The sequence below is a fragment of the Humulus lupulus genome, chromosome 8 (genome assembly GCF_963169125.1).
Source record: "Humulus lupulus chromosome 8, drHumLupu1.1, whole genome shotgun sequence".
In the NCBI taxonomy this organism is placed as follows: Eukaryota; Viridiplantae; Streptophyta; class Magnoliopsida; order Rosales; family Cannabaceae; genus Humulus; species Humulus lupulus.
This window is the reverse complement of record NC_084800.1, coordinates 6,799,654-6,864,034: the sequence shown is the minus strand read 5'-3', so window position 1 is coordinate 6,864,034 and position 64,381 is coordinate 6,799,654. Positions and strand designations below refer to the sequence as shown.

At 33.7% G+C, this 64,381-nt stretch overlaps 6 protein-coding genes across 6 annotated transcripts; 3 read left to right on the top strand and 3 right to left on the bottom strand.

Annotated features, from left to right (window-relative positions):
• Positions 1-18,013: 18,013 nt before the first annotated feature.
• On the top strand, positions 18,014-23,686 carry LOC133794364 (lysM domain receptor-like kinase 3). Its single transcript, XM_062231585.1, has 11 exons — positions 18,014-19,058; positions 19,953-20,030; positions 20,678-20,977; positions 21,079-21,224; positions 21,313-21,402; positions 21,506-21,611; positions 22,110-22,261; positions 22,350-22,447; positions 22,535-22,682; positions 22,794-22,901; positions 23,306-23,686. The coding sequence occupies exons 1-11, from the start codon at positions 18,452-18,454 to the stop codon at positions 23,468-23,470; spliced, it is 1,998 nt and encodes a 665-aa protein (XP_062087569.1). The 5' UTR covers positions 18,014-18,451; the 3' UTR covers positions 23,471-23,686.
• A 104-nt stretch (positions 23,687-23,790) lies between these two features.
• On the bottom strand, positions 23,791-25,334 carry LOC133794366 (clavaminate synthase-like protein At3g21360). The gene is made up of 3 exons (XM_062231587.1): positions 24,771-25,334; positions 24,402-24,655; positions 23,791-24,312 (listed from the first exon to the last, which is right to left on the bottom strand). Exons 1-3 carry the CDS (start codon positions 25,131-25,133, stop codon positions 23,952-23,954), a joined length of 978 nt encoding a protein of 325 aa, XP_062087571.1. The 5' UTR covers positions 25,134-25,334; the 3' UTR covers positions 23,791-23,951.
• On the top strand, positions 25,323-27,936 carry LOC133794365 (uncharacterized). The gene is made up of 4 exons (XM_062231586.1): positions 25,323-25,822; positions 26,278-26,388; positions 26,486-27,461; positions 27,560-27,936. The coding sequence occupies exons 1-4, from the start codon at positions 25,571-25,573 to the stop codon at positions 27,790-27,792; spliced, it is 1,572 nt and encodes a 523-aa protein (XP_062087570.1). The 5' UTR covers positions 25,323-25,570; the 3' UTR covers positions 27,793-27,936.
• Positions 27,937-28,775: 839 nt separating this feature from the next.
• LOC133794942 (MMS19 nucleotide excision repair protein homolog) lies at positions 28,776-42,362 on the top strand. Its single transcript, XM_062232382.1, is given in 20 exon segments — positions 28,776-28,954; positions 29,607-29,669; positions 29,744-29,798; positions 30,202-30,299; positions 30,437-30,595; positions 30,702-30,761; positions 31,124-31,312; positions 31,518-31,571; positions 37,479-37,565; positions 37,676-38,357; positions 38,664-39,043; positions 39,180-39,253; positions 39,353-39,458; positions 39,642-40,495; positions 40,757-40,832; positions 40,921-41,032; positions 41,585-41,661; positions 41,880-41,960; positions 42,090-42,169; positions 42,284-42,362. Coding segments are annotated over 20 exon segments (3,438 nt in total). The 5' UTR covers positions 28,776-28,882.
• A 367-nt stretch (positions 42,363-42,729) lies between these two features.
• On the bottom strand, positions 42,730-46,989 carry LOC133794363 (protein PAF1 homolog). The gene is made up of 12 exons (XM_062231583.1): positions 45,567-46,989; positions 45,305-45,373; positions 45,101-45,208; positions 44,829-45,009; positions 44,656-44,729; positions 44,426-44,545; positions 44,126-44,231; positions 43,876-43,962; positions 43,648-43,716; positions 43,493-43,564; positions 43,256-43,399; positions 42,730-43,175 (listed from the first exon to the last, which is right to left on the bottom strand). The coding sequence occupies exons 1-12, from the start codon at positions 46,532-46,534 to the stop codon at positions 43,032-43,034; spliced, it is 2,142 nt and encodes a 713-aa protein (XP_062087567.1). The 5' UTR covers positions 46,535-46,989; the 3' UTR covers positions 42,730-43,031.
• A 7,488-nt stretch (positions 46,990-54,477) lies between these two features.
• LOC133793463 (histidine-containing phosphotransfer protein 4) lies at positions 54,478-56,344 on the bottom strand. Its single transcript, XM_062230816.1, has 6 exons — positions 56,203-56,344; positions 55,702-55,832; positions 55,532-55,600; positions 55,286-55,357; positions 54,848-54,920; positions 54,478-54,705 (listed from the first exon to the last, which is right to left on the bottom strand). Exons 1-6 carry the CDS (start codon positions 56,263-56,265, stop codon positions 54,658-54,660), a joined length of 456 nt encoding a protein of 151 aa, XP_062086800.1. The 5' UTR covers positions 56,266-56,344; the 3' UTR covers positions 54,478-54,657.
• Between the last annotated feature and the right edge of the window lie 8,037 nt (positions 56,345-64,381).

Genomic DNA, 64,381 nt, shown 5'->3' with positions numbered 1-64,381 from the left:
TTGCATGTAACAATCATTCCTGCCTAAATAACTGAAAACACATGAATGAAAACGATTTATTTATTTGTTTATTTATTTTCGTGTATGCATGGGGATGCGGTCGTGGAAAATAATTGATCACTCAAATTATTTTCTATTCCAGCGGGGGCATATTTTCTAATAATCATTTCCAAGAACGGGTACAATGTCTTGAATATTGTTTTCATCTTTTTCTTTCTAAAGACTACAAAATTAATTTGAAGATTTTATTGAATTAGAGGAGTGGGTCGGTGAACATTATATATGTTACCAAATTGACAAGCCAAGAGAAACCATTAGTCAATTCCCTTGTTCTGATGTTTATCCACGAATGGTATAAACGTAATATTATATACCAAATCGAAGCCATTTCGTCATTATATGAACACATTGCTATTAATTATTATTAGTATTATTATTATTGGTGGTGGTGTAAACTTGTAATTAATATTAAAAAGTAGCTTATATATGTAGCATAGCACGAAACATAATAAGGTGACGAAAGCATTTTAGCAAAATCATAAATTATTATTGAAAATGAAGGTTGACTCAGTGGCCGAGAGGGGTTAAGAGAGCTGGTCGGCTGGTCTGGGATTGGATACTGAGAAACGCATCCATTATAGGCTCCTAAAATAAAAATAGCCCTGTATATTGTTTGTGGGTTCAATCTTAGGAAGGACAGACCATCACGTGGCACTCGCTTAAATCCCCTACTTCTCTAGTGGGCCCCACATGAATTGCTTTCTTCTCTTTCTCTCTCTCTCTCGCGTGGAATGCACGTGACCCTCTTGCTTCCGACCACCCAACATGCTCGACCTTTAACCCTTCTCCCTCTGCGCGAGTCGGCGGAATTATTACGTACGTTTATTGGTCCTATAATAATTTTACCAACGACCCTTGCCCTATTTAATGACTACACGTCAAAAATACAAGTAATAAAGTTGAGAGAAGAAATTATTTTTGCGTGTCTTTATTTATTTAATTAATCAACTCAGTATCGCAGTAATTCAAATATTGATGACGTGAAATGTAATAAATTTTTCACTCCAAATTATTTATCGATCATCAGATTCCTCTAATCAAACAAGTGGACCAGCCTACTACGTGGCTATAGTGGAGAGCAGCGTGGAAGTGGAATCTCGAATATTTTGTTTGTTTATTTATTATATAAGATTGATTTTGTTTTTGTTAGAATTAATAAGTGCGGTGATTCATTTCATTTATACATGATCTGGTGGTTTGCGGACCACAGTGTGAGGTGTGTGTATGAGGAAAAGGAAAACGACACGAAAATGTGTAAGGTGCATGGTGAGATGTGCTTGAAAGAATGGAAGGGATTGAACTAAGGTGACCTTGCAAAAAAGAGAAGGGTTGATCACAGCTCGTGATGTAGATGTCAAATCGGAGTAAGCTTTTTTAAGATGAGAGAGAAAGGTCGTACTACCAATGATGCTTTTGTCCTCAGCGGAACTCATATTTATATAAAAATATTTATTTATAGAATTTTTATTTTATTTTTATTTTTATTTTTTGCAATGCAAATCAGACAAAGGGCGCACTAAAGGCTGCCTGTCTTATCATGGGAACTCTTCTCATCTTTGATGCCAAAATCCCGACCGTCTGATCCGTCATCGTTTTATTATGCCTTATCTATACTCGTTTCTTATATATCTTATTATAAATGTTTTATGCTACCAATTAATTATTGTTGCGACTACTCAATTATTATTTACCAATGTTGTGTGTGGATGGTGCGTGCTTTTCTTGTCTAATCATAAATAATCTGATGAATCCAATGGAAGTTTAAATTGAAAAATGCTAATGTGTTTTGTTTCAAATAAATTTATTTATGTGGGATTATATCCAACTCAATATATTTTTTTTACGGTAAATATATTTAATTTTTTTAAAATGTTATATTTTTAACATTTTAAATTTTTTTTTTTTATTCTTTCTTAAAATAATTATTTTAAATAAAAAAAACAATTAAAACTTATATTTTTCCATCAATTTAAAATTTTTAAAAAAATTAAAAAGAAAGTGAAAAAAAATATAAATTTTAATTAATTTTGAAATCTTAAATGATTTTTTTATATTATTTTAAGAAATAATAAGGAAGTAAAAATAATTAAAAACCTATATTTATTTTCTTTTTCTTATTATTTCTCAGAATAATAAAAAAAAATAGAAGTAAAAGTACAATATTATAAAAATATTTAGTATATTTATAGCAAAAAAAAAAAATTAGTATAAAAATATAACATTTTGAAAATATTAAATATGTTTACAATAAAAAATATTAGATATAAAAAATACAATATTTATAAATATCAGATATTTCAGCCGCAATTTACTTTATCTAATAACATAGTTTTGGTAATGCTTGATATAATACATTATTTTAGTGCATAAATGCAGCTTTTTTTTAGTCATAAAGCGTTTTTGAGATAAGTTGATTAATTTGCCAATAAGTCGTCTTGATCTTATTAGTTATCAGCTAACTACTCTTCTAGAATATTATTCCTTTGATTATATAAAGGGTACCTTCAAATTTGTGTGTCGAAAACGTAAAACTATGTTGATTCATTATTAAAACTATAATTACCGAATAAGTCAAACCTGTATTAGAATTAATAATAATAATAATAATAATAATAATAATAATAATAATAATAATAATAATAACTTCTTCAAACTTCTTTTATCAATAACTTGACTAAAGTTTTGAAAAAATATAAAATTTGTTTGTTGATTTTACTATTATGGCAAACATTTATTGTGGCTCATAAAACATATAAAGAGAGCCAAATATGACTATTCTTGATTGAGGGTTGACACAAATTGGCATGCATGCAATGAATTGAATATAATCGTTTGAGTAGTTACAGTGTTACACTATGCTAATGCTACCACAGTTGGTGATTTTTTATGTTGTTTTTCATTTTACAATTATTGGGTTAGTTGGACTTAAACTATATAATTTTGTTTAATTAAAAGCTTAAGCAACAGCACATGGATAAGCTCTTTAATGGTTTATTATTATCATCGTTTTATTGAAGGAACAGTCAGTAGTGGAATAACAAAGCATTATTATTATCAACATGTGAAAGTTCCCAATACAGCCAAGCAAACCTTCCGGGATTGTGTGATTGTAATCTAACTTTGATAAATGTTCATTTTATTGTGCTTTCAACATCAACTGATCTCATTTTCAATGTAAATAAAATAAATTTCCACGTCGGTTAGACAAATTGAGCTGTGACACCTTAAGCAAATTTCTGGAATCACATGGCTAATAAAATGAAAGGGGAATTCCCCTTTACCTCTTTTGGATGATATACTACAATAACAACAACAACAAAATTTAATTTTTTTTTTTTAAATTTGGGGCACGTTTTGTTCATCATCAAAAGTCCAATCCCAAATTAATAAAACGACCACCACCATACAATATATATATATAACATTAATGTATATCCCTTTGGTTTGTGGGAAACGTACCCCACCCCCCACCAATATATATATATATATTTTTTTCTTTTCTTCATGTAACTCATTAATACTAACACTACTAATATATGATAATATGGTATGGTATGTCATCAAATGTGAAATGAAAAAACTCAGCTTTGTCACCACACCAAGGGCGGCCCATAATAGTACAATGACTCCTCCAATCTACCCTTTTGCCCTTTTGGCTCTTCACTTCTTCATCACCTTTATTTATTTATTTATAACAGTTTTTTCTTTCATTTCATTGATTGCATCCATCACTGTCTCTTGGATAGTTTTTTGTTTCTTTCTTTTTGTTTGCTCCTTTTCACTTTTAATATTGCCTCACGCGCCGCCTACTGTGCCACCTCTGCTCTTTGGTAGGACCTATCTTTAGACCCTTTGCTGAATTTTTTTTTTTTATTTAAAAAATATATAACATATGTTGCAATGCAAATTCCTATTATAAGAATGAATCCATCCCTACCCAGTTCCTTAATTAGTCAATTGTTATATTAAAGGTGAGCTAAAAGCCGTTTTAAAAAAAAATAATACTAATAATAATGTAATATATGACATCAACTAATGTGAATTGATGAGTGACAATGTATATAATATAGGAAATTTTTTTGGTAGCTACTTAAAAAAGAGTCATACTTTAGGCTTTTTTGTGTTCTCAAATTTTGAACAGTTTTTGGCGTGATTTTTTTTATGACCGTGTATATTGTAGTTATTTAGAGCATTCTGCAAATTTTCAGAAAATTCTGAATAATTTACAGTGCCGAAAACTAAGTTCAAATATGCTATTTTCCACGCGCATAAAAAAATTAGTCACTCGTGCAATAATCTGTTTTCAGCACTGTAAATTATTCAGAATTTTCTGAAAATTTACAAGATGCTCTAAATAACTACAATATACATGGTCATAAAAAAAAATCGCGCCGAAAATTATTCACGGATTGAGAATACAAAAGAACCCTACGGTAGAACTTTTTTTAAAGGCCGAATTATCCTATAATATAAATCTTTTTTTTTAAAGTAGTGCTTTTGTGAAAAATGGCTATATGATATAATCATATAAAGAGGAAAAAGATATGAATAATTATCTGGATTTGAGAAAGAAAAGGAGGGTTTTGTGGCTAGTGATTGTTATAATTAGAAGCACGAAGTTGGTGGCTGAAAAGCAAAGAGATATTCATACCGACCACCACGAACCATAATTTTGATTAATTATTTGTTATTGGGTTAAGAATGGAATGTATTATGTGTACCTAATGATGCAATGCTTTCTTTTTATTCCCCACCTAACCAAATATGTGTTTAACATAAAATGGGGACCAAAATCTAGTTCCTACACATTATTATTCTCTACAACTATGATATTCTTAAATGTTAGTAGTCCTCTCCATCATTATGGTTTTAATTAAAGAGCCTTGTTTCTTATAATAATATGGTGATGACTTTAATTAGGATATTTAGGTTACCCACGTAGTTAAATATTATCATTAAGGAAAGAAGAAACAACTAACTGTAACACTTCGTACCTATCCAATCTCAAATATTGTTCATTGAATCTTGTACAAACAAGAGTTTGAAAAGTGAAATAATTAGATTACAACACTACATTATAGCATCTTCAATGTAGTTTAGTGCCAAAAGAGTGGTGTATTGTTATATTTAGCATATTTTAACAAAAATATAACTCCAATAGTATTTAAATATTATTTTTTTTATTTACTACATTGTAACTAATTTATTAGTTAACAATTAATAATTATATTATTTTTTTTATTAACTTTTTTTTATAATAAAAAATGAAAAATAAATTTTTTTTTTTTTTTGTATATTATCAATAAATATTAAATGAATTGTTGATTTTCTTGTGCATTGGAGGAGCACAATTACAAATATTGAGCTACAAACATTTTTTTTGTGCTAAATTTATCACAAAATTTATGTGCAATTGAGATGAGATGTCTTAATTTGTGATGACTATTCAATATCAATTATTGTTTGTCATTTTTAATTTAATTGTAATAAACATAAACAGGTGTGAATCTTAGTAAATATATAACGTGTAATCAAATCAGAGTTACAACAACTGGTGGACCTTGATAGCAATATATGAGAATATAACTCACTTTTAACATATCAATCAAAATCAACGGTACAGATCATTTAGCATTGTACAATTTTCCTTACTCCTTTTTCCACTTGTTTGCTTCTGCATTCCAATTTCTTTATGTAATTGCATATTTGCAGCTTTTTTACATGAGTGAAGTGATGAGATGTTCGTTACTTAAAGCCATGGAAGAAAAGTTAACAAGAATAATGCTTGATACTTGGTAACAGTACATCTTCTACTGGGATTCTCCTAATAAAAATTCCATATTATTAGAGGCTAGTTACTCTTAACATTTTTTAATTTTGTTCGAACAAGAAATTAATACAAAACACCTCATCATTGACATAAATTCTTTCAAAAAATAATTGAAAAGAGAAACAGTGAATTCTTTAGAATCTGCAACCAAATCTTTCATTCCTGTTCATTATCAACCCTGTCTTTTTCTTGTTTTTGGTGGCTCTATAGTCACCTTCTCTATATATTGTAGTTTCAATTGAATAGAAGAAAGTAGTGAGTGAGTGAGTGAGTGAGTGAGTGAGTGATACACATGAAGAGAAGCATATGATAAATTTGGGAAGTGCTTCACCAACAAAGGATCTCTCTCCATTTATTTATATCCTTTATGTAATAAAAAAGCCCATATGCTCGGAATGAGTAGTGAGAACGCACTATGTGCCGTTATTTTATTCTTTGTAAAGAGCCATTTTGGATAGATATTATTCTAAGATCAAGAAGGGAAAAAAAGAATGGTAATGGTGATAATGATGTTGAGGTTGATTGAGGAGAAAAGTTTGGTGATAATAATAGGACATGCTTGTCTACAATGCTTGTCGTCTATTCCTTTCTCTATTATTATTTTAGCAAAATTGTATCATTGGTTCACAAATTAATTAACCATCCCTTTAGAGTGGTGAGTTTTACATAAGTTCCAACATGTTTAATTGAACTAGTCATGTTTAATTACCCTTATCTTGTGAAATAGTTTAAAGAAGAAAGAGAAGAAAAACTGGTTGGGCCACTAAAAGGGGCTGCAATTGTCCTAAAATAACGTGGGCAATTTAATCTGGCCAAGGCTTCGTTTCCATGCAATTCTAATAAAGCATCCTACAGATAGGTTTGTAGTGATGAAAAAAGAGAGACCCAAAAGAAGGAAATCCATTATCTCTACTGCAAATTGAGCCTCATCAGCTACCCATTAGTTCCCTAAAGTGGTTCCACCACAGTCTTTGATCCCTTCTCTTCTTAATTCTCATCATTTATGGTCAATTTGAGACCCCCAAACAAATAATAGGTTTTCCCAAAGGGTGTCAAAATTCAATGATTCTTGAATTACCAATAAATTTTAATTAGAAATATAATAGGAAAAAAAGTAGGATGCTGGGGTTGGAGTTGGTGTTGGTTGGATAGGGAGCACTTGTAATTAAAGGTCTAATTGGAAATTTTCGAGTCAAGATTGTCCTAAGTATTTGTCATTGTGACAGAGCATTGACCCATTTACATTGATTTACTCCTACTTAGAATAGGAATCGATATATATGGTAAAAAGATTGCCATGGATTTCCCACTTTGCTTAATTAAGCAATGATTAACTGTGGCACGCGCCGTAAACTTGGTTTCTAAGCACAGTAGCTTAGCTGTTATTTGTGAATTGTGATGATGAAAGGCTTAAAAAAATTGGGCTTCTTTGGTTGACATACACAAGTGTTAGCAGCAATAGCATTGGCACCATTCTTCCCGCATCCCAACCGAACGTGATTAACCAAACGGGATAGTTAACTGCATTTAGCCAAGTGTCAACTGTGACACGATATATATGTCGTGCACTGTTCATATTCCAAAACATTTTTTTTTTAATAATAAATATATTTATATCTTATATATTTATATATATATATAAATATATGAGTATTATTTTTGTTTATATTTTATGTTGAGTTTTTTAAATTATAAATACACATATAATTTAATTTTTTAAATAAAATTTTAAATATTTCATAATTTATTTTAATTTGTGTGAAAATTCTTACTCTACACTATAAGAAAATAAAATTAACATTGAAATTAATTAAATATACAAATGATAATTAAAATATTTCAAGGGTGTGTTATGTTTTAGGGTTAATTGAATGTATTTTATTTTAGTAGTGTAATATTTAAATAGAAAAATGTAATGTGTTATTATAATTTTCAAGTTTTAATATTTATGAAATAAGTTTAATGTAATTAATAATGACATTTTTACTTAATTGATTAATTAAATAAATAAATGATCAAATAATATAATAATAAAAAGAATATTCTATTTTATTAAAAAATAATATAATAATAAATAATATATTTTTGGTATAATTTTTGGTGTTGTAGTTGGAATGAAAAAAAAAAATTAGTTTTGTTATTGGTGCAACACCATATATATAGAATAATGGGTTGGAGATGCTATTAGTATTAATTACTATTAAGCAGTATTTATTTTGTTCATTTGGTTAAAAAGGAAACAAGAGAAAACTTGAAATTACATCACAATTAGGAAACCATGCCACTTGCTTCTGCCCTTCTGCCCTCATCATTGGTAGACTTTTCCTCATATTTGTAATATGACTGCTTATCTATCGAATCAAGATTATATGTCAAGATTACTGTATATTATATTATGTCTAACCAATATAATTGTGACAATCCATATTAAAACTTAATTTGTTGTAAAAGAGTTGTGTCAGATTACTATATATCATGTTGTGTCTAACCAATATAATTGTGATATTTCATATTAAAACTTAATTTGTTGTGAAAAAGTTATAACAATTTTTCTATAAATGAATTATTAAATATGAAGCATTATAATTACATTAGTTAGACACAACAACATAAAACACTAATTTCACTCAAAATATTGATTCCTTCTATCTATCTACATCAAAATTTAGTCTTAGATTTGGGTCCACTCAGTTCATAGATTAACCTATCTCTGTCTGATACGTTTATTTTTATTTTTTTTTTAAAGACGTTTATTTTATATATTAAAAAAAAAAGTGATGCTATGATTTTCCTTTACGTTACATATTTTGTGTCTATGTTGAACTAGAACATTGTTTGGTTAGGAATTAGGATACCTGAACTGTGCTAAATCTGTGGATTTTTTCTTCTTCTTCTTCTTCTTTTTGTTCCTTCTATCAATTGGGCTTTGTAATAGAATATAGATTGACCTGGATTGAAACAGAGAACAATGTAGAACTCTATTCACTGATTTTTTTTTTTATCTTTTAGTGAACTGGTTTTGAATTACCAGATATCAAAACTGTGCCTAAACATTTTTTCTTAGGTAACAATATTTGTCAACTATGACTTGATCAGATCAACCTTATCATTTTTATTCCTTTCACTTATAGGTCAATAGCTTATAAATTTAGGTCTGTTCTTTGCGTTGCAATTAAATAGATAATGGGAATTTATTTATTTTTTTTTTTTAAATAATAGATAATGCAAAATTTACAAAATTATGGTAAATATTCCTTCCTATTTTACTATTGGGCCTCCGAAACATCTGTCCGAAATTGTAAGTATGGGCCATTATTATTTGGGCTGCTAATTCGAATGAGACAACAATCCATTAACGTTGTCCTCGTCCACCCAGCCCTGCCCAACTCCACTCAAATTTTATTTCTTTTAAATTTATCAAATTTTTTTATCAAGGAAATTCTCATTTAGACATTCTAAAATTAAAAATTATGAAATAACCACTTCATGATACATAATAACTTTGTCCTGCTTACTACTTGAGCTATTAATTATAATGCAATGTTTCATTTGAAAAATAAAATGGTAATCATGCTCTTAAATCTATAAGTATAATATAATGCAGTGGTGATTAGTCTTACACTGTTAAACATGATTCGCTTCGTTAACACATTTGCTCCTTCAAAATCAATTATTATCATCATAGAATATATTAACACATTTAATCCCTCTCCATATCCTTGGAATATATTTGTCATTCTCCACTACTAATCTGTATTAATATATTTTTAGTTATAATTTATATATAATGATGAAGTTTATTATAATTTTTACTCATGCTTGATGATTATTGAGTTTTTTTTAATTATAATGAACCCTTATTTAATTTTATCACATATTCTATTGTGATTAATTTGTTCTTATAGCATGTCGAAATTCCCAGGCGCTTTTTCCTTTTGTTCTTTTCAAGTCATAAATTGGATCTAAATATTGTATCAAATGGCCTTAAAATCTATTAATTATTTACATTATATATAGATATATATATATATGTATATATTAATCAAGTAACTTGTAAATTAGCTAGTAAAACTCTTTTAGAAACCCCCAAAAAATAATATTTTTGTTAATGAAATTAGGCACAACATAATTTTTTTGTAAAGTAACATATCTTATAACATTAGTCACATTTTGGATAATTATAATTGAGTGTGTCATAAATATTATTTTATAAAATACTAATTAACATAAAGGGGTCGTTTGGTAAAATTTTTGTTTTTGAATTTTTTAAACACAAAAATAGAAATATTATTTTATTTTTATTTCTCTATTTTAAAAAAATAAAAATATGTTTGGTAACTATTTTTGTTTTTTGTTTTTAAAAACAAAAAATAATAAACGCCTTTGATAACTTTTATTTTTATTTTTTGTTTAACAATATAATGTGTTGATTTGAAGAAGAAAAAAAAAAAAAATTGAAAACTGTTTAAAAAAAATTTGAAAGTGAAAAAATTCTATTTTCAAAATTTTAATTAAAATTTAAAAAAATAATAAATAAAAATAAAGTTATCAAACATATAATAATTATCAAATTTTTAATTAATTAAATAAAAAATCTTTTTTTTTTTAAGTGTTACCAAACAACACCAAAATAATTTACCAAAATAATAGTATCGCACAAATTAGATTCTAGTAAACATTTGACCATGAGGTACCAATAATCACACAAAGGTGTAAATAGAGGTATTATTATTATTTATTTATTTATTATTTTATTTTTTTTGAGGGAGTTAACGGAGGTATTATTATTGTTAAAATTATATATGTAATTTTTGACACAAATATGCCTAATTACTATAATTAATGCTAACTATTGAGAATGTTAAACAAAATGTTTCACTATATTAATTTTCAAATGTGTGGTTTTGGACTAGGACACACCATAACAATTAATCTCTTTTAGAGTGCTGCTAACCACTTTTTTTCTTTGGTTTTGTATCATTGTTTGCTTGAGTAATATATTTAAAAAGTTAGAACAGATTTGTCAACCTTCTTCTTTGCCATATGACATTCATAAATGCTCAATATCTTCTAGGATAGGATACTAAAAAAAACATTATTATTGCTTTTCAAGTGAATACTTCATGCGTGGTGGTGAATTTTCCTTTGACATTTCAACACGAACTTTTAGTCAGAATCATACAAACTTTGTTTTTAATGAAACTTGTCTTAAAAATAAACTTATTATTATTAGTTCATTATAAATGCGTTCAAAGCTAATGAATGAAGAAGCGAAAACACATTAAATTTATTTATTTATTCTTGATGTAAAGCCTTTAAAATGAAATGATTAAATTTGATTCATCATATTTGACAACCCAGAAAAAGTTTCAATTTCAAATAAGGTCATCAAATTCATCATTAGTTAGCATCATACAGCTAAAGGTAATTAAGAAAAGGCTTACGAAAAGCCCAAAAACACAGACAAAGATCCAAGAACTGTGGGGTCTTCACTAATTCCAAATTACTTTAGCATATTATGTACCATTAAAGCCAGTCTGGACTCTGGATGATTTGATTGAAATTGCTTAGTATATAATTAATAATAAAAATTATTCACTCATTTTTTTTTATAATAAACAATGTTTTTTGATCAAAAGATACCAAACAATGTTTCCATATTATATTATAAAATATTGATGGAATCATCCAAGCTTAATTACACTGTGTTTTACTTAATTGGGTCATTAACCAAATCCACATGCCATCTACATGGGCCTGGGTCCCATTCCATTGTCTATAGTCAATCAAAGAAGGTTTCCGGTTAAGGTAAGGTAAGTTCATCTTTATTTAATAATAGTTGATGATATACCCTGTCAAAAGTAGGTTTACATCCGTACATTTAATAAAATCATATTTTTGTCTTCAAATGATGTAAAAAAAGAGTATATATTATATATATGCATGTAATTCGAAAACCCCCACCAATGTAAGTAATTCGAATATTTCTTTTTTTTCATTACGAAAAATACAAATAATAATTTTCTCTTGTTTTATTGCTAAAAATAAGACAGAATATTTTTTTGGGATGTGAACATCATGAAAATAAGGGAATGTTGTTATTCTTAAGTAATAAGAAAATTTGTATTTTTTATTTTTTATTTTTTGTTGGAATATATCTACAATGATACCATGGTATATATGTAATGTAATAAAGAAAAAGAGAAAAGGGTAAAGGAAAAGAGTAGGTGATAATAATAGTTTGGGGGTTGGGAGGTTTGGTTTTTAGGTATGTGATTTGGCGTATGCAGCAGGTTTAGATCTCTCTGTCTCCTCTTTGCCCATTCGGATAACATAATTTTACAGTTGTCTCCTACCCACGTGCGGCCCTACCTACCTTCCCTATTCAATCACCTCAATTCATCGCCAATCACTACGCCAAATACGTGCACCAACAAGCCACGTGACCTGAACTTTTTTCCCAACTAAACACGCTATTAATAGACACATCTCCATTACGTTATCTCGTGGATTATTATTATTGCAAAATTAATTAGTACATTTAATTCTTCCCATAATAATTTAGGACAGAAAAGCAACACAAAGGATCCTCTTCCTTGTTTGATTATACACTACCAAAACTAGATTAACTAATTATCCAATACATAATAGTTTTAGTGTATTAATATATTAAAGTAAGTGCAAACATTACTGAGTTCACAACAAAGATTGTTATCATAATATAAATATATTGCCTCAATGTTAATAGATAAATTATTAAACTAGCTCATAAACATACCCATAGTGATCTAACTATATATAATGTGTGACTATTATAAGGTGCCTATCTAAAATATTTATCATTTATATTTGAGTGGGGTGAAATAGGAATAAAGTAAAACTTCTATATAGTAATATTGGGCCCAATATATTTTTAATACAATGAAGAGATTTATAAATTATTGAAAATATAAATATTTAAATATAACTTAAATAATAATCGATAAAATATGTCAAATTCAATGTATAAACATTGATAAACGAAAATAACATAAAAGTATATCTATAATATATATTTATATAATGTTGTGAATATACAAAATTATTTTAGAAATCTAAATTTATAATTAATTTTATCATGAAATTTTAGAATCTATAAGATAATGTATATATAAACATACTTAGTATTAAAAAAATTATTATTACATATGAAATATTATAACTTATAATTGATTCCAAATTATAAATAATTTTTTTTATTATTATATAAGAATTATTCTAATATAAAATAACAATTTTATTAAAGTTTTATGAAATTATAATTATTTCTTTTTCTATATGCAAAAAGTGGTATTATTCTTACATAAGCATCATTACTCGTTTTTACATTACATTTTCTTAAAAAAAAAAGGATGTAGGAATTTAGGATGGGTTCACTAAATTTATATTGTTTTTTTAATTTTCTTGTGTTGTGCTGTGCCATGTGTCGTTGTCGTTTTAGGCGGGTCAAAATCGAAAGAGTAATAAAAGGGAAAGTCAACGTAAACTTTGACCCGAGAGCGACGGCAGAGAAAGAAATGAAAATCGGCGAGTTGAGTTGGTAATGGAAATGGTGAGAGATATTGGCGCCATATTTGTGGGACCAACCAAGTGTCGGTCTCATTGCCAGCTCTTCGCAACTTGTGCCTTCCTTTTCCCAAAACCAGCCTTCATCAGCATAACCCATCTTTTCCTATTCATTTCCACTTTTACCCTTCCCTATTTTCAGAATCTTATGTCCAATATTTGTGTATTTGGTCTAATTATTTATATTTTTTTTTTAAAAAAGGCAAAGTATTTATTAGATTATAAATTATTGTCCACACACTGACACACCAGAATGATAATCTTCTATTTTATGTTTAATTTTCCTCTTAATAAATATCCTCCACTAAAAGTTGAGTTTTATATTGTTGAACTTGTGTATTTGATAAATTCGTACTTCCACTATTTTTTTAAAAAAAAAACCTGGTCATGATATTTATTTAAGTGTTTGTGGATATTTTATAAATTTGTAAATATATAAAATAAAATAATTTTTATCAAAAAAATATTTAAATACATATTTTTTTACTTTTTAAGGTTCTTAATTTATTTTTTTAAAATACATACTTAAGTTTTTAAAATTAAGATTTTTAAAGTTTCATAATTACAAAAATAGGATCTTAAAATAAATAATTTAAAAACAACTTAGTGTATCAACCCAAAATAAAATTTTAAAAAAATAATATATTTATTAAAACAACTAAACATAAAAAAAAATAACTTAAAAACAACACACAAAACAAATATTTGTCGTAAAAATATAATTTTTTTTAGCAAAATTAAGTATTTTTTTGTAAAAATCTCTTACAAAAATAGATAAAATATATATTTTTTATTTATTTATCAAGTACATGCTAATCTATGGTAAATTAAATTAAAGTAAAATTTAAGGAAAGCAAATATTAATAATTTGTTAAAAATTTAATGACATGGATTATTATTATTAAATTTAATGACTTAGTTATTCATTTTTATTCTTATTGATATCTCTCCTAATAAATAAATGATTACAAATATTGGCTGATATTTACAAAATGAATACGCAACTAAATTTGTGAAATATCTTAAACCGGTTAACGATCATAAAAGCTTACGTAAATAGAAAATACATATACTGTAGTTTTATGACATTTTATGACAACATATGTGGGTTGGAGTGGCTGAAAATTTGATAAGTAATTAAGAGAGAAGTATTTGGCCTTCACTATCTCATCTCATCTCTTCTTTTCTTTAATTTATTTCCTTTTCAATGTGTGTTTGGATCTAAATTAAAGGGCGGTGCAAATTTTTATTTATCAATATCATCAAAAAACATTTCATTTGTTTTATTTAAAATTTATGTGTCATACATTATTTCCTATTATTCAATATTTTATGAATGAACAAGTTTTTAGAGATTTTCACTTTTCAACAAGTTTTAGAGAATTTAAGTTGCACACAATGGCAAGGTATTTTTTTCATATATGTTTTTAAAAAATAATATCATATAATTTATTATGGTTGATTAATAATAAGGAAATTTGGGTATTTATGCATAACGAATGTGCATATCTCTTCTATATAATAAATGTGTAGATAACGGAAAATTTTTGTTTTAATGGTTTTTTATTTTTTTAGTATTAACTTTAAGGGGATATTCTTATATTTAATAGAATATTCTCATATTTAACGGTAGTTTGTAAACATTTAAACTTAATTAAAATAAAATAAATAATTAAAGAAATTAAAATATAATATTTTTTAGATATTTTACAATGATAATTATTTTTAAATAATAAATAATTAAACAAATTAAAATATGATATTTTTTAGATATTTTACAATGATAATTATTTAAAAATAACAAAATAACGTATAATATTTAATATTACATTAAACATATAATATATAATCTCTTATTGTCAGTCACGAAAAGAATATGCATCTTGTTGATATAGATAGTACCCATCAATCCATTTAAGCCATCTTCAATTGTGTAGTCTCATACCTACACAGTCTTAGAATCATCACACTTGACCTTCCCCAGGCGGTGTGGGATTGCACAACTTTACCCGATCTTTCCCCTTGTGGGTTATGGGATTTTGACTGTCACAATCACCCCCCCTATGGGTCCAACGTCCCTGTCGGCCACACTTCCGGCTGGGTCAAGGCTCTGATACCATTTGTAACGCCCCACGTCACTATGGCTGCTTCCTGGAATGACAACTAGCCCTACAAATCAACACGAGTCTTTCTAGTGTGCTTTGTCCTCACTCGCACGCTTCCTGGGAAAACGTCCCAGCAGGTCACCCATCATCAAATTGTTCCAGGTCAAGCACGCTTAATTTTGGAGTTCTCAAGTGATGGACTACCGAAAAAAAAGATGCATCTTATTGATATAGGCAGTACTCATCAATCCATTTAAGCCTTCTTTTGCTGTGTAGTCTCATACCTACACAGTCTTAGAATCATCACACTTGACCTTCCCCGAGCGGTGTGGGATTGCACAGCTTTACCCGGCATTTCCCCTTACGGATCACGGGATTCTGATTGTCACCCAAACGGTTCCAAATCATTCCTAATTGATTTTGTAACTCCAAAAACACATTATTGGGGTTAAAATCATATCTCTAACAGTTATTTCACAACAAATCTACACAATAATGAACAATGTTTGGAAGTTACAAATTTGTAACACCAAATATGCTACATATTTGGATATTCGCATATATCTAAATATTGTAACTCTCTTTTATATGTTACAATATGTGACATTATTTGTCACATTTATTTAATCTAAAACATTATATTATAAAATAATATAACATTACATTATATTATAAAATAATATAACAGTTATGACTATATGTTTATAAGACTGTTGTATGTATTTTCCTTACTAGGCTTAGAAGCTCACTCCTTATGATATTATTGTGTAGATAATTGAGATTATAATGAGTGGTGGTGAGAGTGACCTACGAGTTTAGTGATGTATTTGCGGGGACCATACAGTCGAGGAATGATCAAGGGCCTAAACTTTTATTTATGAAAGCATTTTCTTTTAGTATCTTTATTTTTATTCAAATGTTGCTCATTATATTTTGTTAAAGACCTTATTTTATTATTGTAAAAACATAGGATCCATTTACTTATTATGATGTTCTTAAATAAATGAGCAATATTTACGTTTAAGATCTATCGTTGTGTTCTCAATAATATTATAAGAAATTAGGACGTTACAACTATCCTCTGCCCAATTTTATAACCTGAGGAGCTTGTTATTCTGACAAACTTTAAGCAATACAAGTGACTCATGTACTACCTGTTTAATGGCTAAACCATATAAAAAAAACCTGGTCTCCTTCTTTCATTTTCTATAAGTATTCTCTCTATTATTTAGTTGACGAAAAAGAACCTCAACTAAAGAATGTAATAATTTTAGGTCATGTTTTGTTACATAATCTGAAAGAATGTTGAAAAAAATTAGTTTATCTTTCATAAATAATTTAGCCTTGTAATTTTATTTTGAGTTAATCTTATATCTTGTTCCTTATGTATATTAATGGTAGGAAAAAAATTATAATTTTAAAACCAGTTAATAAAATGATCAAGATATTCATTCTTTTATATATATATATTGATTAAATGCTAACCAATCAATTATACTTATAAAATATGATCTTAAAGTAATAAAATACTAACATATTTATATAGATGTAGTTATTCATACTTCAAACAAACATTTAATATCAATTTTACCTTGTGTTGTGCATTATTTATTCAATAACATCCATAATGAATCGATTTTAGAATTGATAACATGTTGAGGTCTAATTCTCGGCAATGTAAGGGCAAGAAATCCGTTAAGGACATTCCCCATCTTATCTAATCCCCGGCAGGGGTTTAGAGTAGAAAATGCTTATCAAAATTAAGAACTTTGTGAGGAAGACTTGTTTATGTGAAATAAAAAAAAATTATTTAAAACATACAATAAATAAATTTATATGTATAGTAAAAAAAATTATAACATATAATATTATTACAATATTACAATGTGTATATATATATTAAAAATGAGTTCTCCATTGTTAATTTAGACCTTATGTTTTGTTTAGATTTTATATTTTGTAAAATTATTCAAAAAAGACCTCTTAACCTAATTTTGGTAATTTTTTTTAATTAAAATCATAAATAATTTATAAAATTAGTATTTTAAAACAAAATTATAATCATTATATCTTATTATATTTAATTTTTAAACACATTCTATAAAGATGCAAAACCAGGACAAAAATATAAAAATGAAAGTAAACAACAGGAACTGAATGGATAAAATGGAGGGGAGGGCAGTGTGATTTGGGAGAGGATAAATGGAAATAAATAAAGCAAAAATAAAGAGGGGAGGGGAGGGGACCCTCTTTGTATCCCCAGGTGGGGCTGGTCACTGGTCACTGGTCACCGGCACCGGTCACCGGTCTCCACTCATCTCTCTCTCTCTCTCCAAGTCGCTTTCTCCTTTTCTCTTATTTACTGCAGTGTTGCATTCAGTTTTTAACCAGAAAAGTCAGCATTGAGTGAAAGTGAGTAGTAGGACAACATTAACGCAAGAAAAGAAAAAGAATTAGAAAAATCCCAAATTCCAAATGCATACATATTATTATTATTTTGCATAATAACACTCAGACGAATGCTCTGTTCTGTTTACCTCCTAATTCTTCTCTTCTTTTGTCCTGTAAACCTCCTTTCAACTTTCCACACTCTATTCTCTTCTCGCTTTTACAATTTCTGCGTCTTCAATACTTAAACCCCTCTTTTCCCCTTAACTTCACTCCAAACAGCTTCTACCCATCTCTCCAAATTCTGTAACTTGTTGATTCCGTCAGCCTAATCAGCTCGTTCCATGGAATACCCACAAAAAATCTCACCCTTTTGAGTGAGCAGGGTTCACTATTAAGTCTTCGTTTTCAGACACACCCATTTGGTCTTTTAAGGGGCTTCTCTCTAGTTTTTGCTGTAACCATGAATCTGGGTTCGGCGCCATTTGGGATTCTAACATGCATTCTTCTGCTCCTATTGCTCCGAGCTCGCCCTTTGTTTTCGTATCCCACACCAATGAACTGTACGGACACAACTAGGCTATGCACCTCTTTCTTGGCCTTTAAGCCGATGGAGAATCAAACCCTGTCCGTGATCCAGAGCATGTTCGACGTTTTGCCCGGCGACGTGACTGTCGAAGGCGCCGGCGGCGGGGGGTATGTGTTCATTAAGAAGAACTGCTCTTGCGCGTCTACTATCAAGAAGTATGTGACAAATACCACGTTTACGGTCAAATCCAGTGATGGGTTGGTGTACGATATGGTTGGGGAGGCCTACGATGGCTTGGCTATACTGCCCAATACGACGAGGCCTGCCAAGTACGGTGCTGTCGTTTCGTTGACTCTGTTCTGTGGGTGTTCGAGTGGGCTGTGGAACTATCTGATGAGCTATGTGATGGAAAATGGCGATACCATCGAATCGTTGGCGAGTCGATTCGGTGTTAGTATGGATAATATTGAGAAAATCAATGGGATTGATAATCCTAATAATGTCACTGCGGGTTCTCTGTTTTACATTCCTCTGGATTCAGGTAAGTTTTTCTTTGTTAATATAGTAAAATTTATTCGGTAAGATTTTGTTTTGATGTGATTTGTGGCTTTTGAGTTTTGTTTATTATTATTTTTTGTAACTTTTGAATTGGCATGAATGGAGTTAATAATTTATATTTAGGATCTGGTGCGTTATATTTGTTGATCCGTGGCAATTCCAATTGGATTGCGTTTGAAACAAATTAATAATGTTAGCATAGATGGTAATCTCGTTACACTCATCTAATTTGCAACGAGATTATTTTAGGCGTGTACTTAAAAAATAAAAAAACGCTTAAATTGTTGGCACTTGGCAATGTTTGTGAGTTCAGTTGAGATCAACTTCATACGTTTATGTTATTCCTTTGTTTTTGTTCTAAACAATAGTTATTGTGAAGGCAAAAGGAAAGAACTATAAATAAGTGGCTAGAAGCAAGCTCTCCAAGTTGGCTTTGTAGAGAAATTAAGTGGAGCAGAATGGTTTCATTTCAGGGAAAGAAACCGAAGAATCTTTATTCCCTATTTTTTCACTAAAGATTAAAGCTTCTTCTTCTGGGAATTAGATTATTAATCATCCATAAATCCCCATTCAAGTTAAGCGGGCTTATACCCTTTGCAGAATTAGATGAGCAGTATTTATACTGGGGTTTTTAGTACTAAGTACTATGTGGATGTTTAGCTGTTAGAAAGAAATAAAAGTAAAATGTGGTTTTATCAGTTGATTAGAAAGTGCCCAAATGGATGAGTGCAGAATTGATCATTATGCTGTTATGAGTAGTATTAGCATACTAGCAAAAGGCTTGCTTGCCCAGTCATTCATGTTAAGACTTGATAATGGTAATGAAATTCTTTGTTCTGGCAGCTGGTTTCTGACTGTAGTTTTTCATAAATTATAGTTCCTGGTGATCCTTACCCTATAAATGCTGATCTTCCCCTTGCACCTGTGCCTGCTCCATCTAGTGACATTTTCTCAGGTATGGTTTTACATATCTTATCTAATCAATGAATTCTAAAATTGTTGCTGGGGACTGGGGAGAGTAACTGCTTTTTTGTTGTTCCTAAAGATTAGAACAGTTTTAAAAAATGATAACTAGTTACATGTAAGTATCTATTTTCTAGCGTTATTTGAAGTTAATGCTCTAGGAGTAGTTGTAATAAAGGATGACCATCACACTGCAACCTTTATGCAAGATGTCATGTGACCCCTGTGAAGAAAAGACGGACGAGTAGCAAGATATTTTAGTTAGTTTCGTACTGTTTTACCTAAAACTTTTGAACCTCGAAAACTTCTCGGTGCAATGCTAAACTAATCCCTTTTGTCTTGTGGTTCTTGTACAAGTTTAATTTTCTCTATAAGATCACGCTAAATAGGCAGCATTGACTACAATATTTATTTATTTATTATTTTTTTACTGAGGGATGGATTATCAATCATATATGTATAGACAAGTGATAATGATCTAAAGTTACTATGTTTCCCAGAACCCTTTGTTTTCTCACTATAATTATTTTTTCAGATGTATTTTTCTTTATATGTCTTGCTTCTTCAAATGAAAAATGGTTATAATACTATTGATAGTTGACCTTGAGCTATTGTAACTTGGTTGCCATTTGTCCACAGAAAGTCAAGTAAGTCATAAAGCGCATGCACCATATATATGGATTGTCGGGAGTTTGGGGCTTGTTCTTGCTCTTATTGTGATAGGTACAGTACTATATGTTTCCTTAAGGTCATCAAGCTGCTTTACTGAAGCACGAAGAACTCAGCCAAAGGATTCAGAAGGCAAGAATTCTTATAGGTTCCATATTCTTCGGAAACCAAGTTTCTGTTGTGGTTCAGGAAGATACATCTGCCGCAAATCTGGAGACTACAAGCAAACTAATGGAGAACCTAAGAGCCACCCAATAACGATTCCCAAAGGTTTACTATCCTAACTATATTATTTTCCTGAATTATTTGATAAAAGGATCCTGCCCTATAGTTTTTTAAGATTTCTGACTAGTTGTCTGTATTTATTGAAGCTCTTGGGACTAATGTATTTGAAGTGGAGAAGCCTGTGGTTTTCACATATGAGGAAATGTTTGCCTCAACTGATGGGTTCTCCGATTCAAATCTTTTGGGGAATGGCACATATGGATCTGTGTTCTACAGCCTCCTTCATGACCAGGTCTGCATCTGTCTGTTTTGGTTTCTTCTTAATTTCTTGCTAGATGCATTTTAATAAATGTGTATAACACTTATGTATAATGTTACAGGAAGTTGCCATTAAAAGAATGACTGCTACAAAAACTAAAGAATTTCTGGCAGAAATGAAAGTTTTATGCAAGGTTCATCATACAAATCTGGTATACTCACCCTACTCTGATTATGTTTTTTTCTCTCTTTCATGGTTTTAGAATGCTTGTAGTATTTCAAATCCTTAACTTCTATCTGGCTTCTTTTATCCAGGTAGAATTGATTGGGTATGCAGCTACTGATGATGAGCTCTTTCTCATATATGAGTATGCACAAAAGGGTTCACTTAGAAATCATTTACATGATCCTCAAAGCAAGGGTAAGATTCATTTCAATATTTTGTGGATTCTAGAATAATTAGTTGTTAGAATCATCTATTTTTATAGGTAGCGAGTAGGGGCTTGTTTGGTACAATTTTTATTTTACTTTTACTTCCAGACAGTAAAAGAAGAGAAGTAAAAGCTTAGGTTTTTGTAGTTACTGTTTGGATGGTCTACTTTAAAAGAGCTTTTCAAATCTTAAAAAATATGTTTCAATGTAATTTTTTTTATTTGACTAATCAAGGATAAAAATAGGAAATCTATTAAGATAGGAAGTTCTTAAAATCCAAACTTTAAACAGTTTGCTTTGTCTTTTCAGAAGTTCCTGAAGAAGTTGGTGACTTCCTTATTTAGGAAGAGCTTTTATACAAAAAAAAATCTTAAAAATTTACCCAAACACTCGTGTTATTTTGAGTCACGAAAATTGGAATTTCGCTGTGCATTTGATTGAGCCAACAACAGTATATTGTATCAACTCTGTGAATGACTATTTGCAGGTCATACATCACTTTCCTGGATTATGAGGGTTCAGATTTCCCTTGATGCTGCTAGAGGTCTTGAGTACATTCATGAACACACTAAAACTCATTATGTCCACCGTGATATTAAAACAAGCAACATCTTACTTGATGGCACCTTCAGGGCAAAGGTTTTAACTTGCTGCAACCCATTGATAGCGTTTGCAGGATATACAAACTGAGTGGATCTCACTGAATATTTCTTCTTTTTGTATTTAGATTTCAGATTTTGGGTTGGCAAAACTTGTAGGAATACCAAATGAAGGGGAAGCCACAACAACAAAAGTTGTTGGTACGTTTGGTTATCTAGCTCCAGAGTAAGTTAATTTGCTCACATTTTGTATTTTGTATTTAACAAGTTCTTCAAAAGTAGTCCAAATTGCTTGATCTATCATTCTCTGCAGATATTTAAGTGATGGCCGCGCTACAGCTAAAAGTGATGTTTATGCTTTTGGAGTTGTTCTTTTCGAGATTATATCAGGAAAAGAGGCCACAATTCGAACAGAAGGCATGACCAATAAAAATCCCGAAAGGCGTTCTCTGGTATCCATTGTAAGTACTGCAAACATCCTCGACTATGTTCCTGAAATGAAGTCTTATTTAGTTTCATTACCACCCTCAACTCTATATAGTGGATCATCCTAATATTTGTGGAAATTCCAGATGTTAGGAGCTCTAAAGAATGCACCCGACTCCATGAGTATGTCAAACATGAAAGACTATATTGATCCTAACATGATGGATTTGTATCCGCATGATTGTTTATTCAAGGTAACTTTTATTTCACTTTATTCATCCCATTTCAGAGAGTAGTCATTTTGACTTGAAACTTTTTGATTATTAAGGCATAAAAATGATCAGAAGAGGAAATCATAGAGTGCTCTAGCATAACATAATGATATATATGCCTATAGTTATTATGAGATACATTGAAAAAGTGGACCATAAAACCTATACCGATAAAATGAACTAATCTATTGATGTGCTGTGCTGAGCCCTTTAAACGTGAAAATTTTGGAACTCGCTATAAACTTTAGAACATTTGTACATTGAATCTCCTTTCTAGGATTTATCATTAATACTTAAATTGCCAAATTATGTGAAGAAAGAAATAACAGTGGCTGCTCTCTTTATTTTTTTGTTTTCACTGCTGATTGGTGTATTTTATTATGTAGATGGCAATGCTGGCAAAACAATGTGTTGAGGACGATCCAACGTATAGGCCCGACATGAAACAAGTGGTGATTTCTTTGTCACAGATTCTCCTCTCCTCTGTGGAGTGGGAAGCAACTCTTGCCGGGACAAGCCAAGTATTTAGTGGTCTTGTCCAAGGAAGATAGTGCTCTGAGCCACTTTTCTTTTCAAACCCACTACTCTTTATACGTTCCCCCCTTTTACCTTTTTTGACCACATTTTGTAATTTCTCTTCTATTTGTTCCATCTGCATGAGTATGTGTGTATAGTTGCACAGGTATAGTAGTAAGGTGGCAGTAATATGTAATAGATTTTCGATTCTTTCATGGTTATGTTAAATTTGTTATATTCTTTGATGCCTCGTTTGTGGACTTTTTTTTATCACGGTGCCAAGTACCAAGTATATTTCTCTGAAATACAAAAGCCTAGTTTTCAATCAAACACAAATAAGCTACAACAATGCAAGTATCCCAACATTCATGAGAAGAGTTTATTCAAAGATTCATACCATCAAATACATTCACGTGTGAAGATTTTATCACTGGAGCTCTTGATCATTGTACAAACCCTGCTTATCCACGTACATACAAACTTATATAAAACAGTGTAATAATAATGATAAGTAAGCTACTTGGTAAGTGAGGCTAGCACACGGCGAGGTGGGGTGAAAGATCTTCGGGAGTGAAGGACGGCAAAGTTATCCAACAATAGAACATCACCTTTCTGCCATGGAATGGCAACAGATTCCTCTTCAAGTATTTTGAGACAGTCATAGATAACATCAGATGGCAATGGCTTCCCATCACCAAAAGTGACAGCCTTCAAAGGATCATTTCTTGCATCCTCCCACCCTGTATATGCAGCAACCATACTATTGAACCAAATCTTGCGCTGTCTTATCTTGTCAAATTTTACAGCTGGGATTGGACCCATCACTGTTTTTACACCATCTTCCAACCATTCCAATTTCATGCCCAGTTTTGCAGCCCTGATAAGAATATTTCCAGGTTATAAATCCAGGCTAAACTCATAGTTCTGTGGTATTTAAATATATCAGTGATGTAAAAAAGGAAAAACCTTTGCTGAGCAACAGTCTTGTCTTTGGTCAAAAAGGTAGACTGCCATCCCCGGCCAATGGGAGAAGAAGGGTCATCACCTTCCCCTAAGATCCTTGTATATATTAAACCATGTTCCTCCAATCTCTCAACAAATTCTAGGTACTTCGCTCTCATTCTTTCATACACAATGTGACTTAGAACAAAAGGGGTCTCTCCCCCATTTGCAGGCTCTATTTCACAGAAGAAAAACACCTTTGCTGGAAACTCAGGCACCTAAATTTATATAATATTCACATGGGATGAAAAACACCCAGTTCAGAAACAGGGATTCAATTAGTCTACTAGTTTAATTCTATTGTAACACTTTCTGAGCTAATGAATACCATACCTGAGCCATTTCGTGGTGAAACGGGATTTTCTGGTCTGGTGGGGACTCGTTGGCCGTAAAGACCCTACCCACGACGTTGGTCCGTGGCGCCGCGCCCCCAACGTAAGGGAACTCCTCGAAGCCGAAAGCCTCGACCACGTCGTTGAAATCGGAGGCCGTACTTACAGGGAAACCCCTCAAGAGTAAAGCTCCGGATTCGTGGAGCAGAGACTGAAGATATAGCTTCTGAGTTTGGATTGTTTTGGTAAGGACGGAGAGAGAGGAGGGCGGGGCTGTGGAGCTCGGAGACAACACTGATGGAAACTGAATTCCGTTGTAGAGCTTCTGTTGCGGGATTTGGATTTCGACCCAGTACTCTGCCATGGTTTCTTTCTAAAAACCAAGCTCTCCAGCATCTATGAACTTTGATTCACGTTCTGGGTTGGTTTGTGTTTTGTTTTCGGGGAGACGGTGGCGCGTGCTCACGCTCCGGCCACAGAGTTATCCTATGCGGTTTGTAGAGGATAAATATGAACTGTAGTGAGAGAGTTGGATACGTTCGTTTTCCCTCCTTTGGTCCGGAAATGCGTCAAGGTTCAAGGAATGGTAATAATGGGCTATTCAACGAAGCCCATGAAAACTACGGGCTTATTGGGCTCGTGGGCCCTTCGTTTTGATCCTCATTAGTGTAAATGGGCCGGTTTGTAGCCCGAGTGGCTCCGTTTCTAGAAATTTTCAGACTAGTTTGTCCGGCATAGATTACTAACCGTTACACAAATTCAAAAAACGAGAGAGAGAGGGAGAAAGGGAAGGGAGAAGATATGCCGATTCAGAGAAGCGAAGCTAAGACGAAGACTGTTCGGAAGGCATTGAGGGACGTTTCAAACAACTATGGCGTTTCAAACTATGGTGGAAGAAGATGCTCAAAAATCATGACCAACACTGCCACGAAGAAATTCATGGAGAAAGAACAGATGCCTGCAAGGGTTCAAGAAGTAGAAAAAGATGACAACGACGACGCACTTGATCGTCTTCTTCTCGTTAAAACGGACCTAAGCGCCCTCGTCAACCAGGTAACTAATTATTAGTTTTTATGTGGGAATAATTCTTAAACTTGATCTGAAATTGTTTGCTTCTTTTGGTTTGTTCGGATTTTTCATCTGTTAAGAGAATCCCTTATGAGCACTGATTTTTATATTTCCCTTTAGATGTTTCTCCGATTACCCTTAAAAACCCCAAAAGATGATAGATTTTGGATTTTAAATTAAGAAATTCTAGACGCCTCTGGTGTGATGACATGTCTTAAAATTTTCAACTAAGTCAAGGTAATAGTAACATTTTGAACTTTGTGAGTAAAGTTCAAGATGTGCTATTTGCTGCTCTAAAACCCCAGTATTTGGGGAGATACCATTGGTTTATGTGTTTGGTAATATATGTACGTATGCATCTGCAATTTACAGATTGTGCTGTCTATATCATTTTCTATTTGTTGCTAACTCAAAAAATAAATTAACTTGTTGTATTAAAGATTGATGAACTTGTCGTGCAAGCGGTTAAATTCAAGTCGAAGGGCGAAGAAGGGAGAAAGGAAGTTGAATCCTTTGCACGTGTCTTATCTGAAATAGTTTCCTCTTTGAAGGTCAATTCTTTAACCATGATACTCTTAGTGTTTTTCACTTTTAATACATTTTATTTGAGAACTAATAATTAATAGTATTTATGTCATGTAAGTTCAGCCATGGGTGCCCAGATTTCAGAAGGTGATCTCCATTGGTTTTTTGGAGTCTGTGAATCAGTCAAGAAATTCTCCAGCAAGTCAGACTGTTTCTGCTGTTAATGAAGTCGAAACTGAAATTGTCAAGAGTCCAGATAACTCAAACCAGAACCTGTTGATTTCTCCTTCACCTCTTGTGTCTTGGCGTGCTGACTGTACCATTGATAGAGGAAGACAAATGTTTTTGCTTACCCCACTTCCTATCTCGAAGTCCTTGTCGTCCAAGCATCCAGACCCCCCCAAATCGATTTTAAATAGGGTTACTTCGGATACTCCTATGAAGATTCCGGCCTTAAATTCTGTATCCATAGCTAAAACTCACGATTTGCATGAAGAGGTAGATCTTAAACCAACTCCAGGTAAGCCTACCGATTTAGCAGAATCTAAGACAAGTAGCACTTTAAAGGGGAGGTCTGATTCTCCACAGATGTTATTGAAAGGCAACTGTGCAGCAGTAGTAATGACTCCATGTTTGAAAAGGTCGCCTCCTAAATCATGTGTATTGCTGAAAGCAATTACTCAATCCTCTCATGCAGGCCGTTTTGAGGCTCGTAAGTCGACCCCTTTTCCTGTTGGACTTAAGAATTATAGTGATTCTGAGTCTTCTTCTGGTAGTGAAGCTTCTGAAGGTCTGGCTTATAAATATCCAGAACTCTTGGGGATACAACACATCTATAAATCAGCAGTCAAAAAGAAATATGTTGAAGACTCACCGGATTGGTTTGGATCACCTCCGAAAACATGTGTCTTACTAGAGCCTTGTGACGATCAAGTTTTTAAAAATGATACTGCTGGTGCTACTACTACTTATACTACCAACTGCCACTTAACATTGCCACAGACAGGTCGTGATCGAAATAACCAAACGAATGTGACTAACCTTAAAGGAGTTGATTCTCATGATGTTGGTCAGCAAGCCAAGACAACTCGCCTCCGAGGTAAGACCTTTTAATGTGTAACTCATTTTGTGAGGTTTATTGGATCAAGACAGATTGCATGCTAACATGATTTATTGAAACTTGTCTTTTGCAAGCAGAAAGTCTAGGCAGAAAGTTTAGCCTCGTTGAAAGCACTCCTACTTGGAAGGAGCCTCAAAGCACAAGCAAAAGAGGCAAACGTCCTGGTGAAAACACTTTAAAGAAGGAGCTGTGGACAAAGTTTGAAGCGGCATCTACTAGTACTAATGTGATTCGCTTTAACGTTTGTGCAACTTCTCGGAATGGATTCCTTGATCGATTGGAAGAGGCTTCATCTGATGGAGAGAGTTAAAAATTTCAAGATAAATTTTTGTTTTGCCAACAAGTTTGCTTAACCTGTTGATTTATAGCTCTCAAGCATTAGAATCTTATCCGTGGGAGTTTTGTGTTATTTTCCTGGGAAGCAATCAGCTTTGTATCCTGAACGACTGTAGTACCACCATACTACCTCCATGCATTACTACATGCACTTTTGTAGAGCAGCAATATTGGACAATAAAATTTCAGTATCATATAATACACATTATAAATATGATAGTTTTACTAAATGCTTAACTTAAAGGGAAATTGAATTTGATTAGATAAAAGGGGACATTGTCTGAAATTCCTACTTTTCATTTTAACATAAAAAAGGGCATTATTTGTTTGTGCCAAACGATCGAGTAGGGAAAAGAAGTAGCAAATTAGAGAATTTATTCATAAAGTTTTGTTTTGAATAGATGTAATTCACACCATCTCCAGTGGAGATGTAAAAGTTGTGCTAAGTGTAGCACAAAATAATTGTGCTTCAATGAACATAAACTTAAAAATGATGTAAAAAAAATATATTTAATGCTAATAATAAATAAGATACCAAAAATAATAAATAATGATGAAAAAGTAAATAAAAAAAAAAAGAATTTATATTGTCAGTAATAAATAAGATATTAAAAATATAATAAAATAATAAATAATGACAAAAAATTAAATAAAAAAAGTGAATATTTATTGGTGATTCAAATTTAGATTAATTTTTAGCATGTTTTAAATTTGGCACAACTTTTAGCACATTATTGAAGAAGTTTTCTTTTAAGTGTGCTCTAATGGAGATGCTCTCAGGATAAAAAATTGGTGATGTAATTGCAAGTTTTATAAGGTGAAAAGTCAAAAAGCTAAAAAAAGATTTTATTTGGTGGCGTATATACCAAATAATTAAAATAACAGGGATCGTAAGTAAATAAAAGGAATAACAGGGGTCTGTACTCAACTTCAGCAAAAAGAAGCATCCACCGAGTCCGGAATTCGTTTTCTCGACTCACTAAACCCCCCAGTCCAGTAGTCCTCTCCATTTTTCTCTTCTTGAAAAAGGTTTCTAAAACCCTACTATTCTCTATTCGCGAGCAATGGCGGAACCGAGCGAGTTGACTCAGCACATTGAGTCTTACGTTGACACGTCTCGCTCCCAGACTCAACAGGTTCGCGTTCACATCCCCTGCTCTCGCTAATTTTGGGTGAAGTTATTGTATTACCATCTGTTTCTTATTAGTGCATTCCTTTGTTGTGGAAGTGAGAAAAGCACTATGCAAAAACCAGAACTCTGGCTAGTATGTGACATTATTTGATTAATTGAGCTGGGAGTAGAAACAAAACGTTGCCGTTGGTGATAATAATGGTTTAAATTTTGTGTGATTAGTATTTATTTTAATTTTATTGAGAAAGTAATTTGATCACTGCTATTTTTCTAGTTGCCTCTGCTTCTTTGATGGGAATGTTGGCTCTGCTACTAATGTCGTCTTTTTTTTTTTTCTGCAAGTGATTTAGGTCAAGTTCTTTCGAAAAATATTTATATCTTCGTTATTTTATTTTTTGCTGTATACTGTAAGCAGTTTTATCTTCAATAACAATTTAAGTCTGAGATGTATGCCAAAGCATTTTTATACAATTGAGAATTACTTAATCCAACGTGTAACTTTAACTTGTAAGATTTCACCTACAAATAAGTAAATAAAAATTGTATTGAGGGCTGAGGCAATTGCTTTATGCGTTTTGCTACTTATCTTGGTGGTGCTTTTTATATTTTACTCAAGGATAAGTATACTCAGTTCTATTATTTGTGTGTTACTGCAGGCTGCAAGTTTGGATTCTATCACTTCACTCGTTAAGAATGACTTGATAACTATTGAAACACTGGTAAGAATAAATTACCTTCTTGTCAGCTATAATTAATTGATTTATGTTCTTATATCTGGTTTTCTGCAATTTAGGTCAAAGAGATGGAAATGTATCTGACCACTACAGATAATGTCATTCGAGCTAGAGGTAAGTTGAAGTTGAATTCATTAAAAATTAACAAAGATTTTGATTTTTGTTTAAATGGTGTTCACTCCACAACTATTACAAAGTTGGAAACATAGTGGTCACATTTTTTATTGCATAGTGATTTTGGTAAATATGGCCCCATTGATTCTACTTTTAGTTTAGACTATACTTGTGAATTTTCACTCTAAACTTTAAAAGTTCATTCTTCTTACTGTTTTGGAAACTGCTGTTCTGTTTGTGCTTCTTTTTGAGTAGCATTGTTATTTTTCCTTGGTATATCTGCATTGTACAACAGATGCTTCAATTTATTCCTGGCAGTTAACCACTTTCTTTCTTTTTTCCCATAAGTTTTTATCTATTTAATTTAATCTGAAAATCTCATAGATTATGTCCTCATCTTCAGGTACTCTTCTTCTTGCGGAAGTTCTTGGACGTCTTGCTTCAAAGCCACTAGGCAGTGCTATCATTCATAGCTTAATTGGATTCTTCACAGATAGGCTGGTGAGTTAGTGCTCTTTCCCCAATGCAATTTGTTTGTTTTAAGTCCGTTTGATGGTGAAGCACATTGTCACAAGAGCTAATTCTTTGATTAAACTCTTAACTTTTGCTGTTAATGTATTATTTTGTAATGATATTAGGCAGATTGGAGAGCATTACGTGGGGCTCTTGTTGGGTGCTTAGCATTACTGAGGAGAAAAAGTAATGTTGGTGTAGTCTCTGCCACTGATGCAAAAGCAGTTGCTGAGGTGTACTTAAAGACCCTACAGGTGCAGTCTTTAGGTCAGCATGACAGGAAGGTAAGAATCCAAATGCATGAATTTTAATCAAGAAAAAAATTAACTACTTGCCTTCATGTATAGCCACTGCCTTTTTACAAAATTTAACATGAAAGCATTGTTGCAGCTTTGTTTTCAGCTTCTGGAATGTGTCTTAGAATGCTATCCCAATGAGGTTGCTTCCTTGGTATTCTTTCCAAACTCACTCTCAAATTAGTTGCTGGATTTTTATTGTTCTATTTTCAATTTTATCACTTGTTCTCAACTGATTTGTAATTTGAATGTCATTGTTTATACCAATAGTTTAAAGTTGTAAAATTACAAGTTGTTTTCATTCATTTCATATTTCAGCTAGATGCTTACATTCCTTGAACGTAATGATTTTAGAGTTTAATCTTTGTGTTCTTTTTCTCTTTATAACTCTGGTCAAATAGATGTCAATAGAACATAGAATTCCCTTATAATTATTTTTCTCTTAACATATTCATTCTTTTTTCGTTATTTTTTTCCCATTTTCTATCTTAATTTTTTTTTTTTGGTGTTATTAAGGATGAACTCCTTCTATATGGAATCTGTGAAGCTGTTGATGGAGAGAAGGATCCTCATTGCTTGTTGCTAGCATTTGACATCATTCGTGCACTAATTCAACTATTTCCAGATCCTAATGGGCCGCTAGAAAATTTTTCTGGAGAGCTTTTTGAAACTTTGAGCAGTTACTTTCCCATTCATTTTACTCATGTATGCAAGCCTCACCCTCACTATACATGCAAATTTATGATTTATTTATGGAAAAAAAATTCTAAGCAAGCTTTTCCCTTTTGGTTTGCTTTTGTTTCTTGGTTAGTATTCAGATCATGCGATGAATGCTATCATTGATTATGATGTGCTATCCTTTTTGTTTTTGTACTTCTTTTCACATGTTTTTCTTCTTAACGTTATCCAGCCAAAAGGAGAGGACACTGATGTCAAAAGAGATGATCTTGCAAGGGCTCTAATGGTATGCCGTCATTGAATGTGATGCTCCATTGTTATGGTATTTGTAGGTGTTGAATTTATCTATGCTCTTTGTTATGATCTTCCAGTTACCAAACTTTATCATTCTAACAATGGAGCACTTGTAATGCCCATGGTAACAATGTCGTAATTGGCATAAAGCACTTGTAAAGGCCATGGTCTAGTCTATTACATAAAATGGAACATTATCTTTCTTTTCTTTTTTTGGCATTCTCTCATCTGCTTGAATTATAAATCATTCCTTAATATTTACACGTATAGTTCTATGGAATCTTTTGATAGGCCACCCTTGACCTATGTGTACGCTAGGAGGGGCAAAAGGAATGACAGGTCAGCAGGTAGTTAGAGGGGATTGGGGTACCGTGTATGGGGGAACATGATAGAATAGTTGAGCCTTAGTATAAAAGGAGAGGAATATGTGTATTGTGTGTCTGAAAAGTAGTAAGAACTTTCTTGTATTGGAGGGAATCCCAGCTCTCGAATTCCGGGTATTTCAATGAAAAGGCAGTAGAGGAATTCAACTTTCTGAATTCCAATTTTAATTCCAAAACTAATAACTACAATTAACATACCAAGTGGTATCAGAGCATCAGATCCATAATGGGGCCTAAACCGAATTTGCAAATTGAAATGGTGGAGGAGAAGATCGAAGAGGTGCAGTCCGAACTGAGGCAGGAAGTTTCAGCAATCCGAACACAAATCGAACACTTCCCGCAGGAGCTGGAAGCATTACGTGCAGACACACAAAGGATCCCAGAGTTGGAAAAGAAGGTGGAATACTTAATTACCCATATTACGCAGTTGCTACAGTCGTCTCATCGAACGGGTATGGCAGGAACCAGTGCGCCGGACGATCGACAGAAGCAGGCGGTCGACGGCGATAGCTCCTCCTCTCATCGTCCAACGGGGACTCCCTCGGCGATGCACCCACCCCCAGCGACCTCGACGGGGCATCCTTCTGCACCACCCGACTCACAGCTGCCTCGCGATTTCAAACCACCACGACTAGAGCTGCCCTTGTTCGCTGGTGAGAACCCCGACGGCTGGGTTTTCCGTGTGGAGCGATTCTTTCTCTTGAATCGATTGACCGAGGCGGAGATGTTGGAAGCAGCCATCATCGGATTGGACAGGGACGCACTTACATGGTTCCAGTGGGAGAACTTCAGGCGTCAGATCACGTCTTGGGCTTTGTTGAAGCACCTGCTCATGGTGCGGTTTCGATCAGTTCCCGTGGGGTCATCGACGGAGGAATGACTTTCGGTCAAACAAGATACCACGGTCAGGGCATATCGGCTTCAATGGGAGGCGTTGGCATCCAGAGTAGTCGGAGTACCAGAGCATGTGTTAGAAGGGAGCTTCATCAAAGGACTGAAGGAGGAGATCCGAGGCCCGTTACACGTTTTACAACCTTCGGGCCTAGCCCAAATAATGGAGACAGCCCAAAGGATTGAGGAGGGCCATTTTCTGGCTGGGTTGGGCCTCCACCATCGAACGGGACCAGCTAGGGCACAAACAGGCCCAATCTCAGTGCCCAGATTTTCATCTCAGCCGCCTAGCACGAGATCTTCCTCGCCGTTCCTCCCGAGTAACCCGAACCAGTCGCCGGCCACCACAGGGCCGCCGTCGACGACGCAGACGACTCCCCCACCTCTGCGACGGATGACGGAGCAGGAGTATCAGGACAAGAAACGTCGCGGTGTCTGTTTTCGCTGCGATAAGAAGTTCCATAGGGGGCACGTCTGTGAACAAAAATCATTGCACGTGATGTTGATTGCAGATAATATTGAAGGGTCGGAGAGCCAAGAGTCAGCACCATCCAGCCCAGAATCGGGTGAGGAAACACTGCAGGAGGAGCAACTCGCGATGCTCTCCCTTAACTCATTAGTGGGAATATCTTCAGCTCATACAATAAAGATACTGGGCTCCATAGCCGAACACCCAGTTATTGTGCTCATCGACAGTGGAGCAACGCACAATTTTGTGTCTAAGGACCTGGTTCGAGCAGTTAAATTACCAGTCACGGAGACAACAGCCTATGGGGTATTGCTGGGTACAGGAGGCCGAGTGAGAACATAAGGACTTTGCAAGAACGTGGAGCTGGACTTGGGGTCACTAAGGGTGGTTACGGATTTTTTGCCCTTAGAACTGGGTGGGGCTGATGCAATTTTGGGCATACAATGGTTGAGTACATTGGGGAATATGTAGGTGAATTGGCGCACAATGGTCATGAAATTCGAAATAGGAGGAGCTTGGGTTACATTGCAAGGGGACCCAAGTTTATGCAAGTCACAGATCTCTTTGAAGGCTTTGATTCACTCAGTTCAACATGAGGGACAAGGTTACTGGATTCAGTGTGGTGCGCTTACAGCAAATACCGAGAGTATTGTGACGGAAAATGAGGCTGAAATACAAGAACTGCTGCAGAAACATGAAGCTGTTTTCGACATGCCAAAAGGGCTGCCACCACACCGTTCCCACGAGCATCACATCACCATGAGGGAGGGGTCGGGTCCCATTTCAGTTCGACCATACCGCTACGCGCAGATACAAAAAGATGAGATAGAGAAGTTGTTGACTGAGATGCTACAGGCGGGGATAGTTCAACCAAGCACAAGCCCTTTTTCGAGCCCCGTACTACTAGTGAAAAAGAAGGATGGGAGTTGGAGATTTTGTGTAGATTACAGAGCTTTAAACCGCGAGACAGTCGCTGATAAATTCCCCATTCCAGTCATTGATGAGCTTTTGGATGAACTCCATGGGGCGAGGGTATTTTCTAAGTTGGACCTCAAATCTGGTTATCACCAAATACGTGTGGCAGCAAAAGACGTCGAGAAAACGGCTTTCCGTACCCATGAAAGACACTATGAATTTTTGGTTATGCCATTCGGCCTAACCAACGCTCCAGCCACTTTTCAAGCCTTGATGAACGATGTTTTTCGTGAGTTTTTGAGAAAATTTGTCCTAGTTTTCTTTGATGATATACTTGTGTACAGCGCATCTTTGGAGCTTCATTTGCAGCACTTAGACTTGGTTTTATCTCGCCTCAGCCAGCATTAGCTTTACGCGAATAAAAAGAAGTGTTTATTTGGGCAGTCACAACTTGAATACTTGGGTCACATTGTTTCAGCAGAAGGAGTTTCAGCAGACCCACTAAAACTAGCAGCAATGGAGCAATGGCCAGTACCTAAAAGTCTAAAGGAGTTAAGAGGGTTCTTGGGGCTCACAGGATACTATAGAAAGTTTGTAAGAGGCTATGGGCATTTGGCAAGACCGTTAACGGACCAACTAAAGAAGGATTCGTTTGGCTGGAATGAAGAGGCTCAAGAAGCATTTTTAGCACTTAAGAAATCAATGTGCGCAGTACCTGTTTTGGCCTTACCGAATTTTGCAGCACCATTTGTAGTGGAGTCGGACGCTTCGGGAACGGGTCTTGGGGCGGTGTTGATGCAGGAACAACGGCCAGTGGCTTATTTCAGCAAGGCACTATCGCCTAGAGCTCGCTGCAAATCGGTGTATGAACGAGAGCTTATGGCCATGGTTTTAGCTATACAAAAGTGGCGTCCTTATCTATTGGGCCGCCAGTTTATTGTTCGAACGGACCAGCGGAGTTTAAGATACTTACTTGAGCAGCGAATGGTGGCAACGGAGCATCAAAAGTGGCTTACAAAATTGCTGGGGTATGATTTTCAAGTTCAATACAGATCGGGCCTTCAAAATAAGGCAGCGGATGCTCTCTCGCGGGTACCACAGGTTGGGGACTGCAATGCCTTGTCCATTCCCAATATGATTTCCATTTCAGATTTAAAAAATCATGTAGCTACAGACCCGCATCTCTCCAAAGTTATCCAGCAACTTTAGCAAGGAAATGGGGGGCTGGGATACTCTTATTCGAAGGGTTGTTTGAAGTTCAAAGGGCGGCTGGTTGTCCCATCTTCGTCACCATTCATACCATTCATTTTACAAGAATATCACTGCAGCAATATGGGGGGTCACGCGGGGGCATTCCGCACATTTCCGCACATTTCAGCGGGTAGCCGCTGATTTTTATTGGCAGGGAATGAGGCGTGATATACAAAAGTTCGTTGCTGAATGCCATACTTGTCAGCAAAGCAAGTATTTAGCGCAATCTCCAGCTGGATTGTTACAGCCACTTCCAATTCCGGACCAAGATTGGGACGATATATCAATGGATTTCATAGAAGGCTTACCGCACTCCAATGGGTTTGATTCTATCCTAGTGGTGGTGGATCGTTTGTCTAAATATGCCCACTTTGTTCCACTTCGGCATCCTTATACAGCCACTTCAGTCGCTGCCATTTTTGTTAAAGAGATCGTTAAATTACATGGTATTCCGAAGTCAATTGTTTCAGATAGGGACAAAGTCTTTCTCAGCCTTTTCTGGAAAGAGCTTTTTAAATTGCAAGGGACAACGCTGAAATACAGTTCAGCTTATCATCCACAGACGGATGGCCAAACCGAGGTACTTAATAGATGTTTGGAGACATACTTAAGATGTTTTGTGAGCTCTCGGCTATCACAATGGGTCAAATGGTTGGCTTGGGCGGAGTATTTGTACAATACATCATACCATTCAGCAGCGGGAATGACACCTTTTAAGGCTCTATACCACCGAGACCCTCCACTAGTGATACGGATTGCAGGCAACCAGACTATTGTCTCCGCTGTGGAGAAGAACTTACAGGACCGTGATGACATTTTAGAGCTGTTAAAGATGAATTTACAGCGTGCCCAACAGAAGATGAAATTTCAAGCTGATAAAAAGAGGAGGGATGTTCAATTTGCAGTGGGAGACAACGTCTATGTGAAGCTTAAACCATATAGACAGCAGACTTTGGCAAAAAGAAAGAATCAGAAGCTGGGACCACTCTTTTTTGGACCTTTTTCGATACTGGCCAGAGTGGGTTCGACAGCCTATAAATTGTTACTGCCAACTCAAGCGAAGATTCACCCAGTTTTCCATGTTTCCATGCTGAGACCGGCTTTAGGTCCGCACCAAACAGCCATCCCTTTACCCTCCAATTTGACTGAAGAGCTGGAGTGGCTTCTTGAACCTGAATCGATGCTAGATTTGCGGCCGGGAACTCAGTTTCAGCAGCCCCAAGTGTTGATAAAGTGGCTACATCTACCGGAGTTTGAGGCCACTTGGGAGGATTTGGGAACAATTCAGCAGCAATTTCCAAATTTCCACCTTGAGGACAAGGTGCGTCTTTGGGCCGGGGGTAATGATAGGCCACCCTTGACCTATGTGTATGCTAGGAGGGGCAAAAGGAATGACAGGTCAGCAGGTAGTTAGAGGGGATTGGGGTACCGTGTATGGGGGAACATGATAGAATAGTTGAGCCTTAGTATAAAGGGAGAGGAATATGTGTATTGTGTGTGTCTGAAAAGTAGTAAGAACTTTCTTGTATTGGAGAGAATCCCAGCTCTCGAATTCTGGGTATTTCAATGAAAAGGCAGCAGAGGAATTCAACTTTCTGAATTCCAATTTTAATTCCAAAACTAATAACTACAATTAACATACCATCTTTTTGCATGACCAGATTATCTTTACTAAGTTATTCTAATTTGTTCTTGCTGTGATTTTCCCCCTTTATATTGGAATTGGTGAGCACAATAAGAAATTTAATAGAAGTAGAAAACTGTTACAAGATGCATAGGTATTTCTGGTGAAGATGACTTATGAGTGTTTTTAATCAATTGAGTAATTTCTCTTTGGTGCTTGAACCAAATTTATTATATTTTTATTTTTTGATGATTTGAGCCTTGAGACAAGCGGGGAGGAGCACTTTTATACTTGCCATAAATTACAAGGGTTGTAAAGAGCACGTTTACACAAATAACCAAATGGTACTATATTTTTGTTCTGTAGGTAGCTTTCTCATCAACACCTCTTCTTGAGCCATATGTCATTCCCTTGCTTCTTGAGAAACTCTCTTCTTCTCTGCCATCATCAAAGGTTGGTGCCATCACAAAGAATTTATATGATTACATAGGCAACAGAATTAATTTTTTTGTTGTAGAAAGTATATTTGTATCAATTTTCATGCTGACTCTTTATGTTTGAAGGTTGATTCTTTAAAGTATCTGAGCTATTGCTCATTGAAGTATGGAGCAGACAGGATGGCCAAACATGCTGGAGCTATTTGGAGTTCAATTAAAAGTGAAATGAGTACTTCAGTAAAAGAGCCTACTGAAGCTGTTACATCAGAATCAATAAATGGTCTTGGGTTTCAGGAAAATGAAATTGCAGCAGAAGCTTTAGTGCTTCTGGGAATAGTTGTCTTGCAAAATAACGATTTATATTTAAGTTTGATTCTGGATGATGAAGACATTAGTAGCATTTTCAACATCATCACAAGTTATAGGAGTTACAATAGTATCCCATTGGAAGGTAAAGAAAGGCTACATGTTGTTGGTCGTATCCTATATATTACCTCAAGAACTTCCATTGTTTCCTGTAATAGAGTGCTTGAAACTTTTTTTCCCCGCTTGGTGGAGATTCTGGAAAGAAATTTATCCAGGGATCACTTCCTAAATTTTGGAGCTCTATATCTCTGTGTGGAACTCCTTGCTGCATGTAGAGATTTGATTGTAGGCTCTGGAGAACTTGCTTCTAACTCTATTTCAACTCACGAGGCATGCTGTTGCATCATTCGGAACTGTTTTGATTCACTAATTCATATTCTCTGCTCTGCCCATCTTGCAACTCCTAATGAAGCTGTTCATGATGTGGATATTTACTATAGAGGTAATTGGTTTAATTTAAAAAAGTACATATTTTGTCTGGTTAAACAAGTCACTGTTTTGATATGATAATGCCTTTTCTTGGCCCTTCTTTAGTAGCCCATTTTTTTGTTTATTTTGTTTTTGGTTTGGAGAAAATATAATTTGCACTTCGGTACTATTTTTCTATAAGTAATTTTAGAACCGATGTCATGAGAGTTACAAAGTAAACTTTTGTAGTTCCTAGTATTTTTTTTTCTCCTTTTAAGTTCTTATATGTATATTCTGTTTGAGTAACAATATGTAAATTTTTAATAGCATTGTTTTGCAGTAAAGAGCTTGCAGATTTTGGCTACATTTCCCGAAGGTCATTTACCGATATCAAAAAGTATATTCGAGAATATTTTGACATCACTTGTGTCAATTATCCTGGTGGATTTCAAACAGATGCTGTTATGGAAGCTTGCCGTGAAGGCATTAGTTAATATTGGCTCTTTCATCAGTAAATGTAACGAGTCGGAGAAGGCACTGAGCTATACAAGTATTGTTGTTGAAAAAATTGTTTCATCACTGTCTAGTGATAAATTTACCCTGCCTTTTCCACTCAAACTGGAAGTGGTATCTGAACTAGGTGCAAGTGGACAGAATCATATGCTGATGATTGTTCAAGGGTTGGAAGGGGCTATATTTGCTAACCTTGATGATTTTTTAGTACGTAACTTTCCATCTAAGAGAGTATTTTCATTTAAAATTTTTGGAAGGGTCTGGAAATTTATGGTTATTGATTCTGTCTCATTCATTTATGTGGTTATTCTAATTGTTCACTGAACTCGCAACTTGTGTTTAGGTCCATGGGAATAAAAAGTCTGCTGAATTAGCAATTCAACTTCTGCAATGCTATTCTGAAAAGGTTATTCCGTGGTATGTATTCAGTCTAATGTTCCATGATATTTGTAGATAGCAGTAGTATAGTTATAATTTTCTTTATTAATGTGACGCCTTATGTTTGAATGGTCTCAGGATCCAGGAAACTGATGGTCTCGAGGAAGTCCTGTTGCGTTTCACTCTAAACATTTGGGGACATGTTGACAGCTGGATGTCCCATAATATTCAAGTCCAGGAAAAAGTGTGTAGATCTATTACTGTCTTTTTCTTTTTTCCTTCAATTTTCTCTGGTTATTGATAGTTCTTATGCTACCTAAGAGCATCTTTCATTTCTATTCTGCCTGTCTGGTTTGGTGGTTGAAAACAAAACTTCAATCAATATATTCCAAGAAGTGGTGAAGTTAGATTTCTTTTTTTCCTTCAGGGGCTTTTTGATGCAACAATGATGGCAATGAAGGTTACTGTTGCAAGTTGTTCATGGGAAATTCAGAACACCATAATTCAGAAGGCATATACGGTACTTTCATCAAATACATCTCTTGTACCGAAGAAATCCCCTTTGACTTTCATTCCAGTCGAACTTGAAGGGCTACAACTTACTCAGGACAATTTTTCTAGAAAAGATGAATTATTATTATCATTATTTGCATCAGTAATTATTGCAAGTCAGCCTAGAGTTGAGATCCCAAATATAAAAGAGATACTTCATTTATTTCTGACGACACTGCTCAAGGGACATGTTTCTTCAGCTCAAGCATTAGGTTCTATAATCAATAAACTTGGTACAAAGTCCAACAGAGCTGAAATCACATATGGTTTCATGTTGGAAGAAGCCATTGATATACTTTTCAAAAGAAAATCGAATTCCCAAGATAATGGTGTCTTAAGTGGTAATGAGAATGAAATGGGTCTTACTGAATTATGTCTTGGTTTTGTGAACCATAGACAACTTCAAATCAATGCCATAGTTGGACTTGCATGGGTTGGGAAAGGTTTGCTATTGCGTGGTCATGAAAAAGTAAAAGATATAATCATGATTCTTTTGGAGTGCTTATTGCCAGGTGGCAATATTTGTGCATCGAGGTTGAAGCAGGATTTGCATCCCTCCGTAAAGAAAAGTGCCGCAGATGCTTTTCATCTTCTTATGAGTGATTCTAAGGTTTGTTTAAATAGAAAATTTCATACAATAATAAGACCACTCTATAAGCAGCGTCTTTTTTCCATAGTGATGCCAATTATGCAGTCTTCAATAAGGAAAGCCGATTCATCATTTTCAAGGTACGCACTCATCCTAACTCATATTAGTATTACAATCTTGTCAGTTGATCCTTGGAGAGAATCTTATATTGAGTAATTGAATGCATAAGACCTGAGGGAGAGTAGAAACTTCAAGAATTTATTTATTTAGACATTGTCAACCTTGAATGTTCTTTAGAAAGATGTTCAGCACTTTGAAGAGTCAGTGTTCAAACAATTCAAGATTAAAGTCTTAAAAACAATCTTTTATTTATTACATATTCAACTGCTCCTTCAAAACAGATCTATGCTGTTTCGGGCATCTGCCCACATCATCTCAGATACTCCTCTAATAGCTGTCTTGAGTGAATCCAAGAAGGTTAGTTGCAGATTGTGGACTTCGGAATAGCTAAGATCTTCCTGTATATTTGATGAATTTGCAATAAAATACCATCTCATTATTGCAGCTAATATCAATACTGCTGGAGGGATTATCTATTTTCAGTGAGGATATTCTGGATAAAGAAGAACTGTATAATCTTTTGCTAGTCCTATCTGGAATATTAACTGATAAAAATGGTAAGGTTAAAATAGATTTGTTTAAGTCGTACATAATTTATATGATTTAGCTAGTGTTTATGTGGGAAATACACAGGTGTTACAGTTTGTCTCTCATTCATGCTCGCTTTACTCCTTATAATATTTGAATATTCTGTAAAAGAGAAGAGGGAAAGGTTTGATGTAGTCTACCAAATTTATTGCTGAAGTTATAGTGGGTCTAAAACTGGAACATTGTTTAGTTAATCAAGATGGTACCTGTGAACATTACTGAAATGTTTGGCCTGGTCAGGATACTTTATTAGATGAACTGCTTTCTCATTTGTAAAATCCTTTTATTAAAAAAATAAAAAAGGGGATGTTGGAGGCTAATATTCTGATTCCATATTTCTACTAAGAATTACTTGGATTTATGGTTAGTGTTATTATTTTGATTCTAGTATACACTTTCTATCAGTATCCGGCAAAAATTTATGGCGTTTGAGTACATATCTAGTGTATATATGTTTTTATATATATTTAAATGGTGCAAAAGCTCTTCACAGTAAGCTCACTTTGTACGTGTCCTTGCAGGACAAGAAGCTGCTATCGAGAATGCAAATTCTGTTATTAATTGTTTGACTGGACTGATGGTGTACCCTCATATGATGGTATTTGATCATTCTTCATAATTTTTTTTTATTGTTGTGGATGTATGCTTTACAATTTACATGTTTTTGCTAAACTTGGTTTACTCATCGCCAAGTTTTCTATGAACCCGTATATTCAAATAGCGTATATTGTTTCTCTGTTATGAATACTGACCTGAATTACATAATTTTATATTATATGGTTTGTTTTCAAACTACGTATTTTGTTTATTCCTCAGCTTGTACGAGAGACAGCAATTCAATGTCTGATTGCCATGTCTGAGTTGCCCCATGCAAGAATCTATCCGATGAGATCACAGGTCCGTAGAGTTTTGTCTTTACGATATGACAAATTTTTGTGGGGATAGTTCAACATAAACCATTTCTTCTCAATCATATCCTTTATGTCTACGGTGCATGAATTTTCTTATAAAAGCTACTTTATTCAGGTATTGAGGGCTTTATCAAAGGCAGCTGATGATACAAAGAGAGCTGTTCGTCAGGAAGCTGTCAGATGCCGGCAAGCATGGTCAGTTCTTGCGATCCATGCTGTGTATTTTACTGGAGATATTATACTGACATTTTTGGCTTTACCATTTGCTTAAATTAATTATTTTCTTATTATTTTGGAACCATTGAACAGGGCATCGATCGCATAGAGAACTTTCCATTTTTTAAGAAGGAAAACAAAGAGCTTCACAAGATCAGTTGAGAGGATTTAGCCTCTGGAGCTTTGTATATAAAAATTATATATTAGATGATTTTTTTTTAATTCATCTCGAGCTTAGTTGCGGAAGTGAAGAGAAAAGTAAAACAATTAAAGTATATGCTAGTGTATTTAATCGGTGTTTGAAATTTTGTTCCTAGCTTTATTTTTATCCTGCAATTTTTTTTTCCCTTTATTGCTGAACATTTGGAAGATGCATTTCTTATGTAAGACTAAGATCGTAGAAAATCTTGCAAAAGTGAAGAAATTGCAACAACGGTTGATCTAGAATATGTAACATTATTAATTTCGCACCCAAATCTAAAATGCTGATTTTCAATGATGAAATACAATTGGCGGTGAAACAAGTAACAAATACAGCATTAGATGAAAACTCACTATTTTTTTTCTCAAGAGCAGAACTCGGTTTGTACAGTAATTCTTTTCTTCCTTTTTTTTTATATGACATGGTGGTGTAAATCTACAAATAATAAACTGCCTGCCTACAGGTAGAATAAACAACATATTTGGTATATAGGAAATTGGGAGTAACGTATAAATATAACATTTATGGCTTTCAAATATTTTGGCATTCGAGCATCATCGCCCAAAACACAGTGACTATGCTACAAAAATTGAGAAACTTGGTCCAAGGGAAGACAGCGTAATTTGCGTCCACAAAAATTTATTCAGACAAATAATCTTCAGCACCACTATAGTCGTCAACGTCTTCATGTCGACCCATTTTATGTGATCTTTCGAGGCCGTCTTCAACATCAGACCCACCTCTTTTCAAATTCGAAAGACTTCCCCTCGGATTTGAATAAACCTGAAAAAATACCAAATCAAGTCATCTGAATCCCTTTCTACTAATTAAAACTAAAACATCAAGCAGATTTAGAGTCGTACCTCTGGTTCTTTCAATTCTATAACAGAAGTAGTTGGTCGCTTCCTTACAGTCACTCTTGAAGGAGCAGGAAAATGTTCGATCTCATCATTAGATCTTCCTTCTTTAGCCCTCTTTTTCCTTAAAACAATCTTCGTGGGAAGAGGCTGCAAAAACGGATTGTGTATAAAGACCAAGACAATTTCATGTGTAAACCCACTAGAGGAAGGAAAGAAAAAATCCTGGTTCAAAATGGATACCAAGTAGCGTGCTTCTGTTTCATCAAATGAAACGACGTATGTTGTGGGGTCATCTGCATCATCACCTCGTACCTGTTGAAAAGAAAAAGAAAACTCAGTAACGATCTAGAACCCACTAATTGGTAACTTTAAAAAGTCTGGAGCCTTGCACGTACATCCCAGTGGTATTCACGAACCCAAGAAAATGAAACATCTTCAGTTTCATCATGAATATCCTTCGACAACTGCCACCACATAAAGTAGACGAATAAATATGTATGAAAAATTTAGAAAATATCAGAATCCATACAATTGAACACGAGTTATGGAAGTTGCTTCGAATCGTGAAGAGGTTGGTTTGCCAAAACTAGACTTACTGCTGCTACACAACATGATTATCCTACCTCATCTGGAGCAGGGACCATGTAAGCCAAAAACTTCTCTGGGTTCCCTGGATCCGAGCCGGTCACCTTGTAACTTTTTAATATGGCCTGGATAATAAATCATGATCATTAATGAATAAAAATCAGCATTTTCCAGATTGTTAATTTGTCTTCGGAAAAACTTGCTAAATCTAAGAAAAATTGGGTTACCATACAAAATCACAAATGAGCTAATAATTTCCTTGCGTGAAGTTATAACCAGTCAAATTACCTGTGATTCGTGAGCATCACGGGTAGAATGGTCAAACTTGCTGAAGATTTCCGAATCAGCCGTAGGAGCATTATCGAATGCCACAAAGACGAATTGATCATCGTACCTACAATAGTAACAATAATAGCCATCAAACCCAATTCAGTTTAAGTAGTTAGTCAATATCTGTGTGCATAACTAGCAGCATCAATATACTATGACTGTTTCTGTTGCTGTACTGGGGCAGACAATTACGTGCATGAGAGCCAATGCAATGAAGTTCATTTACTAATAATTTCAAGGGTAAGAAAATTTCAGCACCTGTCAAAATCAGGCAATAAAGGCATAACCTCAACAGGATATAAGTTCTTATTGGTAGCATGAACAGGGCGCGACTTGCATGCCACAAAAGATGCCTCAATTTCCTTAATTTGTCTATCCCTGAAAAGTGACTCGTGACATTAGTAAAATGAGAGCAAGGTTTCTGGCCGGTGTTAATTTTACAATTATCATGAATCTTGATTATTGGCATTAGTAAAAGTGACTGATACCTGTCATTGAGATTCTCCAAAAGGTTGCGGCCTTTCATTTCTCGCAGTTCTTTAGCTTGTTTTTCAGTTAGAGACTGCATGTGTGAACAAATTGAGTCATGGCATAGGTCTAATAAGATTCTTCCAAGAAGCTAAGAAACAAAGATCTTAAGAAATTGTGTGTAATCTAGTACCTGTTTGGTCGATTCCATGCTCAGAGGAGATATATATTGAGTCTTTACCAGCCATGCAACTCCTTTATCAGTAGGCCTTTCTTTCCTCTTAATTCCATCTTTTTTCACAGGGGTTGCTGCTTCATCATCGCGCAACAATTCCTCATCTTCTGGATCAAGGGGTTGTCTAACACTGGGTGGACTAATCAATCCAATAAAATGCAAAATCAGATTTGCCACCCCTACATTAAACTCCTGAAGTCTTATTAATTAAAAATTGTTAAGAATGATACTTGTATACACTGAGGTCAAGTAGGTCAAGAGGGATCCCAAGATCTGGCTCGACAAAAAGCTTGGGCTTGTATGTTTTTTCCAACGACGTAATGGTGTACCTTGAGTATCTGCAAAAAAGAATATATAGATCACACCAATATAATAGATGTGAAACAAAATAGAATTGGATGGAAAGACATTTGCTATAAGATAGAAAGACATACAGATCTTTTTCTGTCTGCATAGACATGAGCTTCGGTTGTGCACTTGGGTCTGGAAGTTCATTCCGGAATCTTCAAAGACCAAACATGTAACGTTTAATTAAATACATGTTAGACTAGAAGATAAAAAACAAACATATACAACGAATACTTGCATGATCATTAAAATCATTTTGCACGAGGAAGGGAAAAAATCGATGGTGTTCAATGGTAAATAATATTTGCATGAACAAGATCGTGGGTGAGTCCTTGTCAAAATACTCACTTCAACTTGCATAAAAATGTTGTTGGCTTCTTTAGCCTATTCTCAATCCTTTCATTGCTTAAGAATGAAGTAGCCCTCCTGTCTCCCATTCGTGACCCTGCAATTGAACCATGCCCCTTGGCAGAAGACAAAATTTGAGTTTTTTGCAAAACTGAGTGCTGTGACTCCTTCATTTGCTGCCTGTGCTTCTCTTCTTGTTTAATCTTTTCATATTCTTTCCTTTTCCTCAACCTCCTCTCATCTTCTGTCTCCACTCTCCCTGAAGGCCCATTTGCTTTCTTTACTGGTACCGAAGGAACGGGATATTTCTGCTGTTTATGAGGAACTCCGTGATTCGATTGCCCATGTTCTCTCCTCCCGGACGCTGATACCTCCTTATGAACCCCTCTATCGCGATCTTGCAACCCCCTATCTGGACCGCTCTCCTTGCTCTGAGTTGGTGGAGGAGGAGCCGAGGGAGGTGGTGGTGGTGAACTTGGAGGTGGTGGTGGTGAACTTGGAGGTGGGGGAGGGGGCGGTGGCTGCTGATTGTTGAACTGAGAAAACTGCGAAGAAGGGTAGTACGCAGGAGGTTGCGGAGGCTGTAAGTTCATCGAATTCTGAGAAGCTGGCGGGGGTGGTGGTGGAGGATATGAAGATTCCGGCGGAGGAGGGGGTGCATAGGCGTACTGTTGGTGAGGGGGTGGTGGGGGAGCAGGGTGCTGACTTCTTGGAGCACCATAATGTTGCGATGAAGTTGAAGGTCCAAACCCACTGTTCTGAAAATAAGATGGAGCCGACGGAACAGACCCATCACCACCATTGCTACTACCGGCAGCAGTACCACTGTAACCCCAAGCTGGGTTATACTGATTTACACGCTGCTGAGATGATGAAGGAGGTGGTAGTGGTGCTGCTGCTGGGGGAGGGTTCTGGTTCGACGGCGGACCAAACGACGATTGCGTAGGGAACGGCCTGTAAGAGGCCATATTGGATCCTATAACCACGCTTAAATCACAACAAACAGACAATTCTCCAATTCGCAAAATCCTAAACAAACCCTAGGAGAGAGAAAATCCGGTAATTTCTCCAGCTCAGTCAAAACAATTCCAGAAAATTGCAAACCCAAACAGCTTTATTTGTTAATATGTGAAGAGTAACAGATCAACCAGGTCTAATGCCAAAAACAAATCTAATACAACACGATAACCTTGGGAGGAGAAGTAGTACCAAAATTAAATAGGAAATAGAAAAATGGGAAATTCAGCTGAGAAAATAGACTAGAAGAATGAATACAAACAATAACCCTAGGAAGGAATCGATTTTGATTGACGAGGCAAGTGGAACTAAGAACTCGGTACAGTTGCAGAAACCCTAGCTGGTTAGAGCGAGAGAGAGAGTAGTGATGAGCTGAGCAAGGGGGATGATCGGAGACAACTCAACTATAGAATGCAAAGATTAAGATTAATATTAACAATAATATTTATTTATTTTATTGCTTTAAATTTGTACCCCCTTAAAAATATATATATATAAATATATAGTGTGATACGACATCCCAATCTATGTCGTATTGTTGTTATTTTATGATCAATTGACTAAGATTAATGTGATGTGAGATCTTTCCATTTTAAGGATATTTTTCGCACGTCACCTCCTCGCCTTACCCTATTTTTTAAATGAGAAGATAATTAGCGCAAAACTCGGTAAAAAAAATATGTTATTTTCGTTTTCCTTTCTTTTTTTAATTTAACAAGGTTAGAATATATTTATTTTATACAATTTAAAAATTCTCCTTTTATAATAACTAATTTTTCTAAATTTAAATTAATTTCATAATTTGTAGTATTTATCTTATTCTTCTTCTTTTATTTTCAGATTTTCATATTTGATTTAGTATTTTTTTTTGTTAATTTGTTTATTTGAATTGATTAAAACCGTTTTTTAATAATTAAATTAAAATTTAAGAATTCTTTATTCAAAGGTTCAACAAATTAAAAAAGAATATTTGACTATCATGGGCTGACACCCACGGGACAAGGGGACAGCTGCCTACTGTTTTTTTTTTTAAATAATAAAATATTTTTGTATTTTTTTTATATATAAATTTTTATATCTACGTTTTTTTAATTTTTTTTTTTACTTTCTCTTTCAGTGAGCAATTTTTTAAAATGATTATGCATCATTAATTTTTTAAAATGATTATGTCATCATTAATGATATATAATAGTTAGGAACGTGGAATACGATATTTTAAATATATTTATTTTTCTTTTAGGCCTACTAAAAAGATATTCTATTCAAGAAAAAAAAATCTTTAGAAAACAAAAGTGGGAAAGTAGAACAAGTAACAACCATGATGGCCACTTATTCAAGAATTAATTGGTGAAAATATGAATTTAACAATAGTTCATCTAAATGTGAAGTAATTTGATAACATAACTCATCATTTAATTTAAGAAAAATTTACATTTCAAACGATTTTTATCATATTAATTCCAATAATGACTTGAGTTATTTTATTTACAATTATATTATTGTTTATATGATGTTTAAACTTAATTGGTCTTCTATCTTCCCTCGGTTTGCTTTTTCACACTTTTTTTAAATGTTTCATTTTGTTTTCTCTTCTCCAAAATTAAAAATAATAATATTATAATCACATTGTTGGTCGGATAGGCTCAAAAGTAGTATAATTGTGATCTACTCTTCAAGGGTGAAAATCTTATATTTTTTCAATGTCGTTGGAGAAAATAATTAGAATTAAAAGCAACCTTTTATTTATTTTTTATATTTTGTTAACAAAAAAGTAACTAAATTTTAAAGTTAAACAAAATTTAATATACCAAAAAGTGGTTTTTTATTTTACATTTAAAAGATACCCTATTGTATTCCAAACAACTTTCAATCTATTCTATAATCATTTCTAAGTAAATTTTTTAAAGTATTCTTTAGGATATTGTTTAGAAACTTTTAAATAGAATATAAGAATACTTTTTTTGGTAACTAACTAAGTTTGTTAGTTGCTTTAAATTTGTGGCGTACCAAAAATTTAGTAATGTACTTCAAAATGTAACCAATTAGTATTTTAAATGATTTTTATAGCAACGAAAAATATAGTTTTTAAAAGTGACTATGTAGTATACTAAATAATATCATTTTTTTAATAAGTTATTCATGGTAACTTGGAACTATAAGAGTAACTTTTTATACTATATGATAACTAATTAGTTTCTAAAGTAGATTTGAAGTTAACGTAAAAGTATCTTAAATAACAAAACATGTAAATTACACAAGTGACTAAAAATTTTTTGTTTAAAAGTTACTGTGCAATATACTAAATTAATTTTTATTAATAAACTATATGACAACTCATTAGTTTCTGAAATAAGCTTGAAGATTACAAAAATATATCTTAAATAATAAGATACCATAATATAACCTAAAAATAACTAATTGATATACTAAGATATTTACAAATAAGTTTTGGAGGTAACCAAAAGGTATCTAAAATAATATGATCTAAAAATAAAGGGCATGTTCGGTATTATTTTTTGTTTTTTGTTTTCAAAATTGTGTTTTCAGAAATGAGAATAGAAAATAGTTTTTGTAGTTTTAAAAAAACAACAGGTGTTTGTTTAATGTTTTCTAAAAAATAATTTTTTAGTTTTATTAAAAAAAATCTTAAATAAAAAGATATTATATTTACAAATAGAATTTTTTTTAAAAAAAGTTTGTAATGAATAATGAGATAAAGTAATGTGAAAGAAAAAATGATAAAAAATAAGAAGAAAAATTTTGAGGAAGAAAAATTAAGAAGAGAGAAATTCATACAAGCAAAAAAATGAGAGAGAAAATGGCGAGATAGAGAAAATGGTGAGATAGAAAAAATGAGGAGAGAGAAAATAAGGAGATCACATGAGAGAGAAAGTGATGGTAGAGAAAGTGAGGAGAGATAAATTAATGAGAGAGAAAGTGATGTGAGATAATAATAATTAAAAATATTATGTAAGAAAAAAATTGACAAAACAAAAATTTGAGAACAACTAAAAACAACTTTTGGTTGTTCTCAAATTTTTTTGTTTTTTGTAACTTTGTTTTTAAAATTGTTTTTTGAAAACAATGCCAAACACCCTTACTTGTTTTCATAAAACAATTTTTAGATTTCAAAAACAAAAAACAATTTTTTTTGTTAAGGAGCCAAACACCCTCAAAGCTTTTTATCATAAATTGACTAATTGGTGTCTTATCGGTATTGTAAGCAATCAAAATGTAACTTTTTGTAGTCTAAAAAAAACAAAAATTTTCGGAAGCAGGATTTCCTTATTTTTTTCAAAATCTGGTATACTATGCTGACATGGCACAGTATACGTGTAAATAATTTGTTTTAATGTATTTTTGGAATAAGTTTGCATTTGTGAGGTATTTATGTAAATTTCACTTAATTTAATCGAAGTATGTACTTATAAATCTACATCAATCATTCAAATTATCCAAAAGAATATAGGGAAATTTACAAATATACATTAACATAAAAAAATATGAAAAATACATTAGATTACAAAAATACAGAATTTTTATGAAAAACACGGAGGGGCAAAAGTGTAAATACGGAGTAGCTGTGAAATATAACTTTTTTTGTTAATAGTCATTACAAATTTGTAAACATGTGTTACAGATGCGTAAACTAGTTACATAAAAATATTTTTGTAAACAACATTTACAAATATATAACCAAGTTTTACAAGATTTGTAAACAAGTTTTACTTTTTTGTAGACAACATTTACAAAATAATTCGTTCCTAATTTTTTTTATTTTTGTAACAATGGTTTACATAATTAATTTTATAACTAAAAATTTTATATTTGTGACTAATATTTTTAAAAGTAAGTTGTGAATTTAGTGAACATGTTTGTAACAAAGATATATAAAACTAAGTTTGTAACTAAAAGATATAATTTTATTTTATAACTAGTATATACAAAAATGTTAAATTGCATTAAACAAATAACATATATTTTAAAAAAAATATTGTAACTACTAATAAAGAAATATATTATACTCATTAAATATATAATATTTTATGTATGCATAAATATTTATTTAACATTAATAATTATATTCATTTTAAATATTTATAAATAAAATAAATTTATTAGTAATTGTTGTTATTATTAGCATACCAAAAGTATGTATGAACTTGTTGACTGCGTTTTTAGCCAACGACGTGAGAACGTCAAATACGACAAGCCTTCAAGAGATTTTATACGACACAGACAGTATAATAAAGAAAATAAAGAACACACAAGATTTTTATAGTGGTTCAGCCCCGATTGTCGGTAATAGCATAATCCACTTAGAGTTGTGATTTATAGATCCGTACTCAAGATCAGATGGACTGAGCCAACTGAGTTTCTTCACTACAGATTGCAAAAATACAAGAATTCTCTCTTATTTCAGCACTTTCTCTCTCTAGAATACTCAGACCCAATTTTCTCTCTCTAGAAAGAAGAAGTGGAAGAAGCCCCTCTCTCGTCCATAAGCCCTCTATTTATAGGCCTGAGATACTCAACTGATATCCTCTTTAGATAGAGATATTTTATTATTCATCTTATATTTATATTACAAGAAATATTTAAAATACAACTGATTCCTCAATTTGAGTGAGGAATGAGAGATTCCCGGATGCTTAGACCAACTCTTGCTGAAGTCGTTCTGGGGATTTTGACGTAGTCTCACATGCATGTTGATTACTCCTTCAAGCTTTCCTTGGACCAAGGTGATACAAGCTTGGCTCTCCTCGGACCAAGGTGGTCCGAGCCAACTCCCTTGGCACCTCACCTCGGGCAACTTTGAGGCAACCTCCTCCATGACATGTCCGATCGGGCATGATGACCTTCTCCTCGGACCAAGGTGGTCCGAGGCATCCTTCTCTCTTGTTTTTCTCCTCGGACAAGTCCGAGCATACCTCCTCCATTCAAGGTCCCTTCGGACCTTGTGGCCTTCTCCTCGGACCAAGGTGGTCCGAGGCATCCTCCTTGGCGTCTCACCTTGGACAAGTCTGAGGCACTCTCCTTTAGCATCTCCCAACTATGTTCGATCGGACATTGTGTAGGCTCTCCTTGTCAAAATCTAAGTCTCCATTCTTGACTTGCATGGGACTCCTCCTCCTTAGCTACTTACCGTGGACACTTTCGAGCCAACACTTAGGAAACCTTGGGAGGCTTACCTCGGACACACCCTTGGGGTCTCCTAGGACCACATACTCCTTGGGGTCTCCTAGGACCACTTTCTCCTTGGGGTCTCCTAAGACCACTTTCTTGAGTTCTCCTCGGACCTCATCCTTGGGTTCTCCTAGTATCACTCTCTTTAGCCTCCTAGGATGCATCTTGTCATCTTTATTGCCATGCCATTGATCTCCAATTTTTGGGTATAACAGAACTAATTACTGAAGAGAAAAAAGACTAAAATAAAAAACTAAAGTGTAGAGAATAGAAAGAAAAAAAGTAAGATTATATATGTTGGCTGTGTTTTTAGCCAACGACGTGAGAACGTAAAAAACGATGAACCTTCAAGAGAAGTTAAACGACACAGACAGTTTAATCAAGAACAGTAAATAACACAAGAGATTTTATAGTGATTCAGCCCCGATCAGTGGGTAATAGCCTAATCCACTTAGAGATTTTATTATTTTATCCACACTCAAGATCAGATGAATCAGTGTCAACTGAGTTTCTTCAGTGTAAATAGGAATACAAAAATGGTTTCTCTCAAAGAAAACGCACTTTCTCTCTCTAGAAACTCAGACCAATTTTCAAATTGCCAAAAGTCCCTCTCTGATTCCATTAACCCTCTATTTATAGGCTTGGGATCCTAAACTGATATCCACTAGGATCGAGATATTTTATTATTTATATTATATGTAAAATATACAAAATATAACAGATTCCTCAATTTGAGTGAGGAATGAGAGATTCCCGCGATGCCCAGACCGATTCTTGCTGAAGCCGCGTTTTTGGGAATTTGACGTAGTCTGGTCCATTTGTTTGATGAATATCGTCTTCTGGTCGGACATATGCATGCTGGACACCGGCATACGGACCATACCCCTTACTCTCCTCGGACCAAGATCCGACCACACCCTCCTTGGCTCTCCTCGGACTAGGGTCCGAGCCACACCTTCCTTGGCTCTCCTTGGACTAATGTCCGAGCCACATGCATTGGCTCTCCTCGGACCAAGGTCCGAGCCACTCTCCTTGGCTTTTCCTCGGACCATGGTCCGAGCCACACTTCAAAATCTTCTCTTCGGATCATAGTTCGATCGGACTACATGAGGCTTCTTCCTCGGACCAAGGTCCGAGCACATCACTTGTGCCTCTCCTCGGACTAGGATCCGAGCCCACCTCTTGAGGTGCCAAGGACCAAGGTCCGACTGGACCTAATGTGGCCTCTCCTCGGACTAGTGTCCGAGCCAAACACTTGGGCTCCTCGGACTAGGGTCCGAGCCAAGCACTTGGGCTCCCCGAACTTTGGTCTGAGCCAAGCACACCTTAGCCCAAGTATTCTCCTCGAGTGCATTTGGCTTGGTTATGATATCTTTTAAGCAGTCCAAACTCTTTATTGATGTATTGGGCTACTACTAAGCCAGATCGCCCAACTATTCCATGCCACTTGTCACCTCTATTACCACGTCATTGATTTCCCATTTTTAGGGATAACAATATATATAAATATTTATTTTTTAGCGTGCTCAAATATTTATAATTATATATATATAAACATCTATTTGTATATATATAATATTAGTTTGAGGAATAGAAATGAAGAGATGGATAGTTGTATGGGTGTAAAAGAGCATGAAAGTTAATATAGAAAACTAGAATTTATACCGTAAATTTGTAATTATTTTATAAAACCGTATATTTAGATTTTTTTTCTAAATACCGTACAGTTTGTAATTAACCCAAGATTATATATCCTTAGCAGGATTACCAAAGTTTGGACTCCAATATGTCCAAAATAAGTACTGGGCCCAAACGAAAGTCATAATTTCGGGCTTGAAATAATAGTCTCAACCCTTATTTTTACAATATATATTGGTATTTTTTGAAAGGCAATAATAAATTTTGTTATTCTTAGAAGAGACAATAATTTTGTCTATATTTTGTAAAAAATGCGAAATTAAGATACGATTTCTTCTTTGAAAACCTGATCTGTTGCAAGAGATTTAAAAATAGATATATTTAAAAAAATAAAATAAAAAAATACAACATGATTCCCAGTTTTTGTTTACCAAAGAAAGTAGGGAGTATCCTAATTCTTCATTACCGTAGGTAACCTAATAATATTCCTCATAACTTATATAAATATATTTATATTAACTCAAAATTGTAACCTACTACAACTACAAGTAACAGGTTACAGATTTTCATTATATTATATAAACACACACCTAATAAACTTAACTTATATATAAATATAATATAAAAATTATATAAGAAAAAGAAGATTGTTGAGTTGGGTTTAGTTTAACGGACTTACGGTTAAATTTTATTTAAAACACAAACAATTTCAGAAAATCTTAATTCATTACATAAACTATTTAAAATAAAAATCGTACCATAGTTTGAATTTGTTTCATTAGTTTTAGCATGCGAATTATGACGTAACAAAACGAAAATTATTAAGAGACACTAATGGTACTATATTCAGGGTCCTTGAACATAGTATACTGTCACTGATGTAATTTAGAAAATTGTACCAAGTTGCCCTATTGTACCATATATAAAACATTGTTTTGGGCCTAAAATTCATTCGATCGATGTGTGCGACTAGAGAAACTATATCCAATCAAGTACTGATTCATATATATGCTGGCCATGGCTGAGGATGAGTGAACTTTCCATTGAATAGATTTTGCAGCTTCGAAAGTAGAGCATTTGATTAATATTAACCTAAACTATATATATCCTAGTTATACGCCAGTGGCCACTAAACCCATTTCACAGGGCATTTACATCGATCAGAACATGTGTGGCTAATTAAGCAGCCTCTTGCTTTTTATTAGCAAAAAGAAACCAAAACCAAAAACAGTTCTATCTTAATTAATTATTACTTGGAGCGGCATGCAGCTTGACCAGGCCCAACTTGTCTTTTCATCTGAATAATATTTAGAAAAAAAAATTAATAAGTAAATAAAATACAGCGACAAGAAAATTGAAAAATAATTTAATACTTAGTATACTTGTGTGTGTGTGTAATTTTTTATATGTATATATTGTAAGTAGAGGAGAAGGCTTACCTGAAAAAATGTTTCAAGCTTCTTTTTCAACAGAGCATACTCCCTCTTCAGCTGTTGGAATGTCCTAATGCATCTGCATTAATGTGACGACACACACTAATGTTAATTACGTTCTATTAATTATAACTTAAGTTTAGATCTTAGTGCTGATAATACATGCATATATATATATATGTGATAAAAGAGAATACATATATACCAAATTTTATATCTCTCTTCATAAAATTAAACTGTATATTATTTTTTAAGGGAATATGTATAATGATACGTGTACTAAGACATCAATTACTAAGAAGTATATGACAAGTACAATATGTTCTCATTCATGCATGCATATATATATATGTATATATGTATATATGGTATATATGTACTTGTGTGAAGATGAATATATATAGAATAGAGATTGAAGTGTTGAGTGGGGGAAGAGAGGATTACCCTTCTCCATTTCCTGTCCTACAATATTCCCTAAACTGAGTGCACTCTGCTTTCACTTTTTTGGCTCCAATACTGCAACCAATCAAATTTTAAAGAGCTGGTTTCAGATTAAAGCTTGTCGTTTAATATCAACACCGAATACATATATACAATATTAATTTCTCCCTTCATAATAATGGTTTTTTTCACTAATAATAATAATAATAATAATTATATAACCATTAAATTAAATTAATAATTAGTTACCTTGTGCTACTTCCCTTCAGTTGGTGCATATAGTTGTCTAACTTATTAAAATCCAGAGGACTTTTCTCTCTGCATGCATAATTAATAACACATATGATTAATTAATGAGTAATGCATTTATATATATAGTAATTAGTTTATAATTAATTAGAATTGGGTAGGGAACTGACAGTGCTTGGTCCAGGTTATAGATGAGTCTAGATGAATCTCGGTAGTATAATGTAGCCACCTCCTCTACAAAATTAGGATTAGCATCATCTTGTAGCTCCTCCAACTGGATAAATTGTTCATCTAGAAATCCCTGAAAATCATTGTTTAAAATAAAATCACATTAATATATATATATATATAAATGGGGTCATCATCATCATCATGTACTGTAGCTCCTCTACCTCTATGCCATGCATGTGCATTACTATACATATTCATCTATATATAAGTAATTTTATTACAAATTCAAAGGGGTCATCATCATTTTTCTTTCTTGTTGATTAATGATTACTCTTCTTCATGATCATGAATATACATATATATATAAATATAGAGAGAGAGAGAGAGAGAGAGAGAGAGAGAGAAACAGAGAGATAGAGGATACTAGAGATAGATATAAATATGAATATATATATATATATATACTTGTGTGAAAAATCTGAAGAGGACAATTTAATTACCTGATCAAAGAGAGACTGCCTCATTACGGCAATCTGCCTGCGCATCTGATTACTTCTGTCCATATATATATATATGTATGTATATGTATGTATGTATCAGGGGATTATATGTGTATATATATGAATCTGAAAAGAGAGAGAGAAAGAGAAATGGAACAGGTGAAAGAGTTAGCAGTGTGGATGAAAAATGAAGAAGGGTGAGCAGGCTATATATAATGGTGGGGAGAGAGAGAAAGAGAAAGAAGTAGCTAGATGGTGGCCTGGTATATCATATGCATAATAATATTATATCAATTTATTTAATGCGAATGAGATTTTTTTTGCCTTATAATAATCACCCAGTACCTTTAGGCACAAAGTTGATTCTATTATATATAATATAATAATATACTATTAGATTTGTTTTATGTCCATCTCCTCTGCAACGGACTGCCTAGGGAGATTCATTTATATTTATATAGATACAGCAGGCAATCAATCTTCTATACATATTTGTTTATTTATTTAAAAAATTTATTAATTATTTTTATTAATAAATTATTATGATTTTCATATAAATTATAAATAAATAAAGAATATTATATACCAAAGAAAAATTAAATCATAACATTGCTCATGTTTTTTTATAAATAAATCGATAACTTCACATCACATACTACCATATTTAAAGTACAAAATTCTAATGATATTATTCAAATCACAACTCAAGAAAGGAAATTTGTTATTGATAGAAAATAATTATTAAATATATAGTTTTGTACTAAATATTATTATAATAAGAGTTTTTTTTTTCAGCTGTAGTCATCATTCTTTACACTTTGTAACACTTAGGTCTTAAAAGTTGATTTTGTATCAATTATGTCCTCAATATTTTCAAATCGTATCATTTAGGTCCTTAAATGCTATATTTTTATTTCTTTTTTATTTTAAAATATATAAAAATACAAAATAAATGGTGAATCATTATTAAAATATTTAGATATTTAATTTATGACAATAATAAACATAACATGAGAAAAAAATATTTTCATGAAATTTTCAAAAATACATAATATTTTTTAAATTAAATTAACGTTTCATTAAAAAAAATATTATTAACTACATTGTTATAATTGATACTAATAACTACATTATCTCGATTATTTTGATATTATCAAATTTTATAATATTGCTTGATTATTTCATATTTTTTTAAACTTAATAGTATAAAGTTATTTATTTGGATATATAAATTATTTGTTATAAGTTAAATTATAGAAAAAAAATTACAAAAATAAAAATAAATATGTACATGATAAATATTGATAATCTTGTGATAGTTCAGTTATTAATATTAAAAAAATATAAGTAAGAATTTTTTTAATGAAAAATTAGTTTAATTTGTAAAACTATTAAATATTTTTTTAAATGTCATGAAAATATATTTTTTCAATGTCATATTTGGTATTATTAAAAATTAAGTGGTCCAATTTTTTTATGATTGTTTCAGTTTTTTTTATATTTTATTTATGTATTTTGAAAGAAAAAAGAAATAAAAAAATATTTAGGCACCTAAATGATACGATTTGAAAATGTTGAAGATCTAATTTATACAAAATCAACTTTTGAGACATAACTGTTACAAATTGTAAAGAATGAAAACTGCAGCTGAAAAAAACCCTTATAAGATAATGATATTTTATAATATTTAAATTTATATAATTATAATTACTAAATATTTATCCTAGAAATTTTTTATAAAAAATTAAGATTATATATTACATGTTATGTATTATTATAATAATAATATTTATAACATTTGAATTTATATTAATATAATTATTAAATATTTAGTTTTGTATTATGTATTATTATAATAATGATATTTTATAACTTGAGTTTATATTAATACAATTGATAAATATTTAGTTATAATAATGATATTTTATAATATTTGAATATATATATTATTATAATTAATAAATATATATTTTTTAATTTGTTTTAAAGGTATATTCCATTAAATATTTAGAATATTCTATTAAAGTTAATCAACGAAACCGTTAAAATTAGAAATTTCCGTTATCTACACATTTTTTAATATAGAAGAGATATGAATTTTCTTAGGGGCATCACTACCATATGAGAGTTTTTTATTTTCGGCACTTGGGAAAATTATAACTCATTTTTTTTGCATGATGACGTACATTATAGTTATAACATGCATCCTACCAATTTTTGAAAAATTCTGAATAATTTATTGTGTCGAAATTAAAGTTCAACCAGTTAGTTGCACGTGTGCCTAATTTATTTTATACAATTTCGGCACTGTAAATTAATCGAAATTTCCTGGAAATTGATAGGAAGCCTTCCATAACTATAATGTATGCTGTCATATAAAAAATTTGGTTTATAATTTCTCGAAGTATCGAAAACAGAAAACGTCCCTACGGTAAGGGCAAAAGTAATGCCCCTACCTAAAACGCTCTATATATTTATATTTATATGAATCTCTCTCCTAAGTAATTTTTCTTCTTTTATTGCAATTTTAATTAAAATAATTATCCTTATATTGTGAATGTACATTTCATTCTATCTATATATATGAAGAAAAAAAAAAGATGAAGCGTATTCAATGATGATTTAGTTGGAGAAAAATTGTATCTTATATTTGGCATTAATTTTTAAAAGAAGATAAAACTGGTTGAACAGCATATTTTATTCATTGATCAATGCTGTTTTCTCGGGTGGATACATGTAATTTGTTAGTTTTCATTGTATTTGTATAATTTTGTATGACATTCTTATATTTGCCCAAGAATTATTAGTATTTCATCCAATTATGTAAAACAAACAAATTAAGCTGAAACCCGATTTTCTTTTTGTGGTATTTTAGATTTCAAATCTCTATCTTATCATGAATTCTGTTTAAATTAAAAAGTTTATTTTTTTCTTTATTAAATTTAGTTATTTATTATTAATTAATATATATTTTTTTGATGAAAAAAAAATATTAATTAATATAATTTTTTTTTTGTAATGACTATATGTCCCTTTTCTAGCTATTATATATATTTAAGAGGAAAAAAAATTAAGTTACCACACATATTAGCGTTTGAGGCACTAAACGCTCTAAACTCCAGGGATCGTTACGGTGTGCCTTATAAACAGTGCTAAACTCGCTAATCGAGTCATTTGGCCAAAATCGTGTAACTAAGTATGATTAACAGTTTAGGGATTAAAAAATTTGGTTAAGATATAACGTTTCATTAGAACGTTTACTGTATACATTGGGGTCCCAAAAATATAATTTAAAGGTCTATTACAAGAAAATATTTACAACCAGCCAATCTAAGCGGCAAAACAGGGTTTAACCCTAGTTCCTCTTTCAACCCTCGGCCGTGGCGGTCGAGCAGCTGCATATGTACACACCTCCACCTAATAGATCTGCACCACATAGCACCCGTGAGCCGAAGCCCAGCAAGAAAACTCAATATGCTCTTGAACAGTAATAACATGTCATCAAATCATAAGGTGCATGCCTAGCAAATATAGCCCTATTCAAGTAGGCAAATAAGTTCACATAATGATGGGTATCCAGGATAAAGAATTATGCCCTCCTGAGTGGATGACTATCAAGTCAATCATAATCAGATAAGTGATTTAACACAGGTGGTTCTGGTAACCATGATGGGCTTATAGCCCTAAATAGAAGAGTGACAGTTGTAAAAGTCACTAAGGTGGGTTTCGTTCCCTTTATAAATAAGTGATCCTTTCACTAGCTTAAACAAGAAAGGTATCTGGTGAAATAGTCACCAGCATAAACCTACCGAGTAGATAAGTGATCCTTTCACTAGCTTAAACATGATAGGTATTTGATGAAATAGTCACTAACATAAACCTATCGAGTGACCACAGGGTCACTAACATGGGATTCCGCTCCCTTAGCCATGTGACAAAACAGTCACCTAGGCCTTTGGCCCTGGCTCTAAGTAACTAGTCTTAGACTAGACAAGCGCTTATAATTTTCATTGACCTTCGGGTCGGTTCAACATTAATGCTCCTAGAGTCATTCAACACTAATATCGATTAGATCTAATCTTTTATCAGCTCAGCGTTCATGACGCTTATGCCGTTTCTGACTCTTAGGTCAGTAAAACGCAACCAGTGTTCAACCCGTTGTGAACTTGACTAGTAAGTCAAAGCTTCACAGATGGATCTGACACCATTGCCGATTTTGACTAGTAAGTCAGTGCCACACACAAGTAAGCAATGCTACAAGGCATATATCATATGTCAAATATCCGAACAAAGGGCATTCAACATGCTTACTTAACAATTGCTAGTACAATTAGGACCATGCATAAACACAGAGACTCAAGCTCTTATCAATCTCATATTTAATATTCATGGCATGCCCTAACCACATGTTTCTCGTGCACCATATGCATCACACTTAAACACTCGACATGCCTCAATAATAACCATGCATGTCATATACAGGGTGCAATTTTCTTACATCTGGTTCGAACGAGAAATAATAATTGAACAACCTTTGAGAACGATCAATCCTTTAATCCCTTAGCGGTCACCTAGTCATAACTAAATATGAGATTCCATCAATAAAATCAATAATAAAGGTTCCCGGACCAAGACCTAGCCTCTGAGACATCAAATCCTACTAAACCAGGTAGTAGGAACGATCCCGAGGCCTAAGGTTTGAGTCCCCAAGCCAAAAACTCAATTTTGGCCAAAAATGCTCTTAAGGGCCGCGGCCCTACATCCACCATTTCGCGGCCCGCCTCCCAAACAGAGGCGCTAGCCTCAAGCTCCTGCACCCTATGTCGCGGCATTGCCTCCCAAGCACCTCAGCATTGCCTGGCCATCAGCCAAAAACCCATGTTTTCTCCCATCAAAACCTCGTTTTCCCTTCTTTTAATCCTTCCAAAACTTACCCAAACATCTCCTAATCCAAACCAAGCATCCCCACAACACAATCAAAATTCCCACAACAAAACCCAAGCTTTGAACCACCAAAAACCACACCAATTACTCAATTCTATAATCAAAAGTTCTAACTCAAAACTAACTTCAAAATATAGTAAAAACTAGAAATTTCATGGCTGAAACTTATCTCAAGCTCAAGATTAAACCCCCTTCAATGGTTGAACATAAGCCTAGAACCGCAAGCCTTGATTCCCACACTTGAATCCTCAAACTTAGCTTCAAAATTCAAGAAGAAAAGAAGAAAAAAATGATGAACGGATGAAGAGGAAGAAGGTGAAGGAGATGCTCTGTTTTTTTGCTTAACTTTCCACCGCCTTCTCAAGTTATATCTATCCTTAGGGTGAAAAGACCTAAATTCCCATAGGCTTATCCTCCTTCCTTAACAGCCCCTAAGGGCAAAATTTTCATTTCCCATCTAATCCCGCTAATCATAATTAACGTCCTTCAATTCCCAAATATTCTCAAATGCTAATAAATCACATCTTATTACCCTTTAATTCCCGACAATGTTCTAATCACCAAATTACCCCGAGACTCACCCTGAACCCCGAAACTAACACCGTTATGACCAGACCGATAACTTGCATTCAAAGATCGTCTCATGCCGAATGGCTCGAATAAATCCACATATAATGTGGTATTATTTATAATTGGGATAATTGTGGCATAAGTACCCAATGTTTGGGTTTTGTACGCGGCATAGACCCAATGTTTATTTTTAGTGGCAAAAGTACTCAAAGTTAGTAAAACTGTAATTCCGTCAGTCTCCTCCGTTAGACTCCGTTAGGCAGACACGTGTCACATTTTTATTGGTCCAAATCAAAATTATTTTTAAACATTGGGTACTTATGCCGCGTACAAAACCCAAACATTGGGTACTTATGCCGCAAATATCCCTAATATATTATTGAGTTGGACCAATCACGAAGTGACACGTGTTGGTCCAGTCATCACGAAACGGAACCTAACGGAGGAGGCTGACGGAATTACAGTTTTACTGACTTTGGGTACTTTTGCCACTAAAAATAAACATTGGGTCTATGCCGTGTACAAAAACCAAACATTGGGTACTTATGCCGCAAATATCCCTTTATAATTCACCCACATGCATGAAAATGCACAATTACGCCCTCAACGAGCCAAATTACCAAAATGTCCTTATAATTAAAAATGGACCCATATGCATGCATTTATCATCATATCATAATATAATTCACATAAACATGCATATAGTCACTTAATAATATAATAAATCAATTATGGCTCTCCCGACCTCCTAATCAAGGTCCTAAACTGTAATGCCCCGGATTCCCTATTGTGGTTAATGGCTGGTTTAGTAGGCCGGGAGGGCCATAACTGTTTAATTATGCCATTAAATGTGTTTATGCATGTTTATGAGAATTATATTATCATATGATGTTAAACGCATGTTTGTGAGTCCACATTTGTTTACAGGGGTATTATGGTAATTTGGCCCGTTGAGGGTATAATTGTATATTTGTATGTGTGATAATGACATATTGTGAGACCACATTATAATGTGGATTGGTTCGAGTATTTCGACATGAGACGATCGTTAAACGTGATTATTGGTTTGGTCATAACAGGTTTGAGCTCGGGGCTCGGGGTGAGTCTCGGGGTGATATTAAAGGCTATCGCGTTACCGGGGATTTTAGGGTAACGGGTTATGAAATATTGGTGTTTGAGGATATTGAGATTAGCGGGAATTGGGAAGCGTTAATTATAATTAACGGGTTTAGCGGAATGTACCAATTTTGCCCTTGGGGTGGCTTTGGAGACTTAAGATGACATGAGGGGCATTTTGGTCTTTTTAGGGGTGGATATATATGACTTAAGTGGCTGAAGCTGTAGGAAAAACAGAGAAAAAAACAGGGGTTTGCCTTCTTCTCCCTTCCCGTACAACCTCTTTCATTGTCTTCTTTGGTGTTTGAGCTCTAGTTGTGGATTCAACCAAGAGGAACTTCAAGGCTGAGTTAGTAGACTAAGTTCTGCTTGTGTGGGAGGTTCAAAACAGGTTCTAAGGTAAGCTTTGATCTTTGAACTCAAGCTATGCTCTGTTTTCGTTTGGGATTTTAGTTCATGGTTTTTGATGTGGGAAGTGAGGATTAAAGGGAGTTCTTGGTGTTAGATGATTGGGTTTTGGTGAGGAGGTGTTATAGGTAAGGTTTGGGGGTTCAATTACATGTTTGGAGAAGGTTTTAAGATGATTCAAGGGACTGGTTTGAAGGGAAAAACGCAGGGTTAAATTCTGGTTCGTGTGTGGCCGACTTGCTGATCTGGGCTGGGCGCCGCGGCGCAGCAGGGGTGCGTCGCGGCCCTTGGCGTTTGGCAGGCAGGGAGTCTCTCTGTCTGGAGGCGCGCCGCGGCGCAAAAGCAGGGAGGGCCGCGGCCCTTAGAGCCAATTTTGCTAAAATAAGGTTTTTAGCTTGGGGATTCAAACCATAGGCCTCGGAGTTGGACCTAGTACCCGGTTGGGTAGTATTTGATGTCTCGGGGGCTGGGATTTGGTTTGGGAACCCTTGGTTATCATTTTTATTAATGAATCCTATATTTTGGTTATGACCAGGTGACCGTCGAGGAATTTAAAGGTTGATCGTTCTCAGGGGTCGTTCATATTATAATACTCACTCGAACCAGAGGTAAGAAAACAGTGTATGAATACAGTTGCACCCTGTATAGGTATATGACATGCGTGGTTTGATACTTGAGGCATGTTGGTTGATATATGTGGACATGGATTGCATATTAAATGCTATTGAACGCTGATTATCTGCTTAAGACACTGACTAGTCAGGGACCGACTCTAAAGTCGAGAATTATGAATTGAATGGCTCTATAGCATTAATGCCAGACCGACCCTAAGGTCGAGAAACTTATAAGCGCTTGCCTGGTCTACGACCAGATGATTATAGCCAAGGTATATGACCCCGGTGACCGTTTGTCACAAGGCTAAGGGACATTGTCCATAGTTTCGACTCTAGAGTCGTGAGGAAGGTTATGTTGGTGACTAATCACCTTGCACCTGTCCTAAACAAACTTATAAATGAAACACTTACCGATTAAGCCCTGGTGACCCTATCGTCACATGGCTAGAGGGAGCGATGCTCATTATTGTGACTTTTGGCTATTGTCACCTACTTGTTGGACTGATAGTCCTAAGGGAATAACTATG

Excerpts from the sequence above, each read along its gene's own strand:
- LOC133794364 (XM_062231585.1), top strand. The coding sequence starts at position 18,452 with ATGAATCTGGGTTCGGCGCCATTTGGGATTCTAACATGCATTCTTCTG. Across the intron at positions 20,978-21,078 it reads CCCAATAACGATTCCCAAAG|CTCTTGGGACTAATGTATTT; the intron begins GTTTACTATCCT and ends TATTTATTGAAG. Across the intron at positions 22,683-22,793 it reads GGCGTTCTCTGGTATCCATT|ATGTTAGGAGCTCTAAAGAA; the intron begins GTAAGTACTGCA and ends TGGAAATTCCAG.
- LOC133794366 (XM_062231587.1), bottom strand. The coding sequence starts at position 25,133 with ATGGCAGAGTACTGGGTCGAAATCCAAATCCCGCAACAGAAGCTCTAC. Across the intron at positions 24,656-24,770 it reads TTCACCACGAAATGGCTCAG|GTGCCTGAGTTTCCAGCAAA; the intron begins GTATGGTATTCA and ends ATATAAATTTAG. Across the intron at positions 24,313-24,401 it reads AAGACTGTTGCTCAGCAAAG|GGCTGCAAAACTGGGCATGA; the intron begins GTTTTTCCTTTT and ends TATTCTTATCAG.
- LOC133794365 (XM_062231586.1), top strand. The coding sequence starts at position 25,571 with ATGCCGATTCAGAGAAGCGAAGCTAAGACGAAGACTGTTCGGAAGGCA. Across the intron at positions 25,823-26,277 it reads TAAGCGCCCTCGTCAACCAG|ATTGATGAACTTGTCGTGCA; the intron begins GTAACTAATTAT and ends GTTGTATTAAAG. Across the intron at positions 27,462-27,559 it reads CAAGACAACTCGCCTCCGAG|AAAGTCTAGGCAGAAAGTTT; the intron begins GTAAGACCTTTT and ends TTTTGCAAGCAG.
- LOC133794363 (XM_062231583.1), bottom strand. The coding sequence starts at position 46,534 with ATGGCCTCTTACAGGCCGTTCCCTACGCAATCGTCGTTTGGTCCGCCG. Across the intron at positions 43,565-43,647 it reads TTCGTGAATACCACTGGGAT|GTACGAGGTGATGATGCAGA; the intron begins GTACGTGCAAGG and ends TCTTTTCAACAG. Across the intron at positions 43,176-43,255 it reads TAGAATTGAAAGAACCAGAG|GTTTATTCAAATCCGAGGGG; the intron begins GTACGACTCTAA and ends GTATTTTTTCAG.
- LOC133793463 (XM_062230816.1), bottom strand. The coding sequence starts at position 56,265 with ATGGACAGAAGTAATCAGATGCGCAGGCAGATTGCCGTAATGAGGCAG. Across the intron at positions 55,833-56,202 it reads GGCAGTCTCTCTTTGATCAG|GGATTTCTAGATGAACAATT; the intron begins GTAATTAAATTG and ends AATGATTTTCAG. Across the intron at positions 54,706-54,847 it reads AGCTTGAAACATTTTTTCAG|ATGAAAAGACAAGTTGGGCC; the intron begins GTAAGCCTTCTC and ends AATATTATTCAG.